This window comes from Leuciscus leuciscus, assembly GCF_965113295.1.
Source record: "Leuciscus leuciscus genome assembly, chromosome: 7".
Lineage (NCBI taxonomy): Eukaryota > Metazoa > Chordata > Actinopteri > Cypriniformes > Leuciscidae > Leuciscus > Leuciscus leuciscus.
The window spans coordinates 22479094-22551182 of record NC_138731.1 but is presented as its reverse complement, the minus strand read 5'-3'; the positions used below and the strand labels follow the sequence as shown (position 1 = coordinate 22551182).

At 39.2% G+C, this 72089-nt stretch overlaps 1 protein-coding gene across 1 annotated transcript; it reads right to left on the bottom strand.

The window, feature by feature from the left end:
• Positions 1-12766: 12766 nt before the first annotated feature.
• znf804a (zinc finger protein 804A) lies at positions 12767-71709 on the bottom strand. The gene is made up of 4 exons (XM_082175668.1): positions 71039-71709; positions 21842-21985; positions 18808-18938; positions 12767-18334 (listed from the first exon to the last, which is right to left on the bottom strand). The coding sequence occupies exons 1-4, from the start codon at positions 71147-71149 to the stop codon at positions 15310-15312; spliced, it is 3411 nt and encodes a 1136-aa protein (XP_082031794.1). The 5' UTR covers positions 71150-71709; the 3' UTR covers positions 12767-15309.
• Positions 71710-72089: the final 380 nt, after the last annotated feature.

Sequence of the window (72089 nt, the reverse complement as noted above, 5' to 3'; positions counted from 1 at the left end):
TTGGCATCAGATATTCAAGGAAAGCTATAAAATCTCTCAGTGCATCTCATGTCATGAAATTTGAAGGTTATCGAACAAGCAATATGGTATTATACTTAATACGCAGTGTGATTTACACAAGTAGGACATGTTTTTGGAATATTTTGTTGTTTCGGGGACAACATTCCTGTAAACAAGCCCTAACCCTATTCCAAATTTGCCCCAGAAATCAGAGAAGAATGATTGATTGACAGAAATGCTGTTCCAGGAGAAACAAAGGATGTTGATCCAGGAGCATGTCCTACTTGTGTAAATAGGATATAGAAACGTAGAAGGCATTATTAGTCATAAACAAATCTCGCTGTATTGTGGTCTCTGAATTAACTTAGCTTTTTGTGTCCAGTGGCCTTTCTCATACATGCAGGCCTGAAAAGGAAGAACAAATCAAAAATAGATCAAAGCGGCCCTGGGCTTGGAAAGTCAGAATGTTTAAATTAAAGTCGCACTCAGTAACTGGGCCTCGTTCTCTAGGGAGCAGGGAAAGAAGAAAAAAAATCAAGTGCAATTTTTGAGTGGGTGCAGTTGCTTGTTATCTGGCCCTTTTAACTCAGGCTCTTGAGGGAAGTGCAACCTTTATCAGACATCACTGCATACGCTGATGTGAAGAGCCAGGTTTTGGAGAGACAGAGTGTATATTGTAGGATGTGTGGTCCGTACAATCCGTCAGCATTCACAATGCATGCTCTGAGCCTCTCAGATGGTCTTTTTCCATGCATTTGCTTGATGAGAGTCATGCACTGGGGGGCTGGCCATGCATCCATCCAATCACCCAGAAATGTGTAATCATGTGAATCCCTAAAAGGGAAGATTCAACACCTTGGAAAATGTGAGTTGGGAATTGGTCTGTGTTTTGCCCCTGAGCATAAGCGGTGTGCAGTGAACAGTAGCTCGGTCTTTATGGTCAGTGAATAGAGAAAGTTCCATCTTCAGGGCATGGCAGAGCCGGGCCTGACCAGACAGGAAAAACACGCCGTTCTGAGCTGACATTTCCATAATGGAGGCTGTCTGTGTGATCTGGGCAAATAGACTGGGTGTTGCGAGGGGGGAGGGAAGCACTGTGAGGACTGCGTTGCGGCAATTGTAATATTAAGATGCATTGAACAATACTCTCTAATTCTCTTCTCAGCTGATCTGTCTCAAGTGTTTGGTTTCTCTTTCAGTGCCCGCAAGCAAACAATTACAGTACCTATTGAACTGCATTAACGTGGTGTAATGTGCTCGATGCAATTACCAATTCTAATAACCTTGCCCATTTAAATAGAGATGGGGAGGAGATTGCCACATGGAATGGGTAATAGTTTGAAGTTGATCTCTGATTTTTATTGCTTTAATGAAAATGTAGTGCGCTGATTTGCCATTATAGGTCCATTGGTGTATGACATTCAGGGATAAGAGAGGTAATTTTTAACGACGCAGATGGCGGGCCATTTTTCATTCCTCGGGCCATGCACTTTTGTCTCTGCAGTGTGAAAGAGGAAATATGAGAGACTTCAGGGTGACCAGTACCAAGACATCTTATCTATAAAGGGAGAAATATTTCACCCAACGTAGTAGTATGACTGTCAGCCATGATTCAATTAGAAGATCTGCGAGCATAACACATCTAACCTCTCTTGAACAAGGCATGAAGGAAGTCAAGGCAATTTGGAATTACTTATCTGCTGGTATATAACCTCGAACGACAAATATCATTCTCTCCCAGCATTATACTGATTACACCATTAGACAATAACAATAGCTTCTTGAATCGTCCATCTCTATCTCGCCTAATCTGATTTTTAGACCATTAGCTACCATATGGAGATGGCAGAGATTGTGTGAAATTGCTATTATGCTATAGACCACCACTATTTGTAAAATACGGTCATTAGGATGAAGACTAAATAATTGTGTAATGTGGAGAGGGCTGGAAAACATATGCAGGCCTTATCTGGCCTTCATCTCCAGCTGACCATTAATACTGACTTTCAGCAATACAACAGGGAAAAGAATAGAACACAACTTGAACTAAAGGGCATTATTTGATATAAAATTATCATTATTTACTCCCTAATGTCATTCCAAACCTGTATGACACAAAAGATTTGAAGATGTTTTGTAACCAATGGCATTATTTATATAGCCTACTATCACAGTTTTTTACATATTTTGAATTAGTTTATATTTTTATATATCTTCAGTTTTTATGTTCATTTTAGTTACATTTTTAGTAAATTGGTAATTTGCAATATTTCTAAATAAAGGGTTAGGGTTAGGGCAAAAAAAACAACAAAAAAACCACTATTGCCTATTTGTTAAAATATCTTTTATGTCCCACAGTAAGTCATACAGGTTTGAAATGACACGAGGATGAATAAATGATGACATAATTTACTTTTTAGAGTGAACTGTCCCTTTAACACTGACAGTGAAGTGCACAAGTAATACTGATTATAAAATCACTGTCAATTGAAAACAAGAAATATTTGATGTGCATCAAGGTTAATGTGACAGTGGCATTCAGTCTAAGTCAGATCTGATTACAACTGTAATAAAAATCAGTTTGGAAAGTATAATATATGAGAATCAACGCCTGTCTTTAGTTTCCATTGCAATTAGGTCATAGTGGTATTGGAAAATCCAAAAAATACGGCCATGTTGGCAGTGTTTCTAAAGGCTGAGATTACTCTGTCACAGGGTAGTGGGTCTTGGAGAAGCCCAGTCATAATGCTGGATTTGCACTGAGAACTCCCCACTGATTAGGGCTCAACACCTCAAGTGACACCCTTCATGTGCAATTTGCTAAAGCCTTATCTACTGATGCAGAGTAACCCGGTAGAGCATTACCATTATCTGTGCAAATTCTACAATATTAAAGAACAAAAATACAAAAAGTAATCTATTTATTATGAGGAACAACTATATTCACCAAGATCTGAGTACACAGCCCTGTCCCAAATGGCACACTTAATATGCACTTGTGGTTCTGGGATGGCTGCCGTGTGCATGTCTCCACAAAGTCTATGAAACCGTAGGTTGTACTTCCCAGTTATCTTTTTATATTTTAGAAGGGTTTCATAGAAACAGTGGCCAGTTGCCATTTTTTTCTTTATACACCATCTTCCAAGTCTTGGCCAACAGATGGTCAGAAGATATTAAGAAGAAATGTCTTAACTTAAATGAAGTGCAGTATAATTAAAACCACAACCCTCATTTTCATCAACACTATCATTATTATTATATTACATCGATACACCAGTAGGTAGTGACTAGGTCTTTACTGAATGAATGAGTCATTGACTTGTTTAAAAACACTGATTCATTCAGAAACCAAACTGTCTGAATTTGAAATAGCATTTTAGTATACTACTCATACTATGTTCACCACATATTTATCTTCTATCTATCTATGGCAGAAATAGAAAGAATACAGTAGCCTATTGTATTTTTTTCATTTTTCATTGACTTTGAGATTCAGTCACAATCAATAATTATTAACACATTCAGGAACGACAGAGTTATTATGAATGATTCATTGAAAATTCCGCTTAATAAGATTAATCCAGAAATACCTCTACTTAGTGTTTGCTCTGCACAGTTATTCTGTGGCTTAATTTGGACTTTTTCATTGACAGAGCAAAAACAGACAAATTAACTGGTAATACTGTGTCTAAAATGAAGGTTAATCACCATTAACTTCTTGTATTTTAGTCTGTTGTATAAAAGTCACATGCAGACTGAAACATTAGTACTCAGTACTCAGGCCAGGCTTCACCTACTCAGCTTCCTTAAACACACTGTTGATTTTTCCATCATCGATCTGTGGATAATTCCACATAATTACTTTTATCTAAGCAGTCCTGATACCAGGACACTTTCCGGCTGGGACTTTCCTCCCTGGGGCGATGGGGTCAAGTTTTCTGAGTGCAACCCACCCCCCACCCCCCAATTAATTAAATGCAATTAAATACTTGGAGCGCTCATGGGGGGAAAGTGTGTTAGAGAAGCTCCCAACACACACAAGCGCAAACCTCCCTCTCTTTCACACTCACCCCTTATGGAGGCTCTCTCACACTTGGGTCACGCTCAATCATAGTGCATTTCCGCTTAATCTAGCCAACCACTTGGACTGCAGTCATTTATGCTAAGCTCTGTTATTAGCCGACTGAATGGACAACGAGCAAGCGGGAATCACCGCTTAGCAATTATGATTGCTCTTTCAAATGAAGCATAATGATAGACACGTTTCAACAGATCTCCCTGAAGTTGCCATGTCAATGCCGATGCAGTTTAATTTTTCATTTATGAATGCATTATTCCTTTCATTAATATGTGACAGAATCGTTAGAGATATCATACCATTCACCCTTTGCCTTTCCGAGAGTTGCTCACTTGAAAAAAAATAATACTCTTGAGTGAAAATCTATCATAAAGTTTTATGTTATAGAGTTGCAACCACATTTTTATACCTGCAGCTGTCAAGAGCAATCGGACCAAAATGAAGGCTATTAGCAGAACAAGCAGAGCGGGAAAGCCTGAGTCATACTGTTGATTTTCTGATACTGCAAATATGCACCTGTCACTTGTACCTGCTTCCATTACACATCCACAAGCTTATCTGAGACTATTTAGATCAGAGTGCTTTTGACAAACAGAGAGAGCTGAAATAGATTGGCAGTATAATAAAAAGTACACTTAAAGGATTTAGTTGGAACAAAGAATATTTTAAAGCATTGAACATTTTTTGGTTGCCTTGTCATTTTGATGTTTTTCAACTATTTACTTTAAGTGACAAATGTAAAAATACCTGACCATTAAAGGGATAATTCATTCAAAACATGACTTATCTTCTTCTGTGGAACACAAAAGAACATTTTTAACAATGTTTAATTTATTTAAAAAAAAATTCTATATAGTGAAAGTATTCCATGGACACAAACAAAATCCTTCAAATATCTTCTTTTGTGTTCCGCAGAATTTTTTTTAACCCTTTAACAAGTGTTGTTTTTGTTAGGAATGCGACGGATGCTGCACGAGTCATTCATGTAGAACACCTGATGACAGCTGTTCTCTTGAGGGAATGCAGAGACCTCTCCATGACCTGGATATCAATATGTCCCCACATCGTAGGGTAGCATTGCCCCACAGTAAGATTCAAGATATTTGCAGTCAAAAGCATCACTCCTGTTTAAACAAAAAGGGCCCCATGTGAGCCACTCAGAGATAGTTGGTGCCAATTTATTGTATCTTTGATATTTTAAGGGTTAGTTACGGTGGCCCAGTAGTGCACAGCACAACGAAATTTAAAAAGCAAACATAAGTTCACAACACAACGAAATGAATCCACAACACAACGGAAATGAGCCACAACAAAACGGAAAATGTACAACACAACGGAAATAAGCCACAACCCAACGGAAAATGTACAACACAACGGAAATAAGCCACAACCCAACGGAAAATGTACAACACAACGGAAATAAGCCACAACACAACGGAAAATGTACAACACAACGAAATAAAGCCGAAACACAACGGAAATGCTCCCGACCACTAGAGGGCTCTCGGAGCACAGTAGGCCTAAAGTTAGTTTTCCTTGCTATTGTTCTAAAGTCGGCAGTCTTAATATATCAATACCACGATTAGTTTTTACAGTATGTAACCATTGTATATCGACATAAAATATACTTCAAAATCACCTACATAGCTGCGTATTTATACTGGAGAATGATTTGACACGCTACCAAAGCGCATCCCTAAGGGAACGTCTGGCAATTCCACCAAGTGGTTAAAACATATAATTTATTATAATATAATTTGATAAATAAAAATAAAAAACATTTGGTGAATTGCAAAATACAGGAAGGTATTGGCACAATTTTACCTGTAAAAAGTCAGTCTGGTCACTAGGAACCTACCACAAGCTTTGGGACATAAAAAAATAAAAAAATAAAAAAATAAAAAATAAATAAAAATAAAAATAAAAACCTTTAGGTGAATTACAGAAGGCCTAATGTTTATATAAAAAACTAATTGTGTACTGTGCATATAGGGAGCTATTGGCACAATTTCACCTGTTGTAAGTCAGTCTGGTTAATAGGAACTACAACCTTTGAAACAGATAAAAGAAAAAGAAAAGAAAAAGGGAGGTATTGAAAAAAAAAATCAGCTGTAGTAAGTCAGTATACTACCAATACAATCAAGCTTTCGATTTGGAACATGTCTGTTTTTGAATGTTAAAAGTAATTTTAATTTATACAAATTATACGTTTTAACAACTTGAAATAATTGGTGGACGTTCCCTTAGGGATCATGTGCTGGTAGCGTGTCAAAGCATTCTAGAGTATAAATATGCTGCTATAATGCACATAGGTGATTTTGAATTAATAAATGTCGATATACAATGGTTAGCTACATACTGTTAAAACTAATAGTGGTGGTGTTCAATTTTTTAGACTCAGTGGCATGGAAAACTAACTTTATCGCGCTCCGAGAGCCCTCTAGTGGTCGGGAGCATTTCCGTTGTTTTGTGGCTCATTTCCGTTGTGTTGTACATTTTCCGTTGTGTTGTGGCTCATTTCCGTTGTGTTGTGGATTCATTTCGATGTGTTGTGAACTTATATTTGCTTTTTAAATTCCGTTGTGTTGTGCAATACTGGGCCACCATAGTTAGTTCACCCCAAAATGAAAATTCTGTCAGTAATTACCCTCATGTTGTTCCAACCCTGTAAGACTTTCGTTCATCTTCGGAACACAAATTAAGTTATTTTGGATGAAATCTGAGAGCTGGCTCACTCCTTCATAGGCTGCTAGGTAATTGATATCTGCCAGCCCAAAAGTTAGTAAAGACATCGTTAAAATAGTCCAAATGACTACAGTGGCTCAACCTTAAGTTTATCAAGCGACGAGAATACTTTTTTCGCGCAAAAAACAAACAAAAATAAGCGGCATTTTGCAACATGCTAAAGTTTGTCACAAAAAAGCTGCTTGGTTTGAAGGGGACTTCTGTGTGAGCTGTGTTTCATATATCGCTACACCACAGACAATATAGACAATGGACCTTCAATAGGAATCTGCGAGATTGGGAGTTCCCTATGCAGATTTTGTTCATATTCAAACTGGTTTGAGAGCAGAACTTTTGTCCCAGTGAAATTTCGCCAATGTGATCATACCTTTGCGCTTACATTAAGATTATTATATTGTTGTTGTTGTTTTTTCTTGTCTAGGCAGGACTGCCAACATGATGCATGATGCCCTTGTTTGCAGTCTATTTGAATTTCACTTGATATGGCGCTTGTGATTTTCATCATAATATAATACATGATTTACAGGCAGCGAGAGCCTATTTCCCATATAAGACAATAAAGAAAATTGCTGTCAATCCGTAGGAATGCCTCCATTATGTTGAATTGGCCCTATTAGAGGACATTAAGCATATTCAGTCCTCTCTGAGCTTGCGTTTATGACACACGCATTCAGCCACTTCCATTCTGGCTGAGCCTGTTTTGCAGGGGAAGGAGATAACAGCCAATCCCCAGTTAATAGCTACCTCTTGCCCTTTCCCTCATCATACAGTGGTGAACAACGCTTGATCCTGGTCAACTGAGTGAATACATTGAAGCATTGAGAAGCTGTTTTATTTTTTTTTATTTTTTTATTTTTTTTGCGTCACAGCTGCGAGAGCGAAGGTTAATTAAATAATAAAAAATTTTGTGAAGCAGATGGCTGTTCTGGCATGGCTAGGAGCATGATGGGAAAAATACTGGGGAGAAATTTGCATGTAGTGGTTCTCTGAAAGAGCATAGCATGTTATTCACAGTGGCTCATTTAACATGGCTGTTTGACTCCCACTTCACCAAGGCAACAGTGGTTTTCACTTTGCTTGCATGATGTTTTTTTTGTTGCATTCTATCTTAAGCTGCAATGTCACTACACAGTCGAATAACTGTCAGATATCTTCTGCACTTATTTACTCTTAATTATGAGAATTTCACATGACAGAACATCACATTGGTATAATTGCCATTTAAGTAATTATACTTATACAGTTATTTTTGGTAGCTTTGTCAAGAAAATATAGCTGCAGTTCTTGAGTTACCATGTGCACATAAGCCCATATCTACCATGTGTTATTCTTTTCATTTTATTTTCTAATATTACATAAACCATCAGTGGGGTTAACGTGACTGTATTTTTAAAACCTTCAAACTTTGTAAAATTATGCTACATGATTTCAGCCAGAGAAAAATGCTGTTTAACAGCCCTTGAACATTCTTAAGAGTTACTGCCAAATCCAGTCAATGGCACATTTGTAAATGAAGCATAGTATTACTTTAGGCAACACTATTTTAAGAATGCTCGCATATTTTCCCCCACAGTTGGGAAATGTTTTGGCATTTAATTAAACATAGCCTAAAGTACTGTTAGGACCAATACCAAGTGACATAAGGTTATTAAAGTGAAAAACTTAAATTACCTTAATTGCGTAAATTGTCGGTGATCTGAACATTTTTCCTCATGCATAGGAAGAGGAAGTTCTATCTGAAAGACTCAGAGGGCAGGTGATCGTTTGCTTGGTATTTATTCCATAAGGTATTAACAGTAGTGAGCTCCTAACTAACCCGTGCTTAGTCCAAATCCTGGGGGATTGAAGATGAAGATGAAGGCAGGGGCGGAGGAGCCTACCCCCTGGGTGGACCGGGGCCAACCTGGTGGTGGTGGGGAGGATGGAGGAAACGAAGAGTTCCAAGCTTATATACTCCAGGTGTCAAGCAGCGATTGGCCAGACCTATTAGTATGAATGAATGATGTGGCATTAGGGTCTTCCTGGTAGAACTTACGCTTAAAGTTAATTTCTTTCGGTTAAACTTTAAATGAAGCATATTAATTAAGCTTTTTTTTTTTTTTTTAAGGTGGAAATAAACCAAACAATAAATAAAAAAGCAAATAGAAATTAATTCTAGAATTAATTCAACAATGAAAATTATTTCTAAATGTGAAACGTTCCCAACACAATACTCAATATTGTGTTGGTTTGGTGTTCAGAAAGGTAAAGAAAAATAAGAATATGTAGGCTAGTATTTGGAACAGTGTAATCTAAACGGGTTGGTAAACTCTTGAAAGACATTTTCCAACTATGGATGTCCAACTATGCAATATAGATGACCGTTTTTAATAGCAATTCAATTTGTCTCTGAGGAAACCTTTGACTCTGTTATTAAACTGCTTCACTCAATGAGAAGATGTCTATGCATATTTGATACAGTGACATTTTTACAGACATTAACATTTGACAGTATTAATGTAAATATGAAACATTTAAACAATCCATCAAACTATCTAAGAGGCACTGCTACATGATTTACCAGTAGATGAATGAATGATAACACAAATGTTATATCTGGGCTGCAGCATACAATATAACAATCTACATTCCTAATGATTCCTGAAAGAAAATATCTTCAGACTTAAACTAATGATATAAAAATGACTAGATTATACATCGTTGGGGTCAGTGATATATACAGTATATATATATATATATATATATATATATATATAGGCTATATATATATTTCAAGAAATGACTGCTGAAGAAATACTTTTATTCAGCAAAGTTTTGTGACAGTAGAGACTTTTTAATAGTGTTCTATTTCAAATAAATGCTCTTTTAAACATTTTCTAAAAAAATAAAATATTCAACATTTATATTAGTAAGAAATGTTTCTTTAACACTAAATCAACATATTAAAATTATTTCTTATGGACCATATGCATATTGAAGTATTGCTGTGTTTACTGTATTTTTTAAAGCAAATAATACAAATAAACAAATCTTACCAAACTTTTTGGAACAATGTATATATATAATATATATGCAATATAATATTGTCATCTTAGGTTCAGGCCTCTCTATTGAAAAGCTTAGTGAAATTACTAGCCTCTGACCCCTATTTTGACAGAAATCATCTCAGTACCAGTGCAGTGCGTTTAGATCAGTGACAGCAGGATCAATAAAATGTCTAAGGGGACAGTCATCGGGGCCAGTATGAAGATAGCCTGTGTCATGAGAGCAGCTAGGCAATTCATTGCCATCACAAACCATTCAGATTGTTAACATCCTGTGACCTCCTTCCCATCGCAGGGGAAATGTCCACAGCTCTCTGAAGTGACTGAAACAGCGCAATACTGTACATTCCCTGCTTATGTGCAGTATACAGTAGGCAGATGAGACCTGGATAATGCACGTCATCTGAGGTTCTTCATCAGAATCACAGGGGGGCTGCAGGGTTTTTCGTGTGCCAGTGGGCCAAAGATCACACTGGTCAAAGGACAATGCCAACATAGCAGATGTAGAATATACAGTATACCACACACCTGTGTAGTGTACTTCATAAATGGTTTAGATGTTAGTTCTACATAAAATTAAGGTCATATAGAAAAGGGATTCGGACACAGCCATAGTTACTAACAGTTTGAACTACTAAATAATATGTGTATCTCTGTAACATTTTTATGAGAATTCACATTTTTATGAGAATGACATGCAGGCAATATGATATCCAGTGCATTTTATTCTTTTTTTCTTTTTTTTGTTGCTTCGTGACAAATTATAAAACTGATAGTTAACTAATGTAGTAAAACTAATAGTTAGTTTTACATATCTCATGTTAGCAAAGACCTTACCAAATCTAATATTTATGTAGCCTACTGTACATTTATTCTATATAATCTATATTCTGTGTTTTATGTTCAGTGCTGTATATTATTGTGCAAAGTTGGGAACCACCTGTTACAATCAACTATATGGTGGAAGAATTGTTTATTCCAATAATTACTAATCATAAATGTAAGTCTTTACTGAACATAAGTCAGTGATTTTACATGGGTAAATGGGTAAGGCAATCCAGTTCATGCTCTGTCTAAGAACATGTTTTAGCCCTGATAAAATTATTGGCCTGTCATGGCTTATTGGTTTCATATTCATTAGCCTAGAACCATGATTCTTGAATGTGTTTAGATGTTTATAGTATTTGACATTTCTTTATACGCTATTAATTTTTCATGCAGAGACTTCAGGCAATGAAATTTGTAAGCTTGCTACTGTCGAATTGGCTCTTATTGAGGTTAGCAATAACTTTCTTGACAATTTATTTGACTTACTGTGGGATTCGCTGTAACACAAGCACTTAAAGAGTCCCAGGCAGTCCCTATGAAGAAAAACTACAAAGAGCTTCACTTGAGGTCAGACTTTAATACACACCACAGACGGTGTCTAATAAAAACTGAAGCCAGATTTAATAGTTTAGGCCCTAATTCAGATGCTTCTCTTGCCATTCAGAGCCACACAGACTATTGTTTCATTCTATAATAATGAGGGTAAAATTATCCAGGAGCTCATCTTCGTTTAGTAATAAAAACCTGCTCTAAGAGAATGGAAGCGTTAATTAAACATTATTTAAAAGTCCTGCGTGAGTCTGTGTGTTTTGCAGTTTCCTGCATCACTCTCTTGTGTATTTCCTTGACCTTGTGAGGAAAATAAAAAGAAAGGCAACAAACAAAAAGGATAAAGAGACGACACAAATGAGACGCCTAGATTCTTAATTGCATCCCCAATGTAGGATCCATCCTCTGAACGTGAGACTCTGATCAACATACAAACAAGATGACTACGATAATGCTCTGATTCTGATGAATACAAAATCATGATTAGACCGGTACAATGCTCAGATTGCAGAGAATGCTTTTGTCTGAGGGTAGCCAGGCATTTGTTTATCCCTGGCTGTGAGAGGCAGTGTCGTACGTGGGTGTTTGTAAAGAGATGGTCCATAAGTCTGCAGGCAAGATACGCTCCGAGGAAAAACAACGTTTTAGATAGCAAAATGTTGCAATTTGGTGCTTTTATATAACAAAGGCTTTATGCAAATGCTGCATGTCAATGTATTCAAAAAGGAAATAAGTATGGACGTTAGTTGTTTAGCTTATTTCTCACAAGTACACGAGCCCGACAGAATTCATTCCGGGTCGTCCAGGCTCAGGGAGAGGTGCTTAAACAGTAGTGTAGACAGCAGGAAGACCATGTTTTAGCTCTGTGGGATAGAGGTAGCGGGTGAAGAAATCATTTGCATCCGTTCCAGGGAAACAAAATGGCACAAGGGAGTGCTGTGACTGGGCCTATGAGTCACAAAGTATGAGGAAATCTACCCAGTGCTGTTTTGAGTGAAAAAGGTCGGCACACAAAATGGCTCAGAGAGCCTGCGATTGTTGCCGAGCAGAAAGAAGGTAATGCTGTCTAACAACAGTGGAGCCTTGGAGAGATGTGATTCAAGGACTGGAGGGGAAATAACAGCGGAACATCTGAGCTAATCAGTCTCATACAGGATGGCAGAATAATTCTGCATAATGATGTCACTCTCTCAGAGAGCTGCTGCAGGAAACTGCCGACTGGAGTGTGAATTTTAAGCCTCGCGTACTAGAAGCTCAAGCTTCCGATGGTCTAACACTGCCTCAAAGTTGCTAGAAAATGACCACGGCTGTCTCACTCAATAACCTCTGCATCGCTTGTGCAAGACCTTAAGATGAAATATTCAACAGTTCTTTCCTAGCAGTGACAAAAACCCTGGATTTTCCCCAGCTTCAAAAAGCATGCATTTCCAGTGTGTTTGTAGTCATATACTGTGGCCTTTTTTTCACCTGAGTGTGTGGTGAACCCAAAAACACATTTTAAATGGACACACAAGAAAGCAAGTGCTCGTTTCTTTGTTTTATTACATAGTACTTTAGCATCATTCAGTTGGCAAAGTGGCGTAAAAAACATAGTTGTTTTTATCTTATCTAAATAATTCATACATACAGGGTACCTGGCACAATAAAAACAAAACATATGTACATGTACATTACATATTACATGATTTATAAATAGTACTGATTTACAGCATATACAATTTTCCAAAGCATGTTTTTTTTTGTTTGTTTTTTTTTACTGCGGGGAAAAAAAAACATTAACATTGTGCATTTACACAATTTCCTATGTGTTTAGGGTTTAAGAATCAGCGTGATTTAAGAAGGAGCAATCTGGTGGTATTCAGGGCTTTGTTGAACAGATGTTACAAAAACACCAGTCTCTCTCTTTCTCTACACCACTTTTTATTCTCATATACCACCTCATTTCAATGCAAATTTGAATATTAAGTAATGAAATTACATGATTTTAGGATATCCAGAAAAAAACTAAATAGACTGCAGCTTTGCTTAAATTTCTCCATTGCTACATTTCTAATAGAATCCGTCTACTTCACATTAACAAATTCATTATTAATATTTATTCATTAGGCATCGAATACAGCTATTACCTGTTAATATGTATTAATGTTGTCATTATTGATTAATTTGAAATAACCTTGAGTCCTGTTCACTAGAAGTGGTGAAATATTATTGTGGAGCTGTATAGCCTTTTATTTATTCATTTTTCTGTTTTAAATAAAAAGATATCTAATAAAAAAATAAAATAAAAAAAAACATATGGTTGAGCATAATTATCAAGAATTAAGTACAGTCTACTTTCCATATGGCTATTTGCAAAATCCACAAAACTAAGTCATTAATTCCAGTTCAACACATCTCCTTTGAAAATGAAAGGATTGTGAGAATTCAAAGACACAGAATTTTAACTGTTCTTCACTAGCTAACTTGACTTGCTTTTGGATTCAAGTGTCTTAGAAGTTAGTATTTTAAATAAGTAAATGAATCCTTCTCTTGAGTTTAGTCTCTTCTTTCATCTGATGCAAGCAGGAGAAATTGAATGCTTTGCTAACAAAACCACACTTCTGTTTTGAAGTCACCCTGAAGCAGGATTTCACTAAAGTTCAGTTAAATATTTGTTAGAATTAATCATATTACCAGAATTTTATCACCAAGGCTTGTAATTTTTTATTTTAAATTTTTTACATGAAATATGTAAATCAAACCAATAATATTAATGAATTGAGAAGGGGAATTGGCTTAGTTGTATATGCTTACTTTGAATAACTGTAAATGTTAACTTTAGCTCCACAAGGCAGGCCATTTGGTCGTTTTTGGATATGTAAACCAATCAGATTTACACACTGGATAAAAAAAAAGATATGCTAAGAATAATAAAAATCCTTCAAAAACTGCTACAGGGCAGGGTACTCCATGTTCTACAGATAGATCTAGTCTATGTTCTCCTAATCCAAGCAGGTTACAATATGAGGGATACAGGAAACACCCATATATGGATTTGCACTTGGTAATTTTTGTGCTTCTTTTCAAATATATTAGGCAACAGCATGTAAGATCTACAATTTGGAGTACATATTAAACCACACATAACACATTCTGTAGTCTGAACTTAACCATAATTCTGTTTGTTTATTCACTGCACTGAGGTTGATCAGAATTAGCTAAATAAGAAATATAATTTGCCCATATCAGTTCAGCTTTCGACAGGGACATTCAGTTTCCCCATTACATGCTATGGGCATTTTGATTTGCATAAAAACTACTCATAAAAATGAGCATTATGTATGTGTTCAACACAATGCTGTTGTAGCACATGGTGCATAGCACTATTTTGCTGCATTCCGCTAGCCTGACGGGTACAGCAGCATTATATTTAAAGTAGTAATTATTCTCATACACTAGTGCCAGTGTGATTCATTTTAAATGCTGTCACATATGAAGAATGTCTGTGTTACATCAATTCTCTGCAGGTTTACTATGGAGCTCTGTAAACTGCACATAATAACACTTTGACCCTTTAGAACTTCCTGTTTTCATTTTACTATATACCGGATGCAACCATCATATATTCTATTGTTATTGTATATATTATTATTATTATAACATTATTTTGTAATTATCTTTGTATATATAGACTAAAGCGCACATATGTATTTATAATATTTTATCATTTATTTCTACAAAGATGTGCACCTAAATTGTGTTCCGAATAATCATGCTGCTCTTGATCCAACAAAACGATGGCCTTTAAGATGATTAAAATCTGTTAAAATCTTCTTAACAACAAATCGTAATAAAATAGGTATTGGACTTAATCAGGTAGGTGAGTTATATATTTTCTAATAAAAGTGTCTGCAAGAATCTCTACTGACAACATGGCACAGAAACAGCATCCTTCTCAAACTGCAAATTCTACTCTTTTGTATGTTACCCAAAGAAAACTTTCTATCTCAAAATTCTTACTAAGGAAGCAGTGCTGCAGATGTTTCTCTCGCTACTGCAGTACAAAATACATTTTATTACACACAGCTAGAAGAGAGGCTGAAGGGGAATGACAGCGTGATGAGGGGGCAACATGGGCGGAAACATGGCAGGTCGTGGCAGGGCATGAAACGTCACAGTCATTGGGTGAATACTAGGGGGTGCCACTACCGATACCTGCTGAGGGGTCACGAAGGGAGGTGCAGTGGGCCGACAGATCTCTGGCCCCAGGGGGAGTCGAGAAACAGGCACTACCTGGGGGTAAATAGGGGGTTGTGGGGGCAGGAAAGCGGTGTGGTGCTGTAGTATGGTGTGCCGTATTGTGATGGAGCCAGAAGGCAAGGAGGATGGCAGGTGAACTGGATGAAGGACAGCAGATGACATGGGCATATGAGGCCTGGACAGGACAGATTTGATCTTGGTGGGGAACATCTGCTGGTGTAGCACCTGTCCATGACTCTGGATCTGCAGGAGACAGTGTCTCTCCATGCTTTCTGAGGGGGCCTGAAAAGATGCAGAGGGTTGGAACAGGCTGCTGGTGGTGTGGAAGCACTCCCTGCTCAACTTCTCCTCAGCCTGAATGCCTAGGTGAAATCTCTGCGGCGGGGTTTGAATGCTGTGCTGACATGATTTTTCGTGAGTAGCTTTTTCAGTCCTCTGCAGGGCTAACTCTCTCACATCGAGCAGGCAGGCCTGAGCAGCCGCTGAATACTTGTTACAGTTCTTTAAGTGCGTTTGTGCTGCCTTAGACTCGCTACTAAGGATATTACTATTCTCCTTTGTTGGTTCTTCTGAGAGCTTTGAATCTGTTTCTAGTAGAGTTAGACTGCCCTTGGTGCATGAAGCATTGATCTGAGAGGAGGCGCTCCGTTGCCAGTCACTGCTCTCCACCACAGTATGACCCAGGGCACTGCTAATGGAAGTAAATGTCTGAGGACCAACCGCACTGCTCTCTACATCATCAATACTGCATGAGATTTGGTCTGACCCATTCGAGCTGTCACACACGCCTTTTAAAACAAGGCATTTCAGGCTTGACTCCTCCACAGCTTTGTCCTTTTCTTCCAGAACACTGTTTTTAACAGCGGTACATTCATTTGCAAGGCATGGAGTTTGATCTTGGACATGTGACCGCCTCTTTCTTTTCCTCATAATCCCATGCTTACAACAGGTAAGTTCTGAGCACCCATCAGAAATTTCTGCCGGTGACTGATAGGAGTCGTAAGACTCATCTACATCACTTAGAGAATCTGTTCGTCGTCTTTTAGAAATTTGTCCTTCACATGGTCCATCTCTGTTAGTCTCTGGTGATGAAGGTGTCTCCTCTCTGCACCCTTCGGCTACACTGGATCTCTGAGAGTGAGATGTTTCCTGGCTGCGAGAACACTGTCCAATGGTCGTCAGCTCCCCTGCAGTTGGATTGTCAGGCTTTTCCCTGCTGTTCCTAAGCACCTTTTCACCATCAGCACAGAACTCATCAGAGAGAATGATGCAGCCTGCTGAGCCGTTTTCATCGGCTGTTGCCTCCTGCCTCATGCCTCCCACCCCTTCCTCAACTACGGGAGCTGTGCTGCTGTCCTCAGTCTGATTTTGAGCTGATTGCTTTGACTTCTCTAATGGATGCACTTGCTGTGAAGTGGTGCCTCTAAATTGGCTATCAAGTCCTTCCACACACTCAGGTCGTCTGTGGAATTTCTTAGATTTCACCATATTGCTCTCTGTTTCCCGGTATCTGTCTCTCTTCCTCTTCCGCCTCCTTCGCTTCCTTTTGCAGTGGCTTCTGTAATGACGTCGATCCCTGGTCCGCAATTTCTTTTCAGCCCTCTTACTTGCATGAATCCAATCTTTGGAATGTCTACACCTGTCATGTGTTTTCAGCCTGACACAACTCTCTGTGTCACTTGAAAACTGATAACACTTTCTGACCTTGCCTTCAGGTCCTTCGCTGGGACTGTTTCTGTGGCTGGCTGTGGATTCCTCAATGTGCTTGTCAGAGTGGCAGGATTTGAAACCTGAGCAGACAGATAATTCCTCATCAGTTTTGAGCTCAGTCATCTCCTGAGTATCAGCAGACCTTCTAATCCGTGACCTCTTGAAGTCAAAATGGAGGGGGTTGCAACTGAAAGACAGGGATGGCTCTGTCCTTGTGAAGGTCACCATCTCGGAGGGCCACTGGAAGATGGTGTTACCATCTCTGCTTAGGACAGAGAAAAAAGGCTGGCTGGGTTTTGTGAAAGGGGAAGTTGTCTTTGCAGTTGCATCCTCCACTTGTTCTTGTTTTTGAGCAGAATCGTTCTTAGGTGACATATCTGAGAAAGTCTTTTCCGGAGGCTCAATGATGGTTGAGTGCCCCTCCTCTGTAATGCTGTTCTCCTCTACTGTCACATCCTCAGAGGTATCAGGTTTGCTTTCAGCAATGCTGCTTTTCAGGCTCTCAACAGAGTCCTCAGAGTCAAGAACAATATCAGCACTGTTTAAACGAAAGGGGGAAGTGTTTATGAGGGACACGGCAGGACTGGGCACATCCTCTGAGTAAACGAGCAAAGCACACAAATCTGAGGCCGTTGACGAGGGGTTCTCCCTCGCCACAGGGATATCTGATGACCCCTGACTTCCGGTGCTGTCACTTTCTTGGAAGTGCTTGCCCTGCTGTGTGCCAGTGCTGTAAATTGCCTCCTCACAATTTAGTACTTTTTCCTCCATGGGGGAGCTGGGGAGGTCAAGCTCGACAGGGGGTGCTCTGAGTCTTTGTCTACGGCTCCGCTCCATCGATCCCTCCTCTATACTCTCACAGAAAACCGCCGCTGATGACTCAAGCTTAACAGACGCTTTCTTTGGAAAGGAAAAAGAGAATGCAATTTTGCGTCTGAAAGTTTGCTTTTTGGCCCTGCCATTGTATGGCCACAATGACTGCTTACTAGCTAAGCCACAACTGCTGGAATGGATCTGACCCCCTGAATCTTGAGCCGCACAGCTGTGGTTCTCTTCTTGGGCATCATCACAGCAGGACTCCCTGAAAGAACCCTCCACTGCCACTGTAGTAGACTTAAACATAGGGCCACTTCCTGGGGCACTGCATCAGAAAAGAGGAAGAAAAGAAAGACAAAATCATGAAATGCATGTGCCAGGTTCATTTACACTTTTAACTAACCAAAAAAGGGGATGATAATGAGGATCGGACTCCACAGGGAAACAAGATGATTATGCCATGGTATCCAAAAATGACTTCAGAATCAAATTACATCTTGTGCTTCATGTGCTTCAATGGAAGCAAGAACATCTGACATTTTATACAAATAAGTGAACATTATCAATGTGAAAAAAGGGCTTGTTTGATCAGTGACTTAAATAGTGCAGAATCTCTCCATCTTTATTTAACTTTTAAATATTATTATCTTTATTTCCATGTTTAAAAGAATAGAACATTAAAAGAAGAAGAAAGAAAAAGAGCAGATTTTCTTGACTTTTAGACCCCATTCTATATATGTATACACTTGCACATTGTATATAAATATGGAAATAACAATTTAACAAAACGTCCCCCACCATTGCACCTCTCTGCGTTGTTCAGCAAGCTCATGTAGGCGTCTGAGAGCTCTCTCCTGTTTCCTCTCATCCTTCCTCGATTTGGAGGCCACGTTGCGGGCAAACTCTCTCTGCTTCAGTTCCTTCAGCCTCTGAGGGGGGACAAAGAATCTCTCATTCATTCACCTATCTTAGTATGTCAACTACGTCAAAGCAACAAAAGCTATTTAAATATTAATCCTCTTTGAGACCATGAATCTTTTTTCCATGCTTTAACAACCTTTCATTACGAAGACTGGGGTATCGCTGTGTATCACACATTGAGGGATACACAACAAAAAAGATTAAAAATCTCTTCAAGAGAGAAGGAAGGTAATTAAGGTGTTTGCACACCAATGTTATGTTTCATCAAATCCATTTTCTGTGCAAATAAAAAGAAGCTGAGGATGAGGTTGCTAAACTCCATGAAATTGTCCTATTTATTTTAGATAAAACTCAGTGATGCTAATTTGCATTTGTTTCCAGGTCTGAAAGGCTTTGTGCTTTGAATGCAAGATTGATGGAAGCTGCCACGAGGGTCTGATGCTAAGGCCGCATATGCATCTCAGGCAGTGAGATGTATCGATTAGGATTATGTCTGTACATGCAGTGTACACTCCCTTTGGTCTGTTAGATAATCTAAATTAACTTTCATTAATAATTCACAAGGATATGATATTTATTGGTGTTTAAAGACTACACTCCTTTTGAAAGCACTAGATGTCTCCAAGCAACAACCAGCTCTAGAACAGTTATCACATCCAATTAATCCTGAAAGCTTTCTTTCAATTATCCATTAATAGTTGATGCTTAGCTTTAAGACAGATGACAAGCTCTTTTGAAAAGCATTTTTGTTGCAGGACGGACTATGTATTGTACTTGGGCAAGTTAGATTCCGTGCTAGCGATAGCTGAGAGTAAAAACAACGATGGTTTCTCCAGTCAGCCAAGAAGAGTCATCTGGCCCAACATTACGCATTCCACTCAGGTTGCACAGTTATATACAGTTCAGTGGCGCTGTAACCTCTCCTATTTGAGAAGGCTTCAGTGATTGCATTTACCATGGCTGGGGCTCATAGTCAGGGGAATGCGAGGCGGTCACATCAGATATCATTTTGTCATGTTAAAGGGCTGCTCAGTGTGGAGTGGGCACATCAGGGTAACTAGTTTGATCCCACCAGGATAGGGTCTCTTTGTGCACCTGCCCTCTATCTTTCAGCACCTATCTTGTCACTCTCTGCTGGCACAGTATGGGCAAACTTAGGCCTGATCCACTGCGCTGGTTCACTGTCAGCCATTCTTGCAGAAAATAGCAAACAGGTTGGCGTGGGCTATATTTATTTGACTCTCAGGTGCATTGCTTGGAGGAGCTGTTCTTTATTGATTCTTAATATGTTTGGCGAGAGAAGCTCCGGAATGAGCCATTAATGCATGTAGCCTGTATTTCACATGACTGGATGTGGTTACATCATTTATAGTAGGATACACGACTGATTTGAGAGAGCAGTACTGCAAATACCCTGTGAAATCCTTTCATGTACAATGGGGGCAGACATGACTGACAGGTCACTTGAGAATTAGTGAAAATTTTAACACAGTAATTTTTTGACCGGACATGTATTCTTAATTAAAGGTAACACTGAGACCAGTCGAAGGCTGACAGTGAAGGCTTGGCAGTGATGATTCACACACCGATAGGAACACCAGGCTTTTCTGTAGCTCTAGGCTTCCTGTGGGTCTGTGAGTCTCCCATACTCCATTATATTCTCAGCAGACATGCTCTGCCAGCCTCAGAGGGTTGCTGGGAAATTGTGCTATTCATCCATCAACCTCATTCATTGAGGAGGTAAATGGTAGGATGTGCTGGTGATGTAGAATAGTTTGAACTCTGCAGACAGGAGGCCATGCGACGAACACATCTGAATGACACAATCTAGCAAGTGTAGCACCCATATCAAAGAGTGAGGGGGAGTGGCTTTTTCCTTTATAATCCATTAATTTCACTCCTTTTGCAGTGTTCAATAGCAAGGTCATGGGTGGAGGGTGGCGAAGATGGTGTTCAGTCAATAGTTCAGTGAGCTCTGTTATTGACAGCGCAGCAGGCCCCAGAGACTCCATGCATTTAGTTTCTGATTGAGTCAGAGCACAGGGGTCAGGGTCGATATCAAACAGCAGGACAAGTGGTGGAATTAAAGCTTTAACTTGCTATTAAAGGTTATACTGCTATTTTTGGATGCTGGCAGTTCTTAAATCAACATACACTGAGTGTGAAACTGCATTGAAGTTATGATGTTTGTTTGCTGCAGAATTTATCAGAATTGAAGAATTCAATTACAATTTAAACTGATTCAACAACGCAATGCGTTGTGGGAAATGGAGTGAACTTCCACCCTGCTATCTATCTATCCATCCATCCATCCATACATACATACATAACTGTAAAACTTTTTTAAAGTTTTTTTTTGTCAATTAACTTCTGAATGAAGCACACCAGTGCTGCAAACATGTTTTTGTTGCTTTCTATGATTTGTTTGCAAACTAGCACTTTTGTTAACTTATAATATTGAAACGCATATAATATTCAAATGCCTCAGTGTGGATATGGATGAGACTATTAAGCTATTCTCAGGAAAACTTCACGCATGTTGGCTTTATGGCTTAAACCATTTGCAGTGCTTAAGAACAGGTCAACAAAACTAGCATACTAACTTGTTTATGCAGCATGCTGGGAAAGAGGTTTAACACTGTCCTGAGAAAAGGGGATAAACAACACGAAAAAACAACAACAAAGCACTAGGACTTGCAATTGTCCTGCCTGCTTTTGATCTATGGCCTCCAAAAATAAAACTCCATAAGACCACCTCCACTCCGCTGACTCTGAGTCGAAGGGGAAGTCATTTGTCTTGTGCTTTACATGTGTGCTACAAAATCCATCTGTTGTCATATTCTAAAACACTCTATTATTGCAATGCATTGCATCAGTGGACGTCTCAAGGGGCAGACAACAGGCCCATTACCTGCTTGTGAGCGTGGTCATACGAGTTGATGTGGTTGTCAAACTCTTGATGCTTGTAATACTGTTTGTCACACAGCTGACAGTAGAAGTTGGCCTTGAGGTCCTCCAGGGCTTTGGCCAAGGTTTTCCCCTTCTCAGCATAATCCTGGAGCAAAAGTAAACATAATAATCCATCAGGATAATAGCTTCCAACTTGTTTAAAACACATAATTTAGAACGACACTCAATGTAATGTCCTTCATGAGGTCCTTGAATTAAGATGTAGAAGATGTTTTTAGTCTTATGACTCAACAACATTAATATACAAAAAAAGAAGAAATTGATGGGGAAAACCATAATACACAACAGAAACTGAAATGTCCTTTTCAATTATTTTTCAATTGTACACATACAGTCATAAGTGATCATTTTTCCTATTAATACAGAGATACTGTTGTCCCTCAATAAACTCTGTTTGCCAGATATAGTCAAATAAACTCACAAATATACACAGAGATATTGGTAGACAGATTTATATATACACCGTACACATGTTGCTGTCATGTTGATATATATTCATAATTTGAGAGGGTGAATATTTGTGGTGCTCTTCTTTGAAAATGATGCTCATAAAACTGAACTCAGCTCCCATGATGCCATCCTCATTTTCTTCCTCTTCTTTAATACTCTTTATTAAATATTGATTTACAACAAATTTTAGATGGGAATACTTTCACCAGGGGCAGATTGTATTTCAAATTTAATTTCTTTAACGCTCTAGAAGTATGGAAACTTGCAGATTTAAAAACAAGATGAAAAAAAGAAAAGAAGTTTATTCCCAAAAGGTCTCCAATCCAAATGACCACAGGGAAGAGGAAAAGCACTTCCATTTTAATTAGAATCAGTTTACCATAAAACTCATCGTCGACTCAAATGTGAACCTGTCATCTCTGTGAAAAACAACATGCAGTGAAGGACTAGTAAATCAGCCAAGGATGATTAAGTCAACTATCAAACGTGTCAACCAGAATGAGATGGCCAATAAATGATATACGATTGTCATCATCAGTCAAAGCCGACAAACATATGTCTGGTGTTATTACTGACATGATCGTGAGCTTTTCACAACTGCATCAAACCCATTAGACTGAGAAACAGGGAATCCCGGCCTATTCAAATGATCTGATGCCTTGTGAAAATAGTCTGTCTCTCACTCATCTTAGGTGAGAATACGCTACCGCTAAACACACGTCTGTGATATGCAAAAATAATAACATCCCTCACACTCACTCCCACTGAGAGACAGCATGAAACAATTGCTGTGTAATTGTACTTAATAAGTGGCTAGCTTGCAGGTAATGAAAACTGAATCGCTTGATTAGCTGGAAGTGCTAGGGAAAGTGACCCTTATTTTCTTTAGCTCAATAGACCTGAAAGGTTAGAAAAAAATCGCTTGCTCTATATCAGGAAATGGTTACTTCTTCTGGGAAAATCCTGTGAACACCTGGACTGTTGTGAAGCACGCTCTTGTTTTTATAGACTTGTTAGCAACCCCCTGGATCTCAAGATAACAGTGGAGTCAAGGGAGTTTTCACCAAAAAAAAAAAAAAAAAAAAAATACAAGTTGGCTTTAGCAACTTTTTTTGTACTTGAAAGTGTTTGGGAGCGAAATTAAACAACAAAACTCATATGTGGAATGAAGAAGAAAAAAACACCAAAAGCGAGTGATGTGGTGTGAAGCTGTGAACTCATTTACACCGCAGATAGATCTAATCACTGCATGGGGGGAAGCAGCCACTTAACAACAACTTTATGTCAAGCTGAGAAACCCCCCTATACCTCTCTGTTCCTTTCAATATTTCAAAATAGAATGAGGTTGTTCTCAAGGGCATGTGACCATAGCAACAACAACAATGAAAAACTCAAGTTAATGATTTTTAGTGGTACTTTCTAAGGCAAACATCACTATTACTGATTCTCAGTTAGCACTTAGAACAATATTAAATTACCTCACATAATGCATCTCCCACTGTTTATAGGGACATAATTGATACTTGAAATCATGTAGATTTCTGAAGTTATTGCGTAATAAAAAAATTAAAAAAACATACACTAGCATTGAAGGAGGGGCCAGAACCATATCTAGAATAGAGCGCAACAGTGTCCGCCCTCTTTTTCAGCAGCGCTGGTTCCAGAAGTTTTTTTTAGTTTTTTTACATGTATTTTAAAATAGTCTCTGTTAAAGGGATACTCCACTTTTTTTTTGGAAATAGGCTCATTTTACAACTCCCCCAGAGTTAAACAGTTGAGTTTTACCGTTTTCGAATCCATTCAACCGATCTCCGGGTCTGGCGGTACCACTTTTAGCATAGCTTAGCATAGATCATTGAATCAGACAGGACCATTAGCATCTCTCTCAAAAAAATGACCAAAGAGTTTCGATATTTTTCCTATTTAAAACTATAGGACTTCCAACGTGACCGGGACTAAGTTTGTCTAACCTATTAGACCTATTTTCAGGCGCTGCGTCATATCATTACGCCTGTTGGACTCATGGTATGGCAGCAAAGTTTCTTGATTATTACGTAGGAATGAGAGTATAGTTCCTAGCCATATCAGCCAAGAAAATCACAACTTTTTATTTTCCGTCGGTCTTAGTACACGATGTAATTAAAGAAGAGTTAAGTTTTAAATAGGAAAAATATCTAAACTCTTTGGTCATTTTTTTTTAAAAGAGATGCTAATGGTCCTGTCTGATTCAATGATCTATGCTAAGCTATGCTAAAAGTGGTACCGCCAGACCCGGAGTTCGGCTGAATGGATTCGAAAACGGTAAGACTCAACTGTTTAACTCTGGGGGAGTTGTAAAATGAGCCTATTTCCCAAAAAAAGTGGAGTATCTCTTTAAAGAGTTAAAAGCCATGAACCAAGTTAATCAGCTACTACGTGAATCACAACACTACAAAAAAGTTTTTGACAAAAAGACAAAGGTACAAGAATGTGTACTTAACAGTTTTAGTGAGGGAAAGAACTACAATCACATGAAGCATTGCGAACAGCATAATCCTTTTTTTTTTGAAAACTACTTATTAACAAATGTTTATTATATATATAAACATATATATTACATTTATTGCAAAGTATGCATATATATATATATATATATATATATATATATATACACACAATACAAACAATTTAGTATTTTGAGAGCGTAGATCGACTCGATTTCATCATTCACAGTGCTTCATGGGAGCGGGCGGAGCTAAAGAGCTATTTTGGAGCGTATACATTTTTTAGACCCTCTGATTGGTGTAATTTTCTGTACAGCATCATGGGTAATGTTTTTCACCAGGAATTCCACTGTTAAACACGATATTTGGAAAAATGTAGCTTAAATAATGAGTGCTGACGGCTTTAACGAGTTTTTACTTCCTGAACCCAACAGTTGCAATTCTATTATAGAATTTTGGAGGAAGGGCGCTTGTGCTAGAAAGCAGAACGCCCTGGCATCCACCTAGCAACACCCAAGCCGCCATCCAGAACACCCTAGCAACCTGCAACTCCTAGCTACAGCTACATGTTTTTACATTCCACTCATTTTTAAGCCAGTTGAAAGTAATTTAAGTTGAAATTACTTACACAAGTTGATTGTACATAAAAATGTAAGGCAGCAAGTTTTTTTTTACAGTGTAAAAAATATATATAAATATGTGAGTCAAATAAATAATTTTTGTGACTAAACAAATTAGAGTACTTTATTAAACCACCAGGTGCTTGCATTATAACATTATAACTTGCATTAAAAATGTGTTTTTGTACTGGCACTTCTGTCTCACAGCACCAGTCTATACTTTGTTATTTTCTGTAGGCCATGCACAAAAATCAACAATCAATCAAAACTTTCCAGCACATTAAACACTGTTGTCTGCTATTGTGATTCCTGTGTAAGTGATTGCAGACTATTATAAAATCAGTATAAACACACTCCGATGCCCTATAAGCACTAAATGAACTCCAACCTCAGATCAGTAGATTTTAAGGTGCAATGGATGTGTACTAAAAAATGTCCTCCCTATGGACAAGAGCTTCTCTCTTTAACATTATCTCAAGAACCTAAGGCAGGAATAATTAATGCGGGACACATTTAGAAACATTTTGCAAACTAAACATCTGTCTTTTGTTTAATATTTGTAGCAGCAGACTTCAATCTGGCATTCTATTAAAACATCAAAAGACAAGGGTATTTACATACAGTGGATTACTGCCTGACTTAAAACAAATCCTGTGATGGGTTGACACACAGGGGGTGTTCGTATAAATAGCACACTTCTGAAGCATCACAATGCATCTCCAAAATCTGAAGCGCTACTTAACATGGCTTCTTTTGTACTGAACATCAAGCACGAGAACATGAACCGTTGAAGATCAAGTGGCTCTTTATGCATTTATGGGACTGCCTAACAAGGTCAACCATAAGAGTGGGAACCACAGAGCCACCTCACCGCAGAAATTTATTGAAACATAAAGACAAAATATGATTGACATGAGGGTACATGAGTGGTGATCAGAGAGACTGTGATTGCTCTTTTTATAGCACACCTGGGTTATGAGTGATGTCTTTTATGTGGCACAGAAAAAGGGCAATTTCTGAGCAAAGGGTTGAGAGAGTGTTTTTTTGATGCAAGCAGAGAAAATGAAGATGGTCCTTCACAAAATCACATTATGTGATTCATGAATTAAACAGTAAAATAAACCCTGTCTCGAATTAAATTAATTAAAAACAACCTGTTGATTAATTAATGCACATTTCCTGAAGCCTTGGAACAATATCTAGTCAAGAAAATAAAAAATGCAATTTCATCAGGGATCATTTCATTTTTACAGATTCTCGCATAATTTATGAGGAAATAGAAAATATTAACTTTGCACATGGCTCACGGGCAAATCTGTTGTAAATCTCATGCATATTTTCAGACAGTTCTAGTGAAGACTCTACAGACTTTAATAATAACCAGCAGTAATGGCAGCACTTTGAGAAAAATCACATAGATCAGAGCCGATCATAATAATGATGTCATGAGTACAGCAACATGTGATTGCCCATTTAATATACATAGCAACCCTACTCAGTATTCAGAACCACTGATGAAGTATGAACTACACTGATACACGGATGACAGTCAATCGTACTGGAGGTCATTTAAATATAATACTACACTATTCAATATACTTAATAATACTATTCTACTATAATAATATTTCAAACAGTTATTATTAATTATGTATTATAATTAATAGTATTATATCAATACTATTAATTTATTAATATAATTATCATTTATATACACAATATAAATATAATGTCAAAAGTACAGCAACAAAGTACTGTAAGTGAAGTCAGTCTAATTATTTTAACAGTCTAATTTAATTTTAAAACTAAATTATTGCTCTTGGGTGCAAGAAACCTTGACTAACATTATAAGTGGGGGGAACTTTTTTTAAATTCTAGTGGCCATTTTACAGTTACTTTGACATTGTTCATCTAATTACATTGTTCTGTGTGTATATCCTCCTGGTACCCAGGAATAGACTTTTGTCCACTGTAGTGGACATTATATTTTAGTGAATTTCTCTGACATCATACATGTCATATGACACAACCTGGGTCTCCTGTAAAGAGCACATTCAGGACTTTTCAGAGATACCAAATGTTTGGAGGTTTCACCATGAAAACGTCCCGGGTTACGTATGTAACCCTAGTTCCCCGAAGGGAACGGACGCTGCGTGGAAACGCGGTGGGAACGCCTCCAGCGTAGTGCGTCTGAAGCATGAATGAAATCAGTCAATGGCGAGATGGAACGTAGTAGGCAGGTGACGTCACCGACCAGGAAACTATAAAGCACCCCAGAATCACAAGCGTGACAGCTTCTGATGTTACTGAAGCAAGCGATCCAAGGGGATGCCGGGAGTATGGCAAAGACACGCAGCGTCCGTTCCCTTCGGGGAACTAGGGTTACATACGTAACCCGGGACGTTCCCCTTCAGGGAACTACCGCTGCATGGAAACGCGGTGGGAACGCAATACCCACGTCGCCATACGAGCAAGTCTCTGTAGTGTGAAAATCAAAGCGCACAGGCTGACGAAAGAACTTGCGCCCCAGGAGTGGAGCTAAAATCAAGACCATAAAACCTGACGAATGTGTGCGGTGAGGACCAGCCTGCCGCATCACAAACGTCCTGAAGAGAAACTCCCGAAAGGAGAGCTATAGAAGCAGCCATACTCCGGGTGGAGTGAGCCCGTACAGCCAAAGGTGAAGGCTGACCGACCGACTCGTAAGAAAGTGAGATGGCCTCGAGGGCAGCTCTGTGGACATACGCATCTAGAGCCCGAACAGGGCAGAGCAAATTAAGTTTCTCCTGGTCCGACGTCAGAAACGGAGGAGGACAAAAAGCCTGCAGTATGACAGGTCTAACTACAGTAGTTGGAACTTTTGGAACATAACCTGGCCTAGGATAGAGGAAGGCCTTAGCCATGCCAGGTGAAAATTCCAGGCACGAGGGAGCAACCGAGAGCGCTTGAATGTCTCCAATCCTTTTGAGAGACGAAATGGCAAGCAGAAAAATAGTTTTGAGAGTAAGGAACTTCTCAGAAACCTCTTCAAGGGGCTCGAAAGGAGCTAGGGAGAGGTCTAAGACGATGGCCAAGTCCCATGATGGCACCCTCGTGCGTACTGCTGGCCTCAGCCTCAAAGTGCCACGAAGGAAGCGAGATATAAGTGGGTGTCTCCCAAGAGAAACTCCACTCAAAGGGGCGTGGTAAGCAGCCAGGGCCGCCACGTACACCTTCAGTGTGGAGTGGGATAACCCCGTGGAGAGACGGTCCTGCAGGAACTCCAGCACTGTACCAACTGGGCAGTTAACTGGGTCCTGTTGGCGCCCTCCACACCAAGAGGTGAAAAGTTTCCACCTCGCGGCATATAGCCTCCTTGTAGCGGGAGCTCTGGATTGGAGAATTGTCTCAACGACCTCAGTCGAGAGACCGGATTCTATGAGCTGAGCCCAGGCCCACAGTCTCCATAGCTCTGGGCGGGGGTGAAGGATCGACCCACTCGCCTGAGATAGTAGGTCCCTCCTGATCGGAATCTCCAGGGGAGAGCCGTCGAGGAGGGACACAAGGTCCGAAAACCATACTCGGGCCGGCCAGAACGGGGCTATCAGGAGTAGGCTGACTCCGTCCCGGCGAACCCTTTCCAGAACTCCTGGGAGCAGAGCAATCGGGGGAAATGCATACAGACGTGACCTCGGCCACACCTGTACCATAGCGTCCAACCCCAGCGGGGCTGGATGGCTGAGAGAGAACCACAGAGGACAGTGTGATGTCTCTCGGGAAGCGAATACGTCTACCTCGGCACGACCGAAATGTTCCCAAAGGAGCTCCACCACATCGGGGTGAAGTCTCCATTCGCCGGGCCTCGGCCCCTGCCTCGACAGGATGTCTGCCCCCCGATTCAGACACCCCGGGAGATAAATCGTTCTCAAAGACAGAAGTTTCCCCTGGGACCATAGAAGGATCTGACGAGCTAGCTTGAATAATGGGCGCGACCGCAGACCCCTCTGATGGTTTATGTAAGAGACCACCGATGTGTTGTCTGAGCGGACAAGCACATGGTGGCCCCTCAGGTCTGGGAGGAAGTGTTTCAGAGCCCGAAACACTGCCAACATTTCTAGACAGTTTATGTGCCACGAGAGATGATGGTCCTGCCACAGACCCTGAGCTGGGCGACCACTCATGATCGCCCCCCAGCCCGTGAGGGAAGCATCCGTCGTTAGCGTTACACGACGACAAGGAGCTCCCAGCACGAGACCTTGGGACAAGAACCGAGGATCTTTCCACATAACCAGGGCGCGAAGACACCGTCGCAAACTCATGATCGTGCGGAGCGGATTTCCCCTCGGGGAGAATCCCTTGGTTCTGAGCCACCACTGAAGCGGTCTCATGTGCAATAGGCCAAAAGGAATAACGTTGGACGCTGCTGCCATGAGACCTAACAGTCTCTGGAACTGTTTTACAGTGAGTGACTGGCCTAGCTTGATCTGATTTACTGCAGCGAGAATCAAAGCAATACGAGCAGGGGAAAGCTGTGCCTGCATCGTCGTCGAATCCCACACCACACCGAGAAAAGTGGATCTCTGTACTGGAGAAAGCACACTCTTCTTGGCGTTGAGCCTCAACCCCAATTTCTTGATGTGAGCGAGAACGACATCTCGATGCCGAACCGCCTGAGACTGTGATTGAGCTAAAATCAACCAATCGTCGATGTAATTCAGAATGCGGATGCCCTGTAAACGCAGAGGAGCTAGAGCCGCATCCATACATTTCGTGAACGTTCGGGGTGACAGTGCTAGGCCGAACGGAAGAACCTGATACTGGTACGCTTCGCCCCCGAAAGCGAACCTCAGTTTTTTTTACGATGTTGAGGAAGAATAGACACATGGAAGTAGGCGTCCTTCAGATCTATCGTGACAAACCAGTCCTCTGACCTGATTTGTGACACGATCTGTTTGAGAGTGAGCATCTTGAACTTGAGCTTTCCTACAGTGCGATTTAAAAGAATCAGATCTAAAATCGGACGCAACCCCCCGTCTTTCTTTGGAACAATGAAGTATCGGCTGTAATAACCTGACTCCCTGCTGGGAGGAGGTACCCGTTCTATAGCTCCTTTTTGCAGAAGAGTCATAACCTCCTGTTCCATCACCAGAGCCTGCTCGGGCCCCACCACAGTGGGAAGGACCCCTCTGAACCGAGGCGGACGAGACCTGAACTGTATAGCGTAACCTCTTTCGATCGTGTGCAGGACCCACTGAGACACATTGGGAAGATTTTTCCACTCCACCAGAAAATCCACCTAGGGTACCAGCCTCTCAAGACTGGCCTCTGGTTGAATATTCTGAGTGACAGACACAGCGCCCTGTAACAGCGCACCGGCAGGGAGCGACTGGTCTGAGCACTCCAGAGCCCTCCTCGGAGGGGGCGAGCATCCCTCGGGAAAGCACTCGCCGGGTCCTTCTGTGCCCTGGCACAAGGGCAGGGTTGACAGAACGGACCCCTGAGGGTACCGAGAGAGAAAGGGCACCGTATGATGAGGTGTTCTCCGATCTCCCTCGGAGGGGGCCACCCTCAGAGTCCTGACATTTATGGCGTCAGGACTTCTTTTTAGACGCGGCCTTCTTAGCGATAATGACTGTCCTCAGAACAGCCCTATTGCGAGAAGGCCGCGCCTGAGAGCGCCCCGTCTCGTCCCTCCAATTTCTCTGAGGGGGGGCACGAGACGCGACGCTCTGTTTTTGCTGCGCTCTTTTCGAGGAGCTACTCGACGGCTGGGGCTGCCCTTTACGTTCAGCAGCCCCGGGAATCTTGACCTTCAGGGGGATACATTTTTGAAACACCGCAGACTGCTTTTTCTCCTCCTGGAACCTCTCGATGACAGTATTAACTGCGTCACCGAAGAGGCCCGAAGGAGAAAGCGTAGCATCTAAAAGAAATGACTTTTCTCTCTCTTTCATTTGTGTCTGGTTCAACCATACATGCCTCTCCGTGGCCACCAGGGCTGCCATAGACCAGCCAATAGATCTAGCCATCTCCTTGGTGGCCCGGAGAGAAAGATCTGCTGCCTGACGAAGCTCTCTCACAGTGTCAGCAGAAATCTCACCCCCCTTACTAACGTCTTCCAACAGATCAGCTTGATATGCTTGCAAGATTGACATCGTATGTAAACACGCTGCTGCCTGACCTGCCGCCGAGAATGCCTTCCCCACCAGCGCTGATGTATTTTTAAGAGGTCTGGTGGGGAGAGCCGGTGCCTTAAATGACGATGCCGATTCGGGAGAGAGATAGCTCCACCCTCGGCATCGACACATAACCAAACGATTTCGCTCCCATAATATTAGCGTATGCATTAGATTGGTTGGTATAAATTCTAGATGAAGCTGGTCATGCCCAGGACCTCGACACCTCAGTGTGAAGGTCCGGGAAGAACGGCAGACACCGGCGTGAAGGCTGAGCGCGAGATGGCAGAAATCTCTCATCTAATTTACTTTTCTGACGAGACTCCTGCCTATCTAGTGGCCACTCAATGCTGAGCTTTTCAACAGCACGAGATAAAACATCAAACAGCTCCTCTTCAGCTGGAGAATGAAGTGAAGAGTCTTCAGTCTCCTCTGTCTCAACACTTTCAACATCCAGCTCCTCAGAACTGGATAGTCGAAATTCTTGCGCCTCAGCCTGGGCAGAAGTAACCGCAGAGCGTGCTTCTGCACCAGGGGTAGAGGCGCTAGATCTCGCCGGTGAAGGATGAGATAGGGCGGGGCCCGTCTCAATCCCCTCGGTGAGATCCATTTGCGAACCCCACGACTGACGCCGCCGCTCTGCCTCAGCAGAAGCGGGACCCGAGCCGCGGGGCGCGCGCAGCGAACCGCCCTCCTCAAAGAGCGATCGCCGGGAGCGCAGCGTCCGTAATGGAAGACGCTCGCAATGCTCACAATCAGCCCCCTCGAGAGCTGACTGGGCATGCTGCACTCCTAAACAAGCAACACATAGTTGGTGTGAATCCCCGCCTGTGATGTAACGAGTACAGGGGGGAACACACTTTCTATATTGCTGCTCGCTCGCCATGCTCGTGTTTTTTTTTTATATAATATATGATATATATATATATATAGTGATAAACTCCTGCCTAGTAACAACTAGAGACAGACAAACACAATCGACAGATTTCACACACACAGAGCGCTGCTGAAGTAACAGAAGCTGTCACGCTTGTGATTCTGGGGTGCTTTATAGTTTCCTGGTCGGTGCCGTCACCCGCCTACTACGTTCCGTCTCGCCATTGACTGATTTCATTCATGCTTCAGACGCACTACGCTGGAGGCGTTCCCACCGCGTTTCCACGCAGCGGTAGTTCCCTGAAGGGGAACAACTTATCCTTGGTCTTTAAAAATGTCTGACATTAATTTAGTGATCAAATGTAGCACTCTAATGGAAATATGATAATATATTGTAATTATAATTTAAATTATACTTATAATTAAATTTATATTATAGACTACTTTTCAAATTGTATTTCATAAACCAACATCTCAGGAAAACGTTATGGGGTTTCAAATCAAAAAAAGATTTTCTGTTACAGAACAGGACGTTGATTTCATACATGTCCACTGTAGAGCACACCAGGACTTATATCATGTTTATCAGGCATTTTGGCAGACACAACAAGTGAATATGGAAATAATATTATTCATCAATATTCCTATGAAATATTAGATATTACTATTAAAATGTTGCTAATTATTACTCCAATTATTACACTTCTTTTTTTCATGAAATGTTGCTCCAAGAACACATTAATGTGCACATTAGACACAATTAGAATTAGAATTAAAATATACATTGTGTACACTGGTTCCGCTTCAAGCTACAGCAAACAGCAAAAAAACACAACACTTACTCTGCTGGCTGGCGTAACCGTAGCGTAAATGTTTTTTGACATGATCCGCTTGTTTCCACCCACTGAAGTATTTTTTTTAGGGGAGTAATTTTACTCTTCCTCGAGCATATTGGTTGTGATAGAACATTGACTGTTCTCAATACACACTTCTCTAACAGCACATCATTCACTACTGCTTCTACAGTTTATAGACGAGACGATGCAAGGTTCAAGCCACACTTCACAGCAATGCAAGGTGAAGCCATTTTCAGTAACTGCACTCTGACTTTGAAGCAGCGTAATAAACCCAACAGGCTCCAGTCTTAATAATGATGCAGTGGTATTTTACACTGAAGACTGCGGGAGAGCGAGATCTCTCCGAGCAGACGCTTACATCTCGCCTGTTGTGATTAATTGTATGCCTTCTGGTGGGATTCCTGTTGGCTGTTGTTTCTAAATTGCTGACACACACAGAATCTATCTCCATTATTGACTGAAGAGTCTCCTCTAGAGGGCATGATGGGAGCTCCTGCATTTGTCTCCAGCTCTCGCTTGCTGTAATGTGCTCTTCCAACGACCACCTGATTACGACACGTAATTGTATAAGGATTAAGAAAAAGTGTTGTGGGTGTCTAGGGAGCAACACATTTGATAAGATTTGTGATAACACAATTTTCGACCAACCACAACACAATGACGCACCGCTCCTAGGACAATGGAACTGCACTAGAATGTTCACTGGAAATCTAAGTGAAATTTGAATACCACTATGTTTGTTATATATAATGGTCAGATTTAATATATAATAATAAGAATATGTTAAGAATAATATTCCAAGCTTTGGTAATTGTACTATTACAGTCATGCCAATAAAGCTATTTAAATTGAATTGAATCATTATATGTTTTGGAGAATTTTAGTGAATATATTTGACATTTACACCTTGAAAGGCAGATGTACCATTGAATTGCATTGCATTTTAAATTGATGGTAAGGTAAGTGACTTTTCCCCCAGGCTTAAGTAAATCACAAGAGATTCACTCTTGAACTTTGTATGTTGTAACTTGACTAACTTGAATGCATTTATTCTGTAAGGGTGAAGAGGGTACATCAGCTTCATTTAGCACAGGGTTTCAAAACAGCCTTCAGCTATGTTTTGTCAGTGAAGCACTTCATATCTGAGCCAGGCATTACCATTACCATTACAGGGGATTTTACAGTTTCGCACACTATATAGCAGTGCATATGACACTGAATACCATTCATATTCATATAGATGCAAGTTCAGTATGCTGTGAATGCATAAACAAACATAGAGTGCTCTTCTCACTTTTGTATGTATGGTCTTCACGTCTTTATTATAAAAACAATTAAGACTTATTATATGAGCCATCAACAATAAATGAAACTGTCATGACAGCAAAAACTGTCATGTAAGAGCTAAGACCATTTAATGAGGTTTATGCAAGAAGATAAATGCCAATATGGAAAAATTTGCTTAAAGGGATGGTTCGGAGTAAAATCAACCTAGGGTCCTTTGCACCATAACCTTGAGCCAAACACCCCCCCAGAAGCCTTTTTTTCCCTTGGTCGATTATTATTAAAGTTAGAGCTTATTTAGTGAAATCAGCCGGATGGATTAGTGCAGGCGCTAATGGATCCTATGATGTATCTCGTAAATTACCCCACTAATAATGCCCGGAATGGTACCAAACTTCTACAGTAGTACAAATAGGTTATATACTCATAAAACGAGGCATTGGAAAGTTTGTAAGTACATCAGGAGTTTATTTAAATAACATTGGGTCATGGTGCAAAGGTCCCTAGGTTGATTTTACTCCGAACCATCCCTTTAAGCAAATTATTTTACATCACACTATGTGCACATTGTAGTCATTGAGCACAATAACACAATAATTCATATCCAATAGTCCACAATTATTTCCTTATCCCTACACCACTTTTAAAAATCATGTATTTGCTGGGTTTTGCAACAATTTCAAAGGATTTTTTTTTTTTTTTTTTTGCTTCTAGTAGTTGTAGAGAGTGGGTTGTAATTGAAGGCTGTGTAGACTGTAGACACAATGCCTGGAGAGAAAAGAATCCCTGAAGACAAGAGTAAACGTTACGTTGACTGGGACAAGGCCGATTTAGGTGCTAGATGAGAAATTCAGCCTTATACTCTCAGTTTATACATCAGGGACCAGGATCCGTCTCTTGTGAAGTTTTGTACCAAAGTGATCTGCATTACAATTCGGCCTCTATAAGCGCTAGCCCCCCGGCCGGCACTGGGAGAGGATGTAGTTGAATTAAGACAAGAGAGAAGAGGGAGATCACACATGCACGCGCACACACACACACACACACACACACACACACACACACACACACACACACACACACACACACACACACACACACACACACACACACAGCAGGGCTCAGTTAAAAGCTGGTTTCCATCCACTTTGTGCCTGTGGATTTGGGGCAGGGAGTAAAAAGAAGAATTCTCTTGTAAAGACTATGATCAAATGCCCTTGACTTGCAGCTGCAATTCCTACAGGAAAGTTGCACAGTACTCATTGACGAGGTAAAATGTAAGAACGATACAAAAAAAGGAAGAGAAAGGGTGTGGGACTATGCTGACAAGCAGTCAGAGGAGATGTGCCTCCGTTTGACAGCTGCTAATTTTCCTAAGGTTGCCCTCCTATTGTGAGGGAGGGAGAGATGTGATAATTATCATCTGCAATCAACTGAGGTTATGAAGGGAACAGCGTATGTTTTTCTTTGGCTTTTCAGAGACACGACACGGGAGCTTGGATAAATCACAGGGAGCATGCAGCAATTAGAGGGACGTTTTTCTGCTTGATGAAGCTGAGCTTGATAAGCCTTTCCCAAATGTCTCAAAAAAAAAAAAAATGCAGCTGTAGTCAGGTGCTGTGGAAGTTGCATCTGAGGAAAGAACACAGTGCTAAAGCAAGCTGTCAAAAATAGAGAAACACACTCAAAGACACGATTGAAACTTTCATCCCTTAACAGGTCAAATTTGGTTTGTATTGATCCTTTGTGTGCTCATTATTGATCTACGGTGTGCCGAGGAAATCAAAGTCAACTCATGCATGCATCTAACGCATGCATATTCATCTTAAGCATACATATTCATAAATAATGACATGCCGGTATTGTCATTATTATTGCTCCACACTGAATCTGAAGTGCAATATGGACCGAAAATGTTTTTCCAAGTCTGAAAATAAAACCAAATGTTTGGCTGTAGAACAAAAAGGAAATCAACATGAGTAGTTCTTGCACAATCACATTGTGGCAAACGAATAAGTCACAAAAACATGCGCATAGTGAGCTTGTAGCACATTTTCATTCAGTGGCATGCTTGTAAAAACAGCAATAGAATGTGAGCTGGAACAAACACGATTAAAAGTAACCCACAGACGACGGTGACGATGGAAGATGACTAATTTGTTAATTCCCTCATTGGCATGATGGTGTGCTGGGAGTGTGAAGTGCAGGACTTACAGGTCTGAGTGTTTCTGCAGCTTCCAAGCTTCAAGCTTGTAAACAAGGCCATTACCGGTGCCTCATTTCATTTTAAGTGTTGTTTTTTTACTAGGTTTGTATCTCACACATTTACTGTCGAGATCTCACAATCAAACTCTACCCATTTTCTCAATCACTATTGGAGGTTTATAATATCTGGAAAAACTCTACATGATTATTTCCATTATTTCATCCGGTCAGTTGGCCAGTTTTGCTTTGGGAACTCCCTTTCCTTGTTCATTGTTATTTCATGGTAACTAATGTATTTAACTAACATTGAAAAATGTACCCCTTCAGACCTGATTTTTTTTCCACTGAGCAAAACAGTTTTCACCTATTTGATATTTACTCTTCTTCAATGTAGAAATTAATCTAAAAACTTTTTTCTTTTTTTTTACATGTCCACTACAATGGACACCTCGACGACTGAAGGAACATACAAATCCTCATATTTTAACCATACTAATGAACTTATGAGTTTGTGAACTAGTGTTGAGGATTTTGAAAGAACACATACTGTGAGAGTGAGCAAAGCAATATTAATGTAAAAAAGGGTGAGATGATATGAAGTCTCAAAAAACTTGTTTGATTCTTTTTGTTGGTTGCAGTGGGTGAATCTATGTATGTGTGTATTTGTGTCTTTGTGTGTTTGTGAATGTGTTTATGTGTACTTTCTGGTTGATTTGATGAATATGTGATTGTGTGGAGGTGTGTGTGTGTGTGTGTGTGTGTGTGTGTGTGTGTGTGTGTGTGTGTGTGTGTGTGTGTGTGTGTGTGTGTGTGTGTTGCTGTGTTGCTGTGTATTCATTCATCTCACATCCACTGTGAATATTTCTCACTAAAACCAATGAAAATTGTATTGACAGTTCATGGTCACTTTGAAGACATAAATATAATCTTGAATTTTAAAATCAATGTGATGCTTGAAGCTCAATCAGATTAAGTTAGGGGTCATATCTTCATTGTGATTGGTTGATCAGGGACTAATCAGTGACCAGGCATTACTCATATAATAACATATTTTTTTATTGGCAAAAAAAAAAAAAACATTCCAATGTGTCTTAAGATTTTCACACACACACACACACACACACACACACACACACACACACACACACACACACACACACACACACACACACACACACACACACACACACACACACACACACACACACACACACACACACACACACACACACACACACACACACACAAAAACAAACCAAAAAATAAATAAATAAAAATCATGGCCCCAGAATATTTTGTTGTATGGATATCTGAACATGCAATATTTCAAAAGAAGGAACACATCCTCTACTTTTAAACAAATAAACAAACAAACAAAAAATCTGTTTTATTCTTTTGTTATCAACACTTGAATGTGGGTAAGTTTCATTAAAAAACAACATTTTGAGCAAAAAGCTGAGAAAATCTGTGTCTGGATATGATTCAGTACGATGATCAAAACACAGATGGAGTAGATTGAGTCCATCAACACCTCTAATGTGTGCACAGTCATATAGCACTTCCTGTGTCAACATTTCTTTTAGTAACATTAGGCCATTTTGATTTATATGCCGTTTATTGTGATATCGCATTATTTTTTCATAATGCATCTGCTTACATATGAGATCACTCATTTCTGCTTCTTCTTTTCCAGTGTTTTGATCAGGAGATTCTGTACTCATTCAGAAGATAATAGCGCCCCCTACCTTATAACAGTGATAACATGAAAATCCGTAAAAACTCGTCATTGGCAGAGATTTGTTTTCTCATAAATTACGAGTTAATTCGTCAATGGCAGAGAAAGAGCTAGTTTCTTTAAAGAAACAAATATTTATATGTATTTAGATGGCTATCAATGGACAACATTTTTGCGAACCAGATTGTGTAGTTACAGCTTTTAGCAGCAGAAGCTAACATAGCCGTCCAGACCTTGACCTCTTGTTTTCAATCACATCAGGTGAAGATTTCACTGCAGGCGAATGGGGTGTATTTGAACCACATGTAAGCTATTACATGACTTCAATAAGCTTTTCCATCATCAGAGCTATGTGATGCTGTGAGCTTTGAGTCTGCTGCAATCCTTACTCTGTGACGGCCAATCACGACTGAGCGCATGAAGCCAAGGTCTAACTTTTATCCCTCAAATCACGCATATACGTTGTTTAGTGTAGCATATGTGCATGTGAGCCACGCTAAAGCACAACGTGACGGGGTTTAATCTAAGTTTGGGCTCCGCAGTCGCTCTGTAATGAATGAGTAGCCTCGGTTTGATAGCTGCTAGCGCTGCCTATGCATCAGCGTTCTGCTTCAAATGAGCAGCGTCTTCGAAGTCTCATCTCCACCACCTCAATCGATAATAATAAGAGAGACTCTGCCGAAATGAGACAAGCTGTAATTAATCCTTCCAATCGCGCCAGCCGGCCCCTGCCAGCCACTTCTGTCTTAATAATGTCGAAAGGCCTCATGACCCAGCCACTGAAACAACCATTTAATCACAGCATGACACAGAGAAACGGGCCAGGAGACACATACGCCACACATATCACATAAAGGCCAAGGGGAAAGCACAGAGGTCTGAAGGGTCCTCAGAAAATGCTTTCAGTCTGTTAACTCTACAAACAAGCTTCTTGTCCTGTTAAATCAGAAAATGAGAATCAAACTATTCAGAATGATAACATGTGAATCAATCTATTCAGACTGAACGTTCCTGGGTTGTAGGTTTGAGTGACTTCCCAGGCTACAATTTAAACGTACAAGTAATAATATCTGACAGCAGAAAGCATCTTTCTCCATTGATGGCCATTCAAAAGTATCCATGTTTTCTTATTTTTTGGTAGCAACATTTAAATGATAAATATTTCATTTTAGCGTATAGCAGATGTTTACCATGAAAGGCTCTTAAACGCGTGAAATGGATTTTGGAAATGGAAATGACTGTTTTTTCCTGTCTGTTGCTTTCAGGATAGCAAAGGGTTTGAGACTGTGTATATTATTATAGTGCCATCTGCCAATCATGGTACTTATGACGCTGTTTGATTGGATCTGAAAACATAGCCACAAAACAGAGCACTCATGAGCAAAGTTGGCAGTTTTCAAATCAGCAAGGACCCATGAAACTAAATGCTAAATGTACATGCTGTTCTTTTGAACTTTCAATTCATCCAATAATCATAAAAAAATTATCACGGGTTTCACATACATAATAAGCAGCACAACTGTTTTCAACTTTGATAATAATAAGAAATGTTTCTTGAGTAGCAAATCAGCACATTAGAATGATTTCTGAAGGATCATGTGACTGACAATTCAGCTTCTCCTTTTTATTTTACTTTTTAAAAATTTTTTTAAATTACTTTTTAAAATATATTGAAATAGAAAAGAGTTTTCTTTTCATTTTAATAATATTGAACAATATTGCCTCTGACCTCTTTGAGCATAAGAGGCTGAAAAATCTAACTGACCACAAACTTTTGAATGGTAGTGTATTTCATGGGGGTCCTGTGCTGGCCAAGCAAGTGCCATTGAGATGAAGAGGAATGCTAACAGACATCTTTCTCCAGATATATCTTTCCTGTAGCATTTGATTTTGAAGTGCTGGTCAAATCGAATGTACCGACAACACACAAAAACAACAGGCACAAATAAACTTCAAAGCACCAAAAGAGTGGCTTGGCTTTGATGACATGATATGTGATTACCATTTGAATATCCTGAGGGCCAATTTCTGCCCCTCCCACCCCCCAAGAACTGGAGCAGAGACCGAAAAGAACAAAAATGAGGGGGGAAAAATGTAAAATAATTCTAATGACCTACTTCTACACTCTTCCCCCAGAGCTCTCTTACAGGGATCTGTATGCAGGATTATAATAACAGGGCTCTAGGTACAGAAGAGTGCAGGACCGAGAAGAAATACACAAATAACTTCAAGATCAGTGGGCTGAGATCAATGGAAGCTGATATTTCTGTTGTCATCGTTATCTCGGCATCATTTAATATCTGAAGAGAGTTTGCATGCAAACACACAGACAGCGTTTAATTTCAAAATTATGAAGACCCGGAACAAGGACTGGTGACGAATTTGTCTGTACACTTGCTTGTAAATTGTAAATGTAAATTATATGCAAAAAAAGAAGTTGTGAGTTTCATAAGCACTTGCGTTAGAGTAAAGCAGTGTAAACAAAAAATTTTACTAGCAAAGAAGATTTTCTCTTTCGTGCATTAAGATGAACTGAAGTGCAAGCATAATGTGCTATTAAAATTAATACAGAATATTTAACAAAAACCTGCATGGCTAATTTTTGTTTTAGATTTTTATGTTTTAATGACATTATTATTATGAAATAATAGGTCATTCAAAAGTGCAGGATTACATATGTAAACGTCTGATCCAGATCCAGATTGTACCGCCATTAGCAATGCTTTGAGGGAATTCACTCATTTCATAATACAAGGATTCTGACAAAATGATTCACGAACTACATTTCCATAAACTAATGTCCTGATATTCTAACTCATCTTTGCAATCTGCGCAGGGAAATATGTTTGATTAATTCATAAACATTTCCTGTAAAAGTGGACATTCAAAAAGATTTGGTTTGAGAAGGGATATGGAATAGATTATGCCATTGGCATTGCTTTACAAGCTGTCACATCACATGGATTACCCATAAAACAGTTTGATATATTCAGTGATGAACGATCAGTGGTCCAGTATTGAATGCGTCCCAGATAGCCTCTGCAAACAATTACTGTGACATAGACTTGACAGCTGTGATTTAGCTGTGATGGCATTATATGGTAACTCATAACCTTTGTAGGCCCCATGAAGACTGAGATTTCATCTCTGTAGCTGAAAGGAGAACACAGAAATAAAGAGAGGCTAAAATGTAAAAGGTTAATATATTCTACATTTGTATTCAGAAAACACACATAAATAAATACATAAATAAATAAATAAATATTAGTAGACCATGTAGTTGATTAATAACATTTAATAAAGTTGTTGAAAAAAAGATAAAATTAGAAAACATAAAAAAATATTATTGTTTTAATAATGTTTTATAATAATTTTTATATTATAGCATTATATTACCTAATAGCATGACCATGTTATTGAATAATAATATTAAAATTAGGGTCATAATTCAAAATAATATAAATTATTATAATAATTTTCAAAGGAAATATTTATTTTGGTAACACTTTATTTTGCAGTGTCGCTGTTACACATCTTATATCTTAAAAACAGTAAAATATGTATAATTACTAGTCCCTAACCCTAATTATTTACTAAGTACATTTAGTTAATTAATATTATTCAGTGCTAATTACACTGTAACAACGTCACCTTAAAATAACCTTTTTTTTTTTCTTTTTTTCTTTTTCCTTGTTTATAGGTTTTGTTTTAAACACTCTCAAATATTAACTCCTTTTTTTCTTTTTCTAGCTTTGCTGTCCTTTACATAACAATTTTGTCCCCATCAGTAAGCAAGCGTCGAGCTGTAATTATGGCTGGCTTTCCTTTCAGCTGCGAGGCAGGTTCTCTCAAAGACAATCCCCACCAAGGTTCTATAAAAAGTAAATTACACGTCAAGAGTATCATTAGGGCGCAAAATTACTGAAACAGTAATTCCAATGGCAATAAAAACGAATATCTCGACCAAATAATGAGAATACAGTATGTAGGCCATATAAGCTAGGATAATGAGCAAAGATAATTAATAAAGTGAATAAGCATTACATTACAGCTAGCCAAAATCCACGTTTGTAACAGCGTGTGCTCCTCTGTTCCATTTCCCATGCAGGGTAATGTAGATGAACCACAATCAAATCTCGACGAAGGGCCGCGCTAACCTTTGAAAGAAAATCAACCAGACGTGAATTATTCTGATTGTCAAATGAATCAATTAGCCATGCTGGAAGCCTCATTTTCCTCTCGGCAGCTTTAACGGGCAACATGAAAACGAACACGCTTTAAGGAGAACCCCTTCAAATTGTCAAAAGGCTGTGTATTCTTCTTTTTCTATAACTGATTGCAAGCTATAGCCTTTATTTGCGAGTGAAAGGCAATTAAACAAGTGGGTGCCTTTCTCTTCTCACAGTGTGATGGAAATTGTAGAAGATGGAATAATTTGTGGTAGTTAATAAAAATGAGTGAAATAGACTGGAACAATGGTTACAGTACCCACTGTCATCCGCAGTTTGGATTCAGAGAGAAATTTCGTGCTCCTCTATTCATTCTTTTAATCCTCGCTATCTCCATCTCTTGGGGAAACGTTTGCTTTATCAAAACCAGGCTTAAGACAAGCAACCATGGAAACAGAAGAAGAACCCCGTCTTTCTACACAAGACCTGCGTTCACGTAAAGCAGCAAACAGAGCGTTTGGTGTGGTATTTTTGAACCGTGTGTGGATGTGATCAGAGATGTGATAATGTGTCTTCTGTGTCTCGTCTCATCTGAAGTCTGCTTGAGCTCAGCATCCCAACCCTCAGCTATGCCAACATAATGCTCTCAAGATTTACTACTGGAACAGATGAGCTTAGATGATTGCTTAAAATACTTCCTTACGAAAAAGTTTTTCACATTTTGGAAAGATATCAAAACACTTAAGTTTGTCCAGCTGCCTTTGTCCTATACAATGTGTTCCTGGGAAACTAACCTGAAATCCTTCAATTGGCTTTAGTCAATGTCTGTAAAGTATGTATGCAATCAAAATGTAGCACTTGCAGCTGTTACCCTTTTACTAAGTAAATAAAAGTCTTATTTTCTAGTTTTTCTAGATAAAATATAAAAGATAAATGTTACTGTGAAGTAAAATTGCATTGGGTAACACTTACTTAAAGCCTTTACGTATAATGCATTATAAAAGTATTTTTTTATGTTTTAATTATGCCTTGTAATGCTCCTTATAATGCATTGTAGGATCTCATGGATAATTGTAACCAGTTATAATACATTATTATAAACCTTTAGAAAGTATAATACATTTAAACACGACAAACAACCAATTTCAGATGGAATACTTGTTAAATCTGAATATACTTATCATTTTGCTACACAATATACTGTATTTGATTCACAATAATTTTTTTCTAATTTTAAATCTACTTTTTAATGAGAAAAAACAAAAACTGTTTTTCAGTGCGGAATGAAATCCTTTTTCTTTTCTTTTTTAAATTGTTGCATATTATCAAGTAAACAAAGAAAGCTAAATCTACCCAGTATGCTCTAATAAACAATCTAAAAGTTCACTCCATCATTTATTGATCTTGAGCCCCGCTGACAAATTATCTACCTTTGAGAAGCCATCACTGGAAATGAGTTCAAATTCGAATGTGTAAACCACATCACAAGCAGAACTAATGTGCGTGAACAACTTTTTCCATGACACGCTGGTCCGCAGCAACAACAGAATCTCTCCAGATGTTCAGAGATGTTCACTCCAGGACTGAATGATGATTATGAACGCTCACAGCCTAGTTTGCACACAAAGCACCCAGGCTCCCCTCGTTCAGCATGCTCTTATCAAGTTAATGAAATGGAACTGCTGGAGGGAATTTGATTAAGGATGCAGACTTTTAATCATGGAGGAATCTGAGTTTTTTTTTTTTGGGGGGGGGGGGGGGGGGTGTTACAGAGGTCTCAGTGGTACACGAACAACAACAGAGCGAATAAGCGTCGACTGATAAGTCCCAAGGACAACGGGAATCAGGTGTCAGGAGCTATAAACATTGCGGCTCGGGCGCTAGCTGCGCGCAGTCTGTTGTTTGGGATCCTGTCGTGGGTTATTAGCAGCAGCGGGGGCTATGTTCGCTGGGAGAGTCCACGATCAGGCAGCTGCGTGCAGGCGGCCAGGGGAGGAAGATGAAGCATCTGGGCCGAAGGTCTCTGAGGACATGGGGTACATCTGTACATCACTGATATCACATGCTGCTACTGACAACACTAACTCAATCCGTCCATCTGAGCAACCACAACTGCAACCCATGAAAAAAAGACATTACTCTGACATGTTAGCAATAAAATGAGATCTTTTGCCTTTAGCGTGATGAGTGCTTTGATCTGTGCCCCACTGGTATCAATGCAATCGTGTCTGATACTTCACAATCTATGCCAGCAGAAGCCAATTATTTAAATGAATACGTAAGAAATAATGTTTTTAACTTAGTGATGGAAATTAAAATTCTGTCATCATTTAATCACTCTCATTTCATTTCACCCTCATTTCATGACTTTCTTTCTTCAATGGAACATAAAATATTTGGAAAAATGTCCAATGAAAATCAATGAGGTCCAATGATGTTGTTTTGGACCCCATTGACCTTCATTCTATAAACAAAAAATGTATCTGAAAAAAACGTGTGATTGCTATTTAAAATGTTCGTAGGGCTGCAAAATTTGGACAAATCATCATTGTGATTATATATAAATATTACTAAATGAAATAATAATTATAATAATAATAGTAAAAAAAAAATTTATTATTATTATTATTATTATTATTACAAAATGTTAAACAACATAATAAATATTACTACTGTAACTAGAACTTTCCTAAATATTACTAATGTAAATCATGATAATCGCACTGAGCCATATTGCAATTTTGGTTTTAATTTGATTCATTGTGCAACATAGTTAAATTAAAACAAGTTATTCAAAACATCTTGTTTTGTATTTTGCAGAAGAAAGTAAGTCATACAGGCTTGGAAGATCATGACCATTTTGGGTGAACTATCTCTTTAAGGCATAAGATAGAAGAGCAAGTGTATATGTGTTGAGGTTAGGTGACAGTGCAATAGCAGCCTTTAAGCCCAAACAGAGTTAAGGCACACAACTGACTGTGAAATGTCTAAAAGGCTATGGCTTTGCACATAAAAGTGTTGGCCCCTTTTGACTGCATCGGTTTCAGTCCTCGGTTCATTTTGAAATGTCAGCTCTGTTTTGACTGCCACAATCACAGGAACTGTTACAGGCATCTATGCTGTTCCAAGGGGAAATAAAAGGTGAAAGCTCTCAAAATCTCCTTTTAATATGACCTTTACTGACCTCAGAAACAGGTTAAGATGGGAGTGCTGGCGATGAACTGTTTTAGAGGATTTAAAGGAACGAAACTCAATTTCATATGGCTGTGAGAAGCTGTAAGAATTATAAGTTGATTTATAGGAAACACTACCATGGCACTACATTATAATAGTTCTTATGGTTCTATCAAATCTGACACATTTTTATAGACTCTCTATTCAGTCTTATGCCAAGTTCGCTTTACAGCAATAGACATTGCTTCTTGTCATACCTGTACAGGAACGTGTTTGTACTTCTGAAGTAGAAGAAAGATAAAAAGCCATCGATTCTTGTGATTTATCTCTGTAGCAGATGTTTCCTGCTGTTAATGTTAAACTAAGTTCACCAGCAGTGAGGAAAAAACTGTATCTGATGTTGATATCAGAAACATGGCTTGTGAATTTTCAAACATACCATCAAAGACTGTGCAGTGTTTGTACCTGATGATCTATCATTTTACTTCTGAGAAAGATTTGTCTAGACCAATTATTAGTTTTAAACTGAACATATGAAAACGATCAGGTATTTTTTATTCATTCTCAAAGTTGAAGTGTGTATTTTCGACCAAACAAATGCAAATTCTGTCATCATTTACTCACCCTCAAGTAGTTTCAAACCCACATGATTTACTTTCTGTCCATACAATGAAAGTCAATGGGGTCCAAAACAACACTGAATTGTGTGTATAGCCTATATATTAAAAAAACATTGAGACGAGAGGAACAAGAATCATTCAGGTTTCGAAGAATATGAAAGTGACAAAATTTGCACCACTCTGACAGCAACATTAGCAACAGCAACAATGACATTTAGTTGGGGGCAGGACATTTTCAATCAAAATATGTTTTTATATCAGCGCATGTGGAAAAATTGGCGTTGGATACTGGAGAGAGACGTTCATTCCACTTCACGCTGGGCATCATGACAATGAATTTATTCACATGATGAGTACAGTCTGACGGAGTGAAAAGGTACAGTGTGTCAGCAACTAATTATTCATCTGTTGCTAAAACGTTACTAGAATCGAGGGCCTTGACTGATCTGACAGCAACTGTGAAGCAGCATGTTCAGATTTAGAATCAAATGACATTCAATGCGAAATTCTGACTGGTCATCTCAAAAACATGAGGAAAAAAAATCAGAGCGTTGGTTGTAAGCTGTGCCTTCCGTCTCAGTCAGAGAGCGTTTGCTTTCAAACCACCCTCTAAATACAAATTCTTTCTTGGTAAATGCTTAAATATTAATAGGGTTCTGCATGGTAAAGATGCTAGAGCTAGAGAATTAATCTAGTTTATAGTTCCATTTTCTGTGCACGCCGCCAAAGTGATCAAAGGATTTATTTATTTATTTTGCAGCCACTTTGAAATAGAGTCGGCAATCTCAAGTTTAAAACTGAACCAATGGCAGTACTGCAAACCCAAGAAAACACAACCACAAGCCAGATCCTAAAGGTCAGTAATTGCAGTTTTAGACACAATTCATTGAGTTACACACAGCGATGGATGGCTTTGTTCAGAAATGCTATCAAAAATGTGGACACATGTTGACAGCAACAAAACGAACAAAGATTTGGTTTTGTGGGGGTTGTTGTTATACCACGAGTTATAGAAATGGTTTTGAGATCTAAGCGCACAGGAATTCCCCATCTACTCCCCTGAGTCCTGCGCAACAGGGGCTAGAACAGCAACATTCTCTCTTAATCTGATCTCATTTTGCTTTATGGATTTTTTTTCTTATCCCCTCTGATGCTTACATTAGTGAGCGCTGCTCTTGTGTGAGCTGAGGCTATATCATGATTGGGTTTTTACAAGAAGCTCCAAGCCATTTGAATCTGGCTTGTAATAGGTTTTTTTATGACCATCCTCTCCTTCTCTCTGTCAGATTTTGTGCGTGTGTGTGTTTTTTATAGCTTATCTAATTATGTGTCAGGTCTGGGCCTAGAACAATATTATATCATTACCCCCCCTCCACTTAACATTTTGCTAAGGCCACATTGAATAATAAAGCAGTGGTAAGATGTTCAAAACTCAAAGTGTCAATCAGCAAGATGCCAAAAAAGCCATCGGGCATCACAATCACAACACAACACAACACAATTAATCTCCACCATGTCACAATTCATAAGTCAGTGAGTTATTTTTTATGTTGAAAAGATGCGTCTGCTGAGTTGGAGACATGCCCTCCCCACTTTTTTCAATGACTGATAAATCTAATACAGAGGAAGCATCTCCATTTGTCGAGCGGGAGTTTTCATTTCAATTCATTCGTGTGTTTTACATTGAGTGGCACTGGAAATGTTTTTAATGTTTCGCTGAGTGGTTGCAGTGGTTATCAGAAAAGCAAACAGAAGGAAATAGCGACAATATGTTCTCACACAGTTCCCTGTTTATTATTGTCAATGGCTCTCTACATGTATGAAATGACAAAACCAATTTGGTAACAAACGCATTCCCACAATTGTTTCCCATCCATAATTTGACATGCAGACATACAACTGTTTTTATCCAATCTAGGCTCATTGGAAGAACGTGCCTGTACCCTTGGTTTGAAAATGGCAGGTTTTTTTTTCTTTTCTTTTTTTGCTGAAATGAACACTAGCGGTAGTAAAACTCCAGCAACTTTTATTCCTTTTCGCACATATTATGATTATAGGGGCAGATTATCAATTCAACAATACTTATTTTTACACCATTCCCTTTACACTATACATAATATAATAGTATGACCTCAAAACACTTTTACCAAAGTGCATGATTTGTAAACTAATAGATTTTGTCATTTGCATAAGATAACTAACTCCACATGTTTGACTTCAGACATAGTAAACTTGTCCTGTGAAACACAAGTCACAAGAACAGATCTCAAGTACTTGAAAAGTGTATTTATTTATAATTTGCTTTTGTAAACACTATCAGTTAGATTTGGCTAAGGTTTATTGTGTGAGGTACTTTATTTTTAAACGCGATAAAGCATTAACCTTTTAGCACCACTCACCAGACATTTCACTTCCAAGCTGCCGTGAAACATAAAACAACCAACGTAACAAAACATGGCCAGATTCACATTCATATGTTTTGGATAAAACTGGACGTGCTTTTAGCACCACTCTCTTTGACATTTCCCTTTGAATGTGTCATGAAACTTGCAAAAAGCAATGTAATATCATTTTGCACAAATGTTGCCACAGGTATTTTTTTTTTATTTTTTTTTATGAGCCTGGATGTTTTTAAAATATGGTTGTTTACATTTCTGTTTCACTTAATGTGCAAATACTCTACAACAAACATTACAAATATTTATCAAAATAGTTCTGTGCATAATGTAATTAATATTCATAAGCCTAATTAATATCAATAATACGTCATAATTTTGTGATGTCACAAGTATGTCTGTAACCCCCACCCCACCCAATGGATCATTACATTTTAAAGTTGTTTGGATATAATCTTGAATCTTTCCATGCCGTACACACTAACCCTAAATGCATGAATGTTTATCCAATCATTATTACTTATTCGGGTCTTTAGTGACCCGGATCTATATCTAACATGGATGGATCTCTACCTGTCGTGATAATATAAAACTCTTATGATATTTTAATAACAATTAAAAAGGAATACAATAAAGCATATTTTGTTACCTTTTGGAGCTTGGAAGAGTTCAGTGTGAGCACATGTTTCTGTCCTCGTCGGAGCTCATTTCCCAGTACATTCAGCATCTGGCTCATATTTGTGATCTCAAACATATTCTCAAAACCATCAACTTCAAAATCAATATTTTGAACGCGGACAGCTTCTTCACCAGATCCACCATTAAGTGTCAGTGACACTAAAATTTGATTGTGTTCAGTACTTGCTCTGCAGTAAATCGCTGACCCATTTCAAGTTTTGTGATGATACTTCCTATTCTTTTGTTTCCTGCCTGCGGAAACTATGAGTGAAACGTCACTTCATTATTGTGTATCAGACACTGCCACCTTGTGGAATAAAGGTGAATTGCACTTATTCAGGCATCAGTCATCAAAGATTCAATTGTTGTTGTGCAGAAAAATATATACTTACACTGTTAGTTAGTGTTGTCACATAGTTACACACACCCTTTACAACTTTTTACATAAAAATGAAAGGGAAAACAGGTATTCTTTTATAATTTTATATTTTTTTCTTGTTATATTGTTTATAATGAATTGATTGAGGAATACTGAGAAGGTTGATGTCTAACTTTAAAAAATTAATGAGGAGGAGGGTAGTGAATGACGTCTCAATTTCTGAGGTTTGCATTTAAGGGTTAAAGATTGAAGGTGAGCAAACATCTCGTCAAGGTATAATGATGCCAGGTGACTTCAATAGATGGTTTAGCAATGTGTTCATCCCAGGGCTGTGATTGTGCTCCTGTATCACTTCTGTAATGAGGATATTCTATTAATGTAAATGAAAGCAATAAGTCTCAAGAGGCCTTGCATTATAGAAGGCTAATTTATAGTACAAATGTTAAGAGTTGCTTAGGCAGAATGTGAAGGATCGCAACAGCAATATGATAAATAATTGTTCAGTAAATAAATGTGTTTATAACAACAACAACAATCTAAATTTTTCTGCAAGTACCTCTGTAATTTATTAGTCTACTGTAGGCCATTTATGGTTTCCAAGCAACTTAATAAAAGATAGAATAACTTGATAATTAATAGAAACTGATGTGTGATCACAGGTGTTCATATCTGCTAATTAACAAGGAGCGTGGCTTATCCAATCAAAATGTAAAATCGGAACATTTATATTTAAATAGGCTATTTCAAGGTGCACAAAGATTATTTTCTTATTAAAAAGGTTAACAGATAATTAATTGAATAGTGCTTTTTTATTTAAAAAAAGATGCTTGTGATATGAAAAATGTGATTGATTGCCTTCATCAGTGATTATTTGTATAGTCAGAACACATGGCTACTTTTGAATGATTTTCAGTAGAGAAAGATGTTTTTTTGCTTTCAGATTGTGCAGTAAGAGGCAAACAGCCTAACTAGAAAAACCAACACAACATAAACAAAAAGAATCACTAAGCACACCTTTACTTTTGTGAACTCTTTTTAATGCATTTCAAAAATAATTGTTTACGCATCTGCCTGTTTACTTGTGTAATATTCTTATAAGATTATCCTTAGCTTGTGCGGGTGGGTTAGCGTAATTTAGTTGTTCCTCTTAGCTTGTTTCCACACTGACTGATAATGACTTCTTGCCTCCATCCCTGAGCGTCTACATTCCTCTCTCTCAATCCCTCTGCACTCAAACTCTGCTCATCTGTAACCACATTCTCTCCCATCCACACCCCCCAATTAAGGGTCTATGTAACAGACCCTCTAGAGTACGAGACGTGGAGGCATAAACAATGACTAGCCACACCCGAACACAGAGAAATGCACACACATATGCAAACGGCCCGTGAAGCAACCCACACACGGTCATGCAACAGATATTCCAATGCAGCAAAAAAAAAAGGGAAAAGACTCCATTATGAGCCTCGAACAGCATGAAGCATATTCACAAGAGTGAGGAAAGATTAAATGCTGGAGGACTGAGCACTAAAAATATACTAATGCCTCTGTAACTAACCTACTCTGCTCCGTTGCGAGTCAGCAGGGACCGCATTACAAGCGCCGTCATTCTAAAAAGGATAGCAATCAAAAGATCTCTGAATGCGAGGTTGCCATAGCAGAGAGAGGGAGTGTATTTCTGTCTTGTGATGTGGCACAGAGGATCAGAGTGAATACTTCAGTTCTAGCATATTTAATATGGTCATAGTCACTCTGCCCTGCCTCTACAGAGACAGACTACAAAGATCCAGCAATGTATGGATGTAACAGAATCTGAGCTGCAGATAAAGAGATAGCTGATTGAAAGGGAGAGGAGAGAGTGGCTGTTGTTGGCCCAGATAGCAGCAAAACAACAGAGATAATTGGATAAAAGCGAGTTTTGCTAGGGTTACCGTATCTAATCTGTCCAGGACTGCCAGTGTGACGGTGGCGTGGGATGTTCCCTAAAGCCTTTTCTGTGAGATAGAAGCACTCTAATTCACTGTACTGTGAACTCGCCACAGCTTGCTCGACAAGAATGTGCGACATTTGAAGAGAGAGTGAGAATCTGACAAGAAGAAGTAAAAAAAAAAAAAAAACACACAACGAGTTAAGGGACCGACACTCTATTAATTGGCAGTTTTACTCTGTACCGCAATGGCACTGTTCAGATTGCATCATAAAATGCATTTAAATGTTTTTTTTTTTTTTTTTTCAATAACTTCATTCTAAGAAACAATGCAAGAAAAATGCATTTAGCAAAAATTTTGAACCTGGCAGATTCTGGTTCATTCTTTATTTTTTTTATTTTTTTTTTACATAAACAGACATACAAGTAATGCTGTATGATTTTGGGGGGAAATCTAATTGCGATAGCTGTTGATAAAAACAGATGGAGCAAAAACACATCCAGGGATTTTGAACTGTACTTGGCTAGATGTGAACTTTTCAATTGGAACAGTACTTGGGCAGCAACTGATGACAAGTCCACAAGAACACAGACAAGAACTCATATCGAGAAAAGGCTATTGTTTTGGTAGTTGTGACGTTTGAAGTGGAATCATCACCTACTTTATGTTAACATGACACTAGCAGTCCTTTCACAAACTTGTCCATGCTTAGTGCAGAACCAAGCATCATTAATAAATGTTTTTACACGGCTCCCTGCAAAACTTAATTTTGATCTTTAAATCACTGCCTTTAGCGGTCTGTTATTGCACAAGAACAACCATTACAACTGACTTGGAACTGGGTACTCCGAGTCATTTTGAGGTAATAAAATATGTCACAAATTTCACAGTATTTCATGTTACTCAGTCATTATGTATTTGGTACACAGAAAGACAAAAGCCAGTTTGATTTCATCACTGGAATTGTAAAGACAGCACTAAACTCAAGCACTAAACTCAAAACTGCACGAAATGCACCAAGCGTGTCACAAAATGCATTGCGTCCATCAAATGTGAATCATCATGTATGAAATGCTCGTTCTGTGGAGGGCATGTGCATTTTGTTAAAAAAAAAAAAGAGGTTATCACAAAATACATAATCAAAAAAACATATTTCATTCACAGAATGAACATTTCATGGACAACACATTTTGTGAAATGAATAATGAAATGCAATGTACAAAAAAATCCTTGGGAATTATTTAATAATTTACAAAACTTTTGTAAACAAACTGTGTATGCCCTCCACATAATTAAAATGTTGTTGATGTATGCAAACATTCCATCTTCCTATGTATGTAATGCATAAAAAACCCTTTGAATTTCATAATTCATTCAGTCCGCAAAATTAGTCAGATCACATTAGGCGTATCATTCAGTATATATACTGTTTGTAGATTATTTTAGTCCAATTAATTTTTTAACATTGAGCTCTGCAAACTGCTCATATGCCTACAGCCTGCTTCATCCACACAGTGAGGCATACTGGGACACAGCTGAAATGAGATGATAAAGCACCATGACTGGGCCACACGCTGAGGGTGTCTCCTGCCTTCTGGAGCTGCACCGTACCACCCAGTGCGGTTGAGCCTATAGAAATCTGTCATCCCTCTGTTGAGCCGACAGCGGGTCACATTTCAACATGTACAACATTCCTCATTTATAAAGTAATGAGAAATGAATAAGTAAATTAATGAATGTACCTTGATGCAGCAAGAAAGTCAATCTTGACCTCCATTGGATTTCTAAGACCTGACAGAAAGGCAACCACCAGTGAGGGTGAACAATGGAGCAAAGGTCAAACAAGGTGATTTTTAATGGAAAGCCAGTCTGCAAGGAGACAATATGCCAATCAGGTGCTAGTTGTGGCAAAATGAATTCTCATCACAAAAGAAATCAATACTCATTTTAGCCTTCTTCCTCTTACACAGTCATTTGTCTTTTGAACAGAATCCTGTCACTTTTTCTTTCTGTCAGTAAATTATTCACACTTATTCGGTGGATCTTAAATTCCCAAGGTGCCTGAACAGGTATCTAGCTCCTACGAGTCCAGTTTAATCAGTATATATTGTGTATTTTTCGCTCTGTACCACCAGACAGAAGAAAAGGTGCTAGTATTGTGCCCAGGAGAATCTATCAACTGGAGGAGGATTGCTTTTCCCCTTCACGTATGAGGAAGTATATAATACACATTATTTAGATACAGGACAGTGGATGTGAAATGAAAGGAGTGAATTGATAGGTTGCAGACTCCACGCTGGATCTTGGGAAACCCATTTCTCTTCCATATCAGACCTTCAGCTGACACTAGCTGAACAACAGCTGCAGATATTGCACTCTGCAATTTTATTTCACTACATGTCTGATCGGGGGGTTGGCAGCAAACAAGACGCCCGCCAAGAAAGGGCATTTCTGTCTCCCTGTGGGTGTCTGCCTGAAAATAACCTCAAAAAGAGTGATAGGAAACACTTGTATACAAATATTTAATCGGTCATCTGACTAGTAAAATAATTAGTTCAGAGAAAAGAAAATTGTCATAATTTACTCACTCTCATGTTGTTCCAAACCATCTGGTTTTCTTTCTACAGTGGAACGCAAAAGAAGAAATTCTCTATAACATACTGGTTGCTCTTTTTCATGTAGTAAAAATGAATGGGGATTCTGGGGACTATACAATAGCAATGAATGAGGACTGTAAAAAAACAACAAAAACAACAACAACAACAACAACAACAACAGAAAAGCACCATAAAAGTAGCAAGAAGGATCTCCATATGTGTGCTATGCGAAGGCTGAAATTAAATTAATTATTTTGAGACAATCTTCCACTTCAGTGGTTGTTTCACTGCTATGACCGGATCATTGAGTCAGCAAGTTGATCACTGAGTTAAACCATTCAGACAGTTTTGTGAATTGGATCAGTCAATTCATTGAAAAGATCTGACTCAAAAGACTTTTTTCATGAACTACATTTTTCAAGGTGAACTCAGGTATTCTCTATATTCTCTATTCTCTACTCGAGATTCTCTATGAATAATGACTGCTGGACTTCAATCACTTAGGCTACGTTCACACTGCAGGGCTTAATGCTCAATTCCGATTTTTTGAAAAAATTCAATTTTTTTGCAAGGCCGTTCACATTTCCAATTAAATGCAACCTTTTGTGATCTCCTGTGTGAACGTGAAATGACCCAGAAGTGACCCGAATGCGCAGAAGAGTACTCAACGGTCAACGACGTCACTTGTTGTTTGCGGAAGTAGCTAAACTTTAACTGTGATTCTCTCTCACACACACACACACACACACACACACACACACACACACACACACGAGCGCGCGCAGCGACCGTTACAGAAGAGCCAGACAGCAGCCGCTGACCTATCTAATATCAGATTCAGCACAAATAAGTTAACATAACGTATGAATAAGTTAAAATGGCCGTGGGCTTTTTTTATTTATTTTTTATTAACGGGCTCGTCGAGGTCGACCCGTTCGGCAGATTTACCTCAGCTCGACGAATATGGGGTGCTTCTCATTTCTTATTTGTGCATCCTCGTTTCCTTTCCTCGCTTCCTTTCCTCGCGTCTCAGCTCCGCCCCCTGTAGGATGCGAGGGAAGGCTGCAAGGAAAAGACGCGAGGACGGAGGAATCGAATGTAACTTTTTTTAAAACATTGGAATACTTGATGACTCAAGCGTCACTTCATCGCGTCATCAGCAGCGCTCAAAGGATCTGCCCTTATGTTGTTGAAGTTTGTTTATTTAAGAAATTCATAATAAATAATAATAAAGCAAGATACCCTGTTGAAATATGTGAGATGTGTGGTTTATATAAACTGCAAAGGTAAAGTATAAATTAAAATGATTGTGACCGATGTGAAGGGGGAGGAGAATTTAGACGTGCGTCACGTTTAAGTCGATAAAACTCTTCCGTATAGGATACACCTGTGTATCCTCGCTCATGACTCCTCAGGAAGCCTCCTAACTCCTCGATCCTCGACTCCTCGCGGTGCAATTAGAGAATTGAGATGTCCTTCAAGATGGCTGAGCTCGATCGGTTTCCGGGTCATAGGATGGAGGACGGAGGAGAGAGGAGACGAGGAGGGATATTGAAAAGCACCCATGCAGTCCGTTTTCAAACCGACGACTACTTCAACGCAGAATTATGACGTTTTTCGCGTATCAATGACGTGCGGGTCGGATACATGCGACCTGGCCGTTCAGACTGAAGTCGCATTTCAAAAGATCGGATATGTATCGGATTTGGGACCACATACCCAAGTGGCCTGGGTCGCATTTGAAAAGATCGGATCTGTGTCGTTCAGACTGTCATGAAAAGATCAGATACAGGTCGCATAGGGGCAAAAAAATCGGAATTGGGTCGTTTCAGCCTGCAGTGTGAACGTAGCCTTAGTTTACTCTAACCTGCCTCTTTCTTACAATCAACTACAAGCTTGCATTCAAATCTTCCAACACAATCTCATGGTAATCAGTATGTTTTTTTACATTATTACAAAATTATGACCCATTTATGTTATATTTAGGGATGGACCCTCATGTTTTGTCATTATCATTTCATAAATTGTATGTTTTTAAGAATTCATACAAAATCACCACTTGCAAAATAGTTACCTTTTCCCGTGAGATTGGGTTTGAGCTGCCTCCATCCAATCAACAACCAATATATTGAACCAAGCCCTTCCCCACATTATTTTAATTATCAATGTACATCACAATATGGAAGAAAATAATCTGTCACTACTTTCGTTACATTGCATCTTAACACATGGCCAAAATATTCTTCATACACTTTTCCAATGACATAAGGGTGAGCAAATAATGACAGAATAATCATAAATTGGTGAAACTAGTCAGTAGAACCCATTGGTTTAATGGTTTTGCGCAGTTCTCCACTTAAGATTCAAGACTCTACCTTCAGAGAATCAGGCGGTTGTTATTGAGTAGCCCTCTTAATCAGTCATCAGCCAAGTGTCTTTCCCTCTTAAATGAGAGCACAAATGCCACCAATTTCTGCAGAGAAAAATAACTGCGGTTGCAAATGTCACAAGACCCAAAATCAACAGTAATAAGCTCTTTGATCAATAATAGATCACGCTGTCAGGTACAAACACGTTCTGCATTAATTAGCAGCGCGCGTGGCGGAGGCTGACTCAGGTTCACGTGCTGCATCCCTGGCCTCGGAAACAGATCTGATAGGCCTGATGGAAATGAGGGCTTTGATTAGCCTATGACATCTGAGAGGAGAAAGACATTAAGTTGGAGGCCATCTATCTGGGATCAGCAGCGTGAGAGAATTGCCTCCGAACTGCTGATGTGCACAGGGTGTGATCATATCATGAAAAAACTGTAGAAAGATTGACAGAGAAGCCATTTGATGGCAAACAGATGATTTACCACAGGTAAAGGACAGATAAGTCAATAATATGATACGTGATCCTGTATTCACCTTAGCCCTATAATGTAGCTACGTACCTTCCTCTTCCTAAACTACAACCCACGGATTAATGATTAGATGCATATTAATTGTAACTTTTGTCAATGAACATGAATTTTGATGGTAATTTAGATTCTTCTAGATCAGGTTTTGACTACACTGTGGGGACAAAATGTCCCCACAAGAATAGTAAAACCTGAAATCACTAACATTATGGGGCAGCCAATGGTCCCCATGAGGAAAATGGCTCAATAAACGTACTAAATAATATCTTAATGAAAATCTAAAAATGTAGGCAGGTTTCTATGAAGTCCCAAATAATGTGTGTGTGCAATCGTGCGTGTGTGTGTGTGTCTACCTAACCTCAGGTTGCCCCAGGAGGAGTATCGCTGTTATACATTGCTATGATAAAAACATCTACTGAATGACAGTTTGCATTTAATTTCTTACTAAATATAAATCTTGAAAGCACTTAAAAGGGAAGTGAATGGATTTAAATGCAGAAGCTTATAATTTAATGAAGCACTTACATTAATTCTTCTGTTTAATCATTAAAACGGTCGTTACAGGGTTTTAGATGTTATGTTGTCATGGCAACAAGTTGAAGATTTAAATATAACAGAAAAGATTTGTTAATGACGGAAAAATGTGTTAACAGGTATATTGTTTACATTACTTGTGGCTATACTAATCAAAGAGTGAGCAACATGTAACAGTAAAAGTAAGTGTAAGTGCCTCACTGTAAACCAAATGTTTGTTTTTTATTAAAAAAATGAGTTACAAGTTTAAATAAATTTTTGTGGTAATCAACATTATGCTACAAGTGCAGTAAATTATATCTTGTTTCAAACCCAGAATATTCCTTTAACAAAAAAATGTCATTTAATGTAAAAAAAAAATAAAAAAAAATAAAAAGCAAACTAAATTTAAAAACAATTAATTAATTTAATCAAAAGCACATTAACAGAAGAATTCCTGGAGTATCAGATAAAAATAATAATACTAATAAATAAAATAAAAACACTAAATGAAGAGTTCAGATGTAAAAGCCTAAGTGCTATCTGAAATTTTCTTCTAGAATGATCATTTTTATCAAGCTTGTATATTTAAGTTCAGTAATTTCACTTAAATGGCAATGAAAATGACCTATTATTTGTCATTTAAGTGAAATTACTGAACTTAAATATACGGGCTTGATAAAAATGATAATTCTAGAAGAAAATTTCAGATGCCACTTAGAGGCTTTTGCATCTTAACTCTTCAAATAAAGAAATTAGTTGCCAGGATTGTGAAGCATTAAAGATTCCATTCAATTCAAACTAAAATTTCACTTCACATTTCAATTCAGGAACACGCATTGTCATTATACCACAACCTGTTCAACAGTCCCTTTTATTACCCCAGCTCTATTTTTATGTGCGTGGGTTTTAAGTCAGTTCATAGCCTCAATGCCTCTGTTTATTACTACTGCTCTTCAAAGATGAATTGCATTAGCGACGAGCGCACTCAGCCCAATACAATAACCAAGCACTACCTGGACAGGCGCCAGAACAGTTCTAACATTAGCTCCACATAGCATATGTCAGAGTCGGTGCGTGATCGGCTCTCCGAGCCCCTGATTGGGGCAATCCAGAATGGCAAATCAAATCTGCTTTTACAGGAGACGGCTGTAAGTGCTAGAGAAACACTGACCACACATTAATTATTAAACACAGAGATATCAGGCTTATAAATGTACACTGCAGATACACCTCTACGGCAGCAAGGGGATGCTATCTAAACCTCACAAATAGGGCCCTTAAGTGCCCCTGAACCTGAGATAAATTTGTGCAATCGAAGAGCTTGTACACACCGCACAGCAAGATACTGAAAGATTGCACGTCTCCATTAAACTGCAGCAACTTGTGCTCAGGTTATTTTAAGGCAAACAATCGAGGCTGGATATGAGCAAGCAATGTGAGGGCGAACATCGCCCCACTTTGTGGTAACAGCTGAAGTCATTGTGCCATTTAAAGCAAGACCACGGGAGCAGAGTGTTCAGGCGAACGTGCCAATATTTACAAAAGCATTGTGCAAGCACAATGGCCGACACAATGCCTCTGGACCGCAATGAAGAGGTGAAAATCCTTTCAAAGCTCCCAAGTCAATAATTGTTTGCCTAATAATATAGATAAAACAACGTTTTGTTGCCTTTTGTTTGCAAAAACGACCCTTTCGTCTCGCTAGGGTCCGTTGTTGACTACCATAGTGCAGGGAATCATGCCTCTGGCAGCGATGAAGAATCCCAATACATGTTCCCTCTGTCACGCATTTCAAAAAGAAGCTTAATTAGTCTTCCAGCTTTTAGGATGCTCTGGCTAATGAATTTCATTAAAGAAGAAAGTGGCCTGATATCTGGGCACTACTCTGACAGATGAGAGGAGGGGAGTGGGTGGAGAGGGAGGCTAGCTGCGTGGGTAGTCCAACAAAGATACAGCCTCCAGCAAAGACTTTATAAAACACACAAAGATGCCTGCAAAGCTACACATTATGTAGACAATGACAGCCATCATACTGCTGGGAACGTACATTCTCCTGCATCCCAGCAGTCGTCTTTTAATGAAGCGGGTGTGGGATAACTGGGAAGAAGTATTTGGGGTCGCAGAAATGCTTTTACCTTCTGCGAGTCTGAGCTCTCTGCTGATACTGCGAGAACATAAGCCAACTCCTGGCACCTGCCCAGGCCCTGAGCCGAACCCGACCCCTCCCCTGGGTCCTAGCCTACCCCCTCCCCTCCATGTAATTTTAGTCCACCACTCTACAAGCAAACCAGAGCTTTTGAGCAGAGCCACTACACAGATAAACACTGCAGCAAGGAAACTAAAACAATGTATTAAATGTATCCCATAACATCTCAAGGTGGACTGCACTTTTAAACCCAGCACTGCGGTAAAACACTCAACTCATGAGAGGGATACTGAGCGTTGCAAAAACCAATAATGCATTTTAATTCAGTTTTGAATATGTATTAAAGGGATAGGTAAAGGGATAGTAATTTTCTTACTCTCATGTTGTTCCAAACCTGCATGACTTTATGTCTTCTGTGAAACAACTAAATACGATAGTTTAGTGTACACACAATGAAAGTTAGTGGGGTTTGACCATTTCAAGACTCAAAAAGGGCACAGTGAATTTTATCAATATGACTTATATTCCAAGCCTTCTGAATGCTCACAGCAGTATGCTCTTTTTGTTTCATGAACAGTTTGAAATGTAAGCCTCTCAAATCAAATCAAAACATTGATTATGTCTAATGTAGTCTGTGTATTCATGCATTGATCAATGTTTTCATTTAATTTGAGAGTGAATAAAGACCGAAATTCAATCTATTTATCATACACCTTAAGAAAAAAAAAAAAAAAGTAAATTTAGTGGCACAACAGCTTGTCACTGAGGTAGTGGGACACTTTTGTACCTTATCTACCCTTAAAAGGCTAATAGGCTTTAAAAGGATAGTTCACCCAAAAATGAAAATTCTGTCAGTAATTACTCACCCACATGTTGCTCCAAACCCGTAAGACTTTCATTCACCTTCTAAACACAAATGGAGATATTTTTTATGAAATCGGAGAACTTTCTGTCCCTCGGTCGACAGCTACGCAACTATAACTTGTGAATAAAAGCCTAAATTCAATCTGTTCATCATATAAAGAGATTTAAAGAGACACTTCAGCCATTTTTTGCTAAACCGCTCAATTAACACGGATTGGTTTACGATCTCTTTATGAACTTTTTGAAGCGTCAAAGTGGTAGTTGCGTAGGCTGTCAATGGAGGGACAGAAATCTCTCAGATTTCATCAAAAAACATCTTCATTTGTGTTCTAAAAATGAACGAAAGTTTTACGGGTTTGGAAAGATATAGGGGTGAGTAATCAATGACATATTTGAAATTTTTTTGGGTGTCCAAAAAAAAACAACTATCCCTTAAGGGTTCACATTACTAATCTAAGGCACTAATATACACAATTTAAAGACAGATATGGTACAATTTGTCCTTTGCAGTGACAAGCTGCTGTACCCCTAAAGATATAATTTTTGCACATTTTGTTCTATCAGACCTAATTGTACGTTACCTTTATGTCCTTTTTTTTAGCTTGACATTTTTGGACCTTTTTGACTTTCATAATACGGTAAAAAAGAACAATCGTCCAATTTTTTTACATTTTTTATTTACAGAATAAAGTAATTTGCATTTGGAACAAAACAAGGTTGAGTAAATGATGAGCTATCCAATCATCATTATTATTATCGATGTTGAAACAGTTGTGCTTCTTAATGATTTCGTGGAAATCACAATGCTTTTTTTTTTTTTCAGGATTCTTTGATGAATGAAAAGCAATCTGAAGGTGGTCTGCTCTTGCAAACCCAGTACTGCGGTGAAGCAGTTAATTCATGAGCTGGATATTGAGAGTTGCAGGACCTAAAAACGCATTTTAAATCAGTACTGAATATGTATTAAAGTGAAAGAGGCTGTAGGTATAGAAACAGGGTCAAATTCGCCATTCATCCAGAATAGAAGAAGAAATGGGAAGTTATAAAGGAGATAATGTTTTCACACAGGTGAAAACATTCTAATAAAGAGCATAAGTGTTTGAAATGACATTTACGCTCTCAACTGCAGCACCACACACAGAAACCCAGCACGCAGAAATCGAAACACAGATTCACACACACACACACACAGGGACAGGCTCCATAAAACTGTCTCTTTGAGCTCTGCTGCTTTAATTTACACAGCCCGCACCAACTCTATCTCTCTTCACGCTGACCATGCACATTCCCCGGGATCCTTCCACTGCCATTACCGCTGCTGTTGTTTCAAGCAGAGATTAAATGAGAGGCCAGAGGAAGATAAATTCTGAGGATCTGCTAGGCTGCCAGACCAAAAAAATCAATGCCTTTTCTATGGGCGAATTCTAATGAAGGTACAGAGGAACTAGCCTTACAAATCACCGGCAGGTTTAGAGCATTTGAAGCTCTATGTGATCTTCAGAACCCTTTGTGTAAAGCTAAAGAAAGAACTAATTGAGGGTGTTACGCAAAATAAGGAAGCCTCTCGCTCTAATGTGTCAAACGGGCACTTTTAAGGCATCTGTTTGTCAGTCAGATGCGCTGTTTGCATTAGGTGAATAACGTATGTCAACTCAAGATGCTGAATTAATGGTCAGAGCTGAAACATGCAAGGGTTTGTTTTTGTCATCAGTCTCTTCTGGCACAGTGAGCATCTCACTCACAAATACAGCTCTTCTATCTTATTTTTTGGCTCTCAGATACATATATCTTCAGATTTAAAGCCTCGCTTGTATGTGTGATATTGATTATTGGACCGGTGCTGGCAGCATTGTCTAAAAGAAATGCTTGAAAAGAAAGTTTAGATTGAGATTGGTGATGTCATTAGAAAGGAGAGTTTACATGGGTCATTCAAAGGTTGCTTTGGGACTAGAATGCCATCAAGAGGGAGAGGGGGATTATGGGACTGCGTCCACACACACACACACACACACACACACACACACACACACACACACCATCCTTTGGTCAGCCTCAGAGGCTGAGAGAGATCCTGCAGAATTTAAGTGTCACAAATCAGAGACCTTTCGACTATGTTTGATGCAACGTGTGCCTCTGCGGTGTGAAATATGCACATATGAAAACGTTATCTTTCAAACTGTCTCTCAACCTGCGTGATTTGATAAAAAAAGGGCCTATACACTATACCAGCTGAACTTTTCAACCAGATTTCAAATGCTATGGAGTTTATGGCTGAAACCTTGTCACAGCACGTCATCACAATTGTTTGTAAAACTTTCATCTCACCAAGCACACAGCAAGACAAGCCGTCTCACACCAGAGCTCAGGGGCAGAAGTCGTGAAATTGCAGTGATCGTGTGCACGTGCAATATATGAAGTGAAAAAAAAAACACAGCCGTTTAACGCATGACAGGCACTGACGACGTTTGAATCCCAGGGTCGCAAGTCAACCGGTTTTCTGAACCGAACCTCAACAAGGATCGCTTTGTTATCTGCTTAGGTGTTTATTAAAGCTTTGAAACAGGGGTTTAAATGTCAATAATCGCCATGGCTACCACATGAAAGGCTCCAGATCATAGCCCTCACAGACTGAGAAGACGTAATTATGGGGAAGGGATCAGAAATGATCTAACCACTGATTTCCAATTTTATTGAATATTATAACTTAATAAGGCACGCATTCGTCCGAGAGATTGGGGTCAGTTTGATCTTTTTATTTGTTTCATTAGCCTAATAATTGTATTCAGTATGGATGCAGTAAACTGATAAAAACAAAAATTGTACCTACCTTTTTTTAAATACTTTTTTTTTTTTTTTTTTTTGAAATCACGGTTTCCATAAAAACATTAAGCAGCACAACTGTTTTCAACATTGATGAAATAAATGTTTATTGAGCAGCAAATCAGCATATTAGAATGAAGGATCATGTGACACTGAATACTGAAGAAATGGCTGCTGAAAAAAATTTATAATGTCATTTCAAAAGTGATTTCAATAGGCTACCCCTCTGAACACTAACACTATCTGCATTCTATTCAAAACAACACTGCCCAAATCGGACAGGCCAAGGCTGAAATGTTTGGTAACGTGAGTTTTTTTTTTCTTTTCTCTGACGTCTCATGATCTTTAAACACACGGCAGACCTCCATCAATTAGCTCACATTCTGATCATTAGAAACTGATCACGAGCAGAGCTCAGTCTAGCAAACCCGTGAGAGGTTTTAAATGCGTTTGGAACACAAACACATTGATGTGCACATATATACACATGAGAAATAAGAAAACAAGGCCAAGAAACACGCACGCACAAACACACACACGCGCTCATTTTGAAATTGTAGCCAGAAAAATAAAATCAGCATTTTGTAGTTGAATGTTCATGGTGATAAGGTTATGATGGATCTATTTCCTACAGTTATTTTGTACACTTAAACATAAATCAGTCTGCTATCAAGCTCAAGTGCTAGTGTCTGACCCTGACTCCGTCTCCTGGATCTAAATGATTGCAGATTAAGAAGTGGCTGGCAGGAGACAGCACAGGCTCTGCCGCCCCAGTCTGACTCCATTTTGCCCAGAGACGAAGGTGACGACACTTGAATAATTAACAACCACAAATAGAGACTTTAAGCCGCTCTCTCTCTCTCTCTCTCTCTCTCTCTGGAGTAGAAGAAAATAGAACATTGAGATAGAAAAGCCACTCTTAGAAACACCGGCGTACTTTCAAGGCACGAAGATCAGTGTTATACTTTTAATTTATTCAAATGTCACTATGTATTCAGTTTTCAGTCTCAGTATTTTTTTATAAGGATGCTAATTTTTTTAGATTCCTAATATAGCACCCTTTTGCAATGATGCATACTACACTTTAACAGAAACGGCACTTTAAAAAAAGGCAACCCAAGTTTAAGGTAAAAGTTTTACTCACCCAAATGTACAACAAAAGCACTCCATGCTACTTGCTGACAATGAAATGTGCTATAAATGTGCCACTGCTACATTTTACAGTAAATTAACTACCATCGCTCAGGCATCTCTAGGACATTTATGATTCAGCAATATGGACCGGACTCACTCAGATTTTGTGTCCATCTCAGATGCCCCTTACACGATAACAAGTAGTCACTGGATTTTCCACATTTTGTGCAGTTCATGACACTGAATCATTGAGGTTTCTCAATCATCTGCTGCATTATCTGCTGTAGACTCTTATGTCTGGTATGTGCTTATTTAATATTGTGTTGTCTTCCATTTATGCATAATGTTTACACACACTGCCATTCAAAGATTTTGGGTAATACATTATTTCGATAGTGCACTTTAGACATTCTCCTGATGTGAGAGTAAAAAAAAAAGTTAAAATAAATTCTGCTCTTTTGAAGAAAATTATTATTATTATTATTATTTTAAATAAAATGAAATAAAATGTATCACGGTTTCCAGAAAATATTGAAACATCATTCATGTTACAGTCTAACATCCATTGATTTGTGTGCACATATCTCAGACTTCACTCAGATCAGAAATCTCACTGAATTAAATATAATGTACGTCTAAATATCTCATTTGTTATAAATACAATAAAATCAAGCTATAAATTCCATGAATTATAGATGCTGTCCATAAATGGATAGCATACGTTTTGGTTTCTCTCCTTAATGTAAAAATAATGTATGTGTGCCAGAACCACACGAATAGTAATGAATAGTAATGAGATCAGGTTGGATTTAGAAAGAAAGTGAAAAAAGAGAATGTTACAAGGCAGAGTGAGAAAGAGAGAGAATGAAAGAGCAGGATGAGAGCAGAGCAGAAGTTAATTGACTTGAGTCAAAGACAAAGGGCCTAGTATTCAGAACTCTAATAATATCATTGCTTGCTGAAGTATCTGAATACGAGACAGATAAAAGGAGAGATAGAGAGAGGTAGGAGATTCAGTGAACACATACACACTTAACTCAGAGCTCATCTGAAATACTGTGGTCACCTGGAGGACTCCTCTCTGCACCTCTTTCCCTGTATCCCTATCTGTACTCAATCTCAAACACGGCCCAATGGCAGTCGTTTCCCCCGCGATCGGCTCCGGTAAAGTTTAAGGCAGTGAAGCTCAATAAGATCAGGGTCTGCCGCTGTGATACTCAGTGTTTGCAAGCTTGCTCGGTGTGCAGCACTTTTTTGTTTTTTTTTTGAAAAGGAGGAAAAGGAGCGCTTCACTTCTATCAAGCATCAAATCAAGTGAGACGAGGCAGCTGGGATGCTCTGCATTATAATATCACTCAAAGGAATGGGGAACATTAAAAGGCTCTCAGCACTCATATTGCGGTGAGTGGCTATGAGCAATGATGGGGACTCGTTCAATTACTGGCTCAACCACAGGGATCCTTTCCAGAGCTGCACCTGTATCTTCCCATACCTACTGCATTTATTTATTATTATTTCACTCTGCATCTGTATTATTTAGCATTAACACAAAAGCATAAGGAGTGATAAAGGGATAGTTTGCACAAAAAAAAAAGTTCTGTCCTTCATGTCATGTTTTCTATTTGAAAGAATTTTTAAATTGAATCTATTCCTGTGATGAGAACCCTGAACTTCCAGCAGCTATTATTTCAGTGACAAATGACCTTTCAGAAATCATTCTAATATGCTGATTTGGTGCTTAAGAAACATGTCATAGTATTATTATTACTCTTGAAAACAGTTGTGCTGATTAATATACTGTTGTGGAAACCATGATACATTTTATCAGGATTATTTGAATAGATAGTTTAAAAGAAATCATTATTACACCTTTATAAATGTATTTACTGTCAATTTTGATCAATGTAATGTATCCCAAATGCATACAAAAAAGAAAAAGAAATCTTTCTGAAGCTTGTGGTTACTACAAAATGTCTTTGAATGGAAAACAGCTGCATAAATATTCCTCAAAATTTCTTCTTTTGCATTCCACTGGGAAAAATAAATAACAGCATGCAGGTTTGGATAAACATATGAGTAAATGATGCCAAAGTTTTCATTTCTGGGTGAACAATTCCTTTAAGACTCGTATGCTTTCAGGGTCAGAGTGGATGTGTCACAGCAATGATATGGCAGAAAACGTCCCTCAGGAGGCAGAAACTGTAAGGAAGCCTCACTATATGCTGCCCTTCAGTTGTACAAGGCCAGAGCTCAGGGCTGGCTGGGTATTTTTACTCCACTGCTTACGAGTGCAAAACCCTCCCGACACGTAGAAAACTGCCTTGCAAAGTTCAAGCGATTATATTGAGACGAGCGCTTCGGAGAAGGAGATCGGTCTCACCGAGTTAGCCGCTTATTCTGCATTGCAACAGCGGGTAAATTATAGACCTTGTGGCCAGCGACTTAAATATTTATGAGGGTAAGATGACAACAATGACGGCATCGAATCGCCACAAACGTTTCATCTCCGAACATCAGGTGAGCTGAATACAGAAAGGAGAAAGGGTAAAGCTGCCATGCTACTGTGTAATTGTGCTATTATACCTCAGCAGCAAGCCTACAGTCAAACCCCGCTGTGCCTTTGTGCCTTCTAAGTACACAGTTTATTCAATGGGGTATTTTCTGTGAATCAGTGTGAAAATGGGTTCACCGTCAGTAAAAAACATGGGATTAGCACTTTTATAAGGGCCCCTGGAATCTGCACCGTGCCTCTTTTGTGCAGAGAGGAGGAGAACAACACAACCAGGGCAAGATATTTGATTTGTCACAGTGAATACCTCCAAAAAACTCACAAAGAAACAAACACCGTGTCTGCGGGGTTCAGAGAGAATGATCCCATTGTTATAAAGTTAACAGCACTGTGAAATGAAATTGATGCAGCACTAGAAGGCAAAGCGCCACGTTCAGGGTATTTAAATGAACCTGGCGTTTATGAGTAACAGAAGGCCATGAATGGAGTGAATTTTAATCAGCCGAGTGCGAGCGTGCCACACATTTGTCTCGGGCGTGCGTAAAGTTAACTACATCTGTCTGCATTCAGCAGTGATGACAAGCCTTGGGTTCTCCCCGTCTGTAAATAATGCATGGTGCGATATCTAAACGCTCGTTTCTCCCTCACACCTGGATGGGGCCGAGCGGTAAAACGCGGCGAAAGGTTGCAGAGGCTAATCGCCCGCACTACTACATTAATTACCCCGCAGCAGAGCTTGTGCGCGGGGCCTGGTCACGGCTAGAGCTGGATTTCTGCTGTAATTCTCAATTAGGAAGGAACTCAGAGTGCGTCCGCACACACATACACATTGTCCTCCCACAATGCAAATTGTCTGGCCAGCTTTCCCAGCAGGGAAAGACAAAGGGTAAGAGGAACATAATAACATTTTGCCCTTTTTCATTCCCTCTCCTTCCTCTGTTTTAGTCTATTTCTCCGGCGCTCTCTGCGATTAAGCTATCTGCTGCTGCCTCAGCTCTTGGACACAGGCAGTGGTGATTAGGGCTTCACATACTTTTGTGTTTTGGATGGTGGCATGAAGATAACAAGCCACAGGATCATGGTACACTACAAAAAGCATAATACATGGGACAAAAAAGGAATATGAGAGCGACAAAGGAATTTTAATTCCATGCATATCACGTTAGCAACATCCAATCTACACAACCGCCCAGATCCCTTGCGCAATCAGCACTAGAGCTGATTATAACACCTGTTCATTCTGCCATGCATCTGCCAATAGAGGCACTGTGACAATACATACCGTATAGATATTCAGCATAAGGATCATTTCCCAGAGCACAGTGGTGTCTAAAAGCGGCATCACTGAGTGGAAATGGATGCTCACATCACAGCTCAGCGGGGAGATGGGCTGACTTAGCAGCGACTGTGAGGAAATCAATACGAGCGTTGAAATAACGCCGTTGATATGCATATTCATGGAAGCTAAAGCAAGGGGTAAAATTCCACTCAGGCGTTTGTGTCTGACTTTATAAGAGTCCACTGACATGGCACAGCTCCAAACAGGTACTCATTCAGTTTAACATCAGGAAGATGTTTTTACTGCCTTGTCGCATCTGGACTAAACAAAACAAAAAGCAAAGCAAAACAAAGCTAAATAAAATAAAGTAGTTTAAGAAATTATAGACATATATACAATAGAAAGTACTTTGCTTCTCTTCCAAAAATAAACATAATATATAATTTTAAGTTTCAATGCAATTTTCTAATCTCTTTTCCACTAAAGTAGAACATCGTAAGAGTCAAAGTTCCTGTTATGGGTCATTCGATAGAGATATGCACAACTTGTTTTGTTTTGTTTCTTCTCTCAAAATTATTGTTTGAACCCAGCCCTGTGATGCGCTGAGAAAGCCGGGAGAGCAATACTACTAATTACAGAGATGGATTTCATAGCGCAAAAGTCCACAGTACCATAAGAGTGACTATGGGAACACTCACACTCTCGCAGTTATTTCGTTCTTATCCTTCCTCCTCTCCTTTCCTCTGCGTCTGAGCCACGCTGAACAAATGTTCTACAGCACAAAGCTTTTCTTCTGGACTAAAATATCACTGCACCAGGAAAGAGAGCCAGATGGCACTGCACCAGCGCTGGGATAAGCACAGCTTTCTTAGTCTGCCTTTCATACCCATACATCTGAGAGTGTGTGTGCACAAGTATATGAGATTTACAGCTGCTCTATGCAGCAGAGGGAGTAATGAACGAAATTTACTGTGTTACAGATCGGTGGCAGTGATGCACACAATGCTCCGCCGTAATTTTGAATTCACTGACACCAGGTTCTCCCCGCAACAGAGTGGGAGATGTGTCAAATCTGATAATTGCATTGAGATCGAGCCGAAAACGGCCACCGAACCATCATTCTACTTTCTGTCCGTGCTTGAGAAACAATCTGTTGCTGCATTCACAGTTACGCCACCCAAATGTTCCCTCAGCATTAGCCTTTCAGCTGGAGGCGGGAGGCAGATGAGCAGGATTGGCGCTTGATCCCGAGCCAAGAGCTTCAATATTTCATCTCCAATCATTTTTGATTCTTTTGAAAGGAGGAGGCTGCTGTCAAGAAATCTCTGTTCCCCCCAACTGACAGAGATGACACGGAAAGGCTTGAGAAGGAAGCAGTGAAAGAGAGTATGAAATTTCACTTCCACATTTAAAAGCTTTGAAATATGCTTCCTTTCAGGAGCCAAGCGCATTAATTAAATTACACTGTACGGCTGCATCATGCATCGTATTACTTTGTGTTTATAATCCCGCTTAACTTGCCAGCAAACTGAAAAACAATATTCAGACTGCTCTTAGAGTAATTATGAAAAATAATATTTTACTAACACTGATTTTGCTTTAAAATTCCCCTTTGTGGAATTTCATCCTAGATATACGGCGGGTTTATCGCAGAGAGTTTGTGCGGAAAGAGGCAGTTTTGTGGGAGCACATACAGGAGGATTATTTCGAGGGCAAGGCCAGAAAAGTACGGTTAGACTAAATCCCAGGCCACGACTGTGAGTAGAGATTAATTTGATCCCTATCCATCTGTTAGGAATTTAGGTATTGGCACAGGCTAGAGCAGCATTCCATTTCTCCATCTGCAACTTTCCTCGTAAACAGGAAGTACTGAAAATAAAGTCATTTTGCAACACTTTTCCTTAAGGTTCATTCCTTGAGCAACTTCATTTTACGTTCCTTTTACAGTTTAATTACTTTTGCAATGCTTATAATCTATCATTATAATTTCAATTTGATCCCTCCACACTGAAAAAAATGGTAACATCTCAAGTCAAAAACCTTATTTAACATCACTGAATCAACTTAAATTCATTAATTCATACCAACAAAGCAAATGTTTACGGGTTAAATCAGGTAGAAATAGCTTGTTAAGGTAACACTTGCAGGCTACCCCTTTTTATAGTGTACTTGTACAGATTTTCACTATAATAATAACAGTATTATTACAATACTAATTAATTAGAGTCAAATGTATAACATGTAAAGTGTTACCACAGTACAGAAAAGTTTCTAGAAGCAAGATTACTGGCTTCAAAAGCGATGCAAACAATTCCTAAGCACATGATCAAACACACATTCGTATGGGAGACGTGGTAGTTACCAAGTTTTTGTTGCCATTCTTGCTGAGGGGACCTCGGAAAACTCCCTTGATGTTTCGAAAGTGTCCATTGCTGAGGTGTGTGGAGCTGATGACAATATAGTAACACGCCATGGGGGACCCGAAGCTGCCATGCACAGAGTCCAGCCAAAGAGAGAGAGAAATAAGTCCACCCAACAAGCCTTTTTTCTTTTGTTTCTCTGTTTCAGATGAAAGGCACAAGCTCACTTTCCCTCAGTCAGGAACATAACGAGCAGGTTCCCTCATCCTCTCAGATCCTCAAACATCAGTCATTTCAGCTCGGTCTGTTACAGTCACTTTGGGGGATTTATCTGGTGTGCCTCTGCTTCTTATAGTAGCCTCCAGCAAATGCGTTATCCCGCTCTCTCCTCTTCTGTACAGCGGCAACGAGAGTAAAGCAGAGCTGCTAACTCGTTCTTTTCTCTTCCTCAGTCTCGGCTCTCTGCGCTGGGCTGAAGTGTGTCTGGGTTGAGTCTCCTGCTCGATGCGCAAGTGATATGCGCTAGTGAGAGAGCTCCGCTGGGTCTGGCAAAGGAAAGCATGGTGTTATAGCGCACCGTGCGTTGCCGGTCCAATGAACGGGGCCAATGGCGATCAAGCCTCTGGTCTGATGGTGAGGACTGGGATGAGAATTGCATCTGTCACATACTGCTTTTCCAGATCCACTGAGTCAGCCTCTACTCTCCAGCCAACCAGGATTCAGCATCTTTTTCCTCTCACACACCCCCTCTCTCTCCCTCATTAGTCCTCTCTCTCTCTCTCTCTCTCTCTCTCTCTCTCTCTCTCTCGTGAGTGCGTTCTTTCTCAGGAAGGAGCTGAGGCAGCAGTCAGGAGCAGGTAAAGGAAGGCTGAGGCGCTGAGAGAGACGCTTCGGTATGTGTTACATCCACTATCATCCATCTTTTACCATGTTAATGTGTGTGAGACCTGCTACAAAAAGATTTATATGTTAAACGAATACAGATACCTGGAAATCAAAAGTCTCAGGTAGTGAAGTTTACACAAGTTGGGTATTTCCCAATGAGGAACTGTG

What these genes read in the sequence shown, in the direction of transcription:
- znf804a (XM_082175668.1), bottom strand. Translation starts at nt 71,149, where the DNA reads ATGGCGTGTTACTATATTGTCATCAGCTCCACACACCTCAGCAATGGA. An exon ending in ATGACCACGCTCACAAGCAG is followed by an intron (nt 18,939 to 21,841) that starts GTAATGGGCCTG and finishes GTCCCCCCTCAG; the next exon opens with AGGCTGAAGGAACTGAAGCA. An exon ending in CAACGCAGAGAGGTGCAATG is followed by an intron (nt 18,335 to 18,807) that starts GTGGGGGACGTT and finishes TTTCTGATGCAG; the next exon opens with TGCCCCAGGAAGTGGCCCTA.